The sequence below is a fragment of the Bos javanicus genome, chromosome 15 (genome assembly GCF_032452875.1).
Source record: "Bos javanicus breed banteng chromosome 15, ARS-OSU_banteng_1.0, whole genome shotgun sequence".
Taxonomy (NCBI): domain Eukaryota; kingdom Metazoa; phylum Chordata; class Mammalia; order Artiodactyla; family Bovidae; genus Bos; species Bos javanicus.
This window is the reverse complement of record NC_083882.1, coordinates 80,005,057-80,077,145: the sequence shown is the minus strand read 5'-3', so window position 1 is coordinate 80,077,145 and position 72,089 is coordinate 80,005,057. Positions and strand designations below refer to the sequence as shown.

At 37.1% G+C, this 72,089-nt stretch overlaps 4 protein-coding genes across 5 annotated transcripts; 1 reads left to right on the top strand and 3 right to left on the bottom strand.

Annotated features, from left to right (window-relative positions):
- Nucleotides 1–10,968: 10,968 nt before the first annotated feature.
- On the bottom strand, nt 10,969–14,689 carry LOC133261483 (olfactory receptor 8K1). 2 transcript variants are annotated; one of them, XM_061439962.1, is made up of 2 exons: nt 13,775–14,680; nt 10,969–11,155 (listed from the first exon to the last, which is right to left on the bottom strand). In XM_061439962.1, the coding sequence occupies exons 1-2, from the start codon at nt 14,678–14,680 to the stop codon at nt 10,991–10,993; spliced, it is 1,071 nt and encodes a 356-aa protein (XP_061295946.1). In that variant the 3' UTR covers nt 10,969–10,990. The 2 variants fall into 2 exon arrangements, with proteins under 2 accessions (XP_061295946.1, XP_061295947.1); XM_061439963.1 differs by lacking the exon at nt 10,969–11,155 and having other exon boundaries at nt 13,748–14,689.
- Nucleotides 14,690–27,537: 12,848 nt separating this feature from the next.
- On the bottom strand, nt 27,538–28,479 carry LOC133261482 (olfactory receptor 8K5-like). The gene has a single exon (XM_061439961.1). The coding sequence runs from the start codon at nt 28,477–28,479 to the stop codon at nt 27,538–27,540; it is 942 nt and encodes a 313-aa protein (XP_061295945.1).
- A 13,423-nt stretch (nt 28,480–41,902) lies between these two features.
- Nucleotides 41,903–42,930, top strand: LOC133261481 (olfactory receptor 5J3-like). Its single transcript, XM_061439960.1, is given in 1 exon segment — nt 41,903–42,930. A coding segment is annotated over 1 exon segment (942 nt). The 5' UTR covers nt 41,903–41,943; the 3' UTR covers nt 42,886–42,930.
- Nucleotides 42,931–62,108: 19,178 nt separating this feature from the next.
- On the bottom strand, nt 62,109–63,050 carry LOC133261480 (olfactory receptor 8K3-like). The gene has a single exon (XM_061439959.1). It carries the CDS (start codon nt 63,048–63,050, stop codon nt 62,109–62,111), a length of 942 nt encoding a protein of 313 aa, XP_061295943.1.
- Between the last annotated feature and the right edge of the window lie 9,039 nt (nt 63,051–72,089).

The window sequence follows — 72,089 nt, the reverse complement described above, 5'->3', positions numbered from 1 at the left end:
CAGTGCTGCAGCTAGAAAGTTCAACAGTACCTGAACCGTATACTTCCAGATGTTCAAGTTGGTTTTAGTAAAGACAGAAACCAGAGATCAAATTGCCAAAATCCCCTGGATCATCAAAAAAGTAAGAGAGTTCCAGAAAAAATATTTACTTCTGCTTTATTGCCTATGCCAAAGCCTTTTACTGTGTGGAACACAACAAACTGTGGAAAATTCAAATACCAGACCATCTGACCTGCCTCTTGAGAAATCTGTATGCAGGTCAGAAAGGAACAGTGAAACTGGACATGGAACAATAGACTGGTTCCACATAGGAAAAGGAGTACATCAAGGTTGTATATTGTCACTCTGCTTATTTAACTTAGATGAGGGGTACATCATGATAAAGGCTGGGCTGGATGAAACTGGAACTAAGATTGCCAGGAGAAATATCAACAACCTCAGACATACAGATGACACCACCGTAATGGCAGAAAGTGAAGAAGAACTAAAGAGCCTCTTGATAAAGTGAAAGAGGAGAATGAAAAAGTTGGCTTAAACCTCAACATTCAGAAAAATAAGATCATGGCATATGGTCCCATCAGTTCGGTTCAGTTCAGTTCATTCTCTCAGTTGTGCCTGACTCTGTGACCCCATGAATCACAGCAAGCCAGGCCTCCCTGTCCATCACCAACTCCCGGAGTTCACTTAAACTCATGTCCATCGAATCAGTGACGCCATCCAACCATCTCATCCTCTGTCATCCCCTTCTCCTCCTGCCCCCATCACTCACAGCATCAGAGTCGTTCCCAAAGAGTCAACTCTTCACATGAGGTGGCCAAAGTATTGGAGTTTCAGCTTTACATCAGTCCTTCCAATGAACACCTAGGACTGATCTCCTTTAGAATGGACTAGTTGGATCTCCTTGCAGTCCAAGGGACTCTCAAGAGTCTTCTCCAACACCACAGTTCAAAAGCATCAATTCTTCAGTGCTCAGCTTTCTTCACACTCCAACTTTCTCATCCATACATGACCACAGTAAAAACCATAGCCTTGACTAGATGAGCCTTGATTGGCAACATAATGTCTCTGCTTTTGAATATGCTATCTGGGTTGGTCATAACTTTCCTTCCAAGGAGTAAGTGTCTTTTAATTTTATGGTTGCAATCACCATCTGCACTGATTTTGGAGCCCCTAAAAATAAAGTCTGACACTGTTTCCACTGTTTCTCCATCTATTTCCCATGAAGTGATGGGACCAGATGCCATGATCTTCGTTTTCTGAATGTTGAGCTTTAAGCCAACTTTTTCACTCTCCTCTTTCACTTTCATCAAGAGGCTTTTTAGTTCCTCTTCACTTTCTGACATGAGGGTGGTGTCATCTGCATATCTAAGGTTATTGATATTTCTCCCAGCAATCTTGATTCCAGCTTGTGCTTCCTCCAGACCAGCATTTCTCATGATGTACTCTGCATATAAGTTAAATAAGCAGGGTGACAATATGCAGCCTTGACGTACTCCTTTTCCTATTTGGAACCAGTCTGTTGTTCCATGTCCAGTTCTAACTGTTGTTTCCTGACCTGCATATAGGTTTCTCAAGAGGCAGGTCAGGTGGTCTGGTAGTCCCATCCTTTTCAGAATTTTCCACAGTTTATTGTGATATACACAGTCAAAGGCTTTAGCATAGTCAAGAAAGCAGAAACAGATGTTTTTCTGGAACTCTCTTGCTTTTTCCATGATCCAGCAGAAGTTGGCAATTTGATCTCTGGTTCCTCTGCCTTTCCTAAAACCAGCTTGAACATCAGGAAGTTCATGGTTCACATATTGCTGAAGCTTGGCTTGGAGAATTTTGAGCATTACTTTACTAGTGTGTGAGATGAGTGAAATTGTGCGGTAGTTTGAGCATTCTTTGGTATTGCCTTTCTTTGGGATTGGAATGAAAACTGACCTTTTCCAGTCCTGTGGCCGCTGCTGAGTTTTCCAAATTTGCTGGCATATTGAATGTAACACTTTCACAGCATCATCTTTCAGGATTTGAAATAGCTCAACTGGAATTCCATCACTTCCACTAGCTTTGTTCGTAGTGATGCTTTCTAAGGCCCACTTGACTTCACGTTCCAGAATGTCTGGCTCTAGGTGAGTGTGGTCACACCATCGTGATCATCTGGGTTGTGAAGATCTTTTTTGTACAATTCTTCTGTGTATTCTTGCTACTTTTTCTTAATATCTTCTGCTTTTTTTAGGTCCATACCATTTCTGTCCTTTACCGAGCCCATCTTTGCATGAAATGTTCCCTTGGAATCTCTGATTTTCTTGAAGAGATCTCTAGTCTTTCCCATTCTGTTGTTTTCCTCTATTTCTTTGCATTGATCTCTGAGGAAGACTTTCTTTTCTCTCCTTGTTATTCTTTGGAACTCTGCATTCAGATGCTTATATCTTTCCTTTTCTCCTTGTTTTTCGCTTCTCTTCTTTCACAGCTATTTGTAAGGCCTCCCCAGACAGCCATTTTGCTTTTTTTGCATTTCTTTTCCATGGCTGTGGTCTTGTTCTCTGTCTCCTGTAAAATGTCACAAACCTCTGTCCATAGTTCATCAGTCACTCTATCAATCAGATCTAGTCCCTTAAATCTATTTCTCACTTTCCACTGTAAAATCATAGGGAATTTGATTTAAGCCATACCTGAATGGTCTAGTGTTTTCCCTACTTTCTTCAATTTAAGTCTGAGTTTGGCAATGAGGAGTTCATGATCTGAGCCCCAGTCAGCTCCCGGTCTTGTTTTTGCTGACTGTATAGAGCTTCTCCATTTTTGGCTGCAAAGAATATAATCAATCTGATTTCAGTGTTGACCATCTGGTGATGTCCATGTGTATAGTCATCTCTTGCATTGTTGGAAGAGGGTGTTTGCTATGACCAGTGGGTTCTCTTGGCAAAACTCAATTAGCATTTTCCCTGCTTCATTCCGTATTCCAAGGCCAAATTTTCCTGTTATCCTAGGTGTTTCTTGACTTTCTACTTTTGCATTCCAGTGGCAAATAGATGGGGAAACAGTAGAATTAGTGACTGACTATTTTTTTTTTTTTTTGAGCTTCAAAGTCACTGCAGATGGTGATAGCAGCCATGAAATTAAAAGACTCTTACTCCTTGGAAACAAAGTTATGACCAACCTAGACAGCATATTAAAAAGCAGAGACATTATTTTGCCAACAAAAGTCCATCTAGTCAAGGTTACAGTTTTTCCAGTAGTCATGCATGGATATGAGAGTTGGAGTATAAAAAAAGCTGAGTGCCGATGAATTGATGCTTTTGAACTGTGTTGTTGAAGATGCTTGAGGCTTCCTTGTACTGCAAGGAGATCCAACCAGTCCATCCTAAAGAAAATCAGTCCTGAATATTCATTGGAAGGACTGGTGCTGAAACTGAAGCTCCAATACTTCAGCCACCAGATGGGAAGAATTGACTCATTGGAAAAGACCCTGATGCTGGGAAAGATTCAAGGCAGGAGGAGTAGGGGACGACAGAGGATGAGATCGTTGGATGGCATCACTCAATGCACATGAGTTTTGGTAAACTCCAGGAGTTGGTGATGGACAGGGAGGCCTGGCATGCTGCAGTCCATGGGATCAGAAAGAGTCAGACACGACTGAATGACTGAACTGAAGGAATAGGAAAGACTTTTGTCATCTTTTCACAGTTAGGCCATTGGCCATGACATTTTTCAAATATTAAAAGATATGATTTACAATGAAGTGATCAAAGTGATACTTTGAACATATTAAATTTAGGTTCTTATGAGACATTTATAAAACATTCAGGCAAGTTAATATTTAAGTCTGGGACACATTTCTTGTGTTTATTCTTACAGGTACTTAAGAAAATGTCTACCTTGATAGGTATACTATATTTTTTTCATTTATTTCAAAATTATTTGTTAAAGGTTGTAAGAAAAATTCCTAATATGTTCCTCAATCAACCTCCATCCTTATACACTGTGGACAATCCTCTATTTTGAGATTCTAGCTTTTTTTCCCCTCAGACACTGAGCTACAGAATATTGCTTCTGTGTTTCCCCTGTCCCCACCATGCCTCTTTTTTTTTTTTTTTTTTGTCTTCTCCATGTTTACAATGTTTAATGTTTTGTCTACAATTGTCAGTGTCTCCATTGTCTCCCTTGGCAAACATATCAACTATCAACCCAAACAAATTTTCCAAGTTATACCAGCTCCTGTATTTCTGCTGAAGTCTAATGCCTCACTGGTTATATGCTTGATCTTAAATTGTAAAATTACATTTCAAAAAAACAACTATTTTAGATCACAAGCATTCTATTCATCCTCTAGTTTTCTTATTCAAGGTTCCACATTGAAGTATTTGGCAATTTATGCAATACTTTGCCATCCTAAGCACCCCCTCTTTTCCTTTCTTAGGTCTAGGCTTCCCTGGGTCATTACCACAGTCATTGACTGTTATCCTTAGTGGTCGCTGTGTCATGATTCTCAGATTAGCTGGTAGGCAAATGGCAGTATCACAAATTTTTGATTTATTAATTCATGCAATCTAAGCTTTGGTTTTTAGAATAATTGAAGTATCTTTAGCTTCATTTTCAATACATTTCACAATCAGGTTCACATTATTTGTCTTGTCTTACTAGCTTATACCAGGATACATTGAAAATCTGAAAATAAAATCAGTAAAATCAGATAATTTAGGTCACAATAAATATTTGAATTTTTTTCTAGTAAATTGTAAAACTGATAGGTTTTAATGTAGGTGAATAATAAGGTCAGGTTTAAATTTTAAAAAAAGATTATTCTTGCTGTTATAAAGATAATTAATTACATGATTGGAAAGTATAGAAATTGTATGATTGGAAGGGGTAGAAATTGGAAGGGAGGAGTAAAATTTTAAGAATAAGTTAAGCAGGGTTACAGCATTTCTGGCAGAAGATAATGTGTCAAAGTAGGGAATTTGGATTGTATTAGGATCTCTGGCATTTTGTGTTCATATTCATATTGATTTTTCAAATATATAGATTGGTGAGAGGTACCTTATTATCTGAAAAAAGATTGCACATCATTTGCAGCAGTTGCCCCATGCTACCAGAAACTGCAAATGGATGTAGCCTCAAATGAGGTTACAAAACTTGAACTTGTGGTATTGAAAAATATCATTCCTGATCATACTCTCGGCATTTTCAATCTTCTTATGAGCACTAATGAGTAACAGGAAGGCTAAAAGAGAGGGGAATTATCTTTAAATTAGCAACAATGCTTATGACTAAAGAGGAGTAATAATAATAATTATATATATATATAATAATTTTCTCCACGTACTTAGAAATTTATTTTATTATAAAATTATAAGGCCAGTATTTTTTTAAGTAAATGTATTTCAGATATTTTATTTTGGGTTACTTGAACTAAAAGCATCCCAGTAAATGAGCATTCTCTTTCTTCCTGGGTTTCATTTTCTCCTTGAGAATGTTACAGAAAGCCTTGTCTTATCAAACCAGAAATTTAGGGGTCTGCAGTTCTTAATGTCTTGATCCTGTTTATGCACTGTCTCTTCAAACTGAAGTCTTCTTTCTGAAAACTTCTTGAGTAAAATGTTGTCAGATTCATTTTATTGTACATAGATGATTTATCTAAATATACATTATTATAGCATTGGTTATATATTATGTGTATGTATATATATATATATATATATTCACCTCTATTGTATTGAATATATTACCAGAGCTAATGGAAATTTTCTTGAGAAAATTGATGGTATATCATTGTATTCTCAAAAAGAATCATCATTTAAAGTTGGGTCATTCTGTACTCAGTTTTCCTTCACAAGTTTTTTTGCATATGTGTGTGAAAGATGAATTTTTCATTCTAGTTAGTATTGCAGAAACAAGAGTATGATAAAAATAATCTCAGTGAGCAAAAATCCATTGTTTAAATAGTGGTATAAGTATATAATATCTAATGATACCAGTTGTAAGTTTGAAATATAAACAGCTAGATAGTTTTTAATAACTTGTTTTCTCCAACCTTTACTTAAGTATTGTACTATTTGATCATACATAATGTCTGATGCCTTCCAAAATGAAAGTGACGTGGTGCATTTTGAGGTGTAGATTTCATCTTTTGAAGTCCATTTTATTTATTTATTTTTTAAATTTTTTAAATTATTATTATTATTTACTTTACAATATTGTATTGGTTTTGCCATACATCAACATGCATCTGCCATGGGAAGGCCATTATACCAAAATAAGATAAATATTTTACACCCACCTCTAAGGCACATCTGTTTCAGCCTCTTAGAATTTCTACTTGGCTGTGTCAGTGAGAGTTGGTGGGGCTTTATAAACCTTTGAGAACCTAACTAAAACCCAGGTGATTCTAATATCCACAAATTGTCTTTTGCATCCTTTGGGAAGATGCCATCTGGGATTTGCTGTTTGATAAGATCTCCCCCTAGGAGTTCAACCAGACATCTCTTCAGTTTTCTTCTTCTTTTTTTGGTGACAGTATGACATATATTATTGAAATGAGTTCAACTCCATGACATCTGATTAAAGTGTATCTATCAAAGTAACTTTGTTGCATTCAGCGACTCATTATGGCAAAAATGCAAACCAAAGAGCTAGAAACAAATGGACTAACAATGAAATAAAAACAAATTCCATTTACACATTTTGTTTTTATATGACACTATTTCTCTTTGTTTCCTACTTTTACTTCAAAGAATACAATTTAGCACAGTCATTATTTCAAGAATAGGATAAATTGGATATTAAAGGTGAAGCTATGTCCTCCAAAAAATATTCTATATTAAAAATATTATTTTAACCCTCTCTTTATAAATGTATTTCAGGTGAAAAAATGTAGAAGATAAATTCTAGGCAAGGATCAAATATAATATTTGAAATTACAACTTTTATTTAATGTCTATAAATTTCCTTTCACACAATTTTTTTTAAACACTAAATATTTTAGACATATATTTTCATGCATTTAAAGACTAAGAGAATCATGTAGAAAGAAAAATGCCCTGGAGAAATTATCAGCTTTGGGGCTTAAGTTCTCTTTGCAACAACATTTTGTGTGTATGTGTGTGTCAGATTATTTTCCCCTTTAGGCCTTGAATTTAAAGCTGGAAGTTGGAGTAGGTTCACATTAAATACTTTGGGATGGTTATCTAGTAAGGTTTTGTTGTTGTTTAGTTACTAAGTCATGTCCAACTCTTGCGACCTCATGGACTGTAACCTGCCAGGCTCCTCTGTCCATGGGGTTTCCCAAGAAAGAATACTGGAGTGGGTTGGGTTGCCATTTCCTTCTCCAGGGGATCTTCCCAACCTAGGGATCAAACTTGTGTCTCCTGTATTACAGGCGGATTCTTTACAAGTGAGCCACTGGGAAGCCCACATCGTGGGGTAAATGAATAAAGATGAAAAACGTATTCATTTGCTTGAGCAGCTATAACAAATACCAAAAACAGGTTTGTTTAAATAAAAGAAATACGTGTTCTCAGTTCTGGAGTCTAAAAGCCCATGATCAAGGGACTTCCCTAATGGTCCACTGGTTAAGGCTTCACACAGAGGGTGTGGGTTTGATCCACGGTCAGGGAGCTGAGATCCCACATGCCTATGGTCCAAAAAAAGCAAAACATGAGACAGAAGCAACGCTGTGACGAGTTCAGTGAGGACTTTACAACAGTTCATATCAAAAAGGGCTTCCGCGATGGTTCAGCAGGCAAGGAATCTCTTGCCAATACGAGTTCAATCTCTGGGTCAGAAGATTCTTGGAGGAGGAAAATGGCAACCCACTGCAGAATTCTTGCCTAAAATATCCCACAGACAGAGGAGCCTGGAGGGCTACCGTCCGAAGGGTCACAAAGAGGCAGACACAACTAAGCAAATAAGCACACATATCAAAAAAATCTTAAACAAATAAATAAAGTCTATGAGTAAGAGATTAACAGATTTGATTTCTTCTGGGGCCTCTCTCCTTGGCTTCTTTCCTTGCATAGATGGCCCCCTTCTTGCTGTATCTTCATGTGATTGTCACTCAGTTTGGGTACATCGAAGTGTCTGGTGTCTCTCTATGTGTTTTAGCCTCTTCTTATAAGGACACTTATGATATTGGATTATAGCTCACTTTAATAACTTGTATTAACTAATTACTTCTTTAAAAAGCCTTATCTCTGAATACACTAGGTTCTGAGATACTGTGGATTGAGCCTTCAACATATCAATTTTGGTGGGACACATTTCTGCCCACAACAACTTGGAAGAAAAAATAAATAAACAAGAGAAGAGGTTCTGCCTGGCCTAATAATGACAAAGCATCACAATCTGAAAAACATAATTATTTTGAGGGTCTTGTTGTAGAAACCTTGCTTCTTGAAGACTGTTCTGATGAAGTCAGTTCAAGGTATTAAGTTAATATTGTCATGACAGTATTATCAGTATAGAGAAATATTGCAAGCTATGTATATAGTTCAGAAGTTTGTGCAATGAGTTATAGATATATATTTAATATACTTTTATATATCCTTTAAATCTTTGTCTATATGGATTATATAAAAATTCTAGAAAAGTGTCTAAAAAAAGCAAAAATAGTATTGAAAAAGTCATATTCCATTTTAAACACATTAATAAACAGAGAGAGAGAGAGAGACCTTTGCCATAAACAGAGACCTTGCCATAAACAGAGACCTCTCTGTTTATGGCAAGCCTAGAAGTGTTACAAAAACAAACCCCCCCCCCAAAAAAAATAGGAAAAAATGTAAAATCTATTTATTCCAAAAGAGTATGATGGGCAGATATTTTAGTATCTCAGTGACAGCCTAATGTGGTGGTGTGTATTTTTTTTCTTAGTAAAGTTATAACCCTTTCACTTGCTTAATGGATGATATTTCAAATTTTTAGAGAGACTATAGCTAAGAACATAGCTTGAGAGAGATTTTTATCTGGTGCAATCTCCCTGCAGTGTGTGTGACAACTTAACCTGGCTATTGAAAAAGAGTGCCATGCCCAACACCACTGCCAGGACCTTTCCTTCACCTAATAGCAGAAGTTTCTCTCATCAATTGGAATCTCCAAGCCCCACAAAATGATATTGTTTTTGGAACAATAGGACTGTAGAATCTTTCATCATTTAACTTGGTGGAGGCAGGGCTGGAGGGGGAATATAAATCAGTAAGCCTTTGAGTTAGGGGCCAGGAAATACAGCTTTAGATCCATTTTTAATGATTCATTTCCTTTTTGGTCATATAACTGCACAACGGGAGATGAAAGGGGAAAATAGAAAATTTGACTTTTAGGTGCCAATAGTACATTGCACTACACTGATCGAAGAAGTTATCCAAAGTACTGTATAACATCTTGTTTATTATTTAATGTTTTCTAAAAGTGAAAAATGTTAGTGGTTTTCCAAACAGCCAAATAAAAATAATTCTTTGTAAATAAAAACACTGTTAATAATAAAAAAAAATAAAGACATTAATAATGTATATTTTAGGCACAATAGAATATTAAAAAATGTGAAGTATGTATGCTGACCTTGAAAAATGATGACATGCTACTACTGCTCCCAATAAGAGAGAATTTCCACTATCCTGAAATGTTCCTCAATGTCTCTTTACAGTGAATTGCTCCACACTCTACCACAAAGCACAGTACTTTTTATTAGCATTTTATTTTTTATTTTAAATTATTATGCAAATAGGTAAATAATTTACCAACAACACAGTTAGAATGTGGAAGAATCCTTATGCATCTATTTTATAAACAAAAAGCAATAGTGTATCATGTTATAAGTACAAAGCTATTTGTTACAGCACTTTTTATAGTGGCAAAGAAATTAAAATCTGCTAACAACTAGGTCTATCAGTCAAAGAATATCCAAATAAAAAGAGATCAATGTGTACTCCACAGTTGTATGCTGTGATAAAGTGTCATAATCTGACAAACATAATTATTCTGAGGGTATTGCTGTAGAAATCTTGCTTCTTGAAGTCTGCCCTGCTGAAGTCAATTCAAGGCATTAATTTAATATCATTATAATAGCATTGCATCATGTATCACTTTATTCATTGCCATGAATCACTTTATTAATTTTCAATAAAAAATTTAAAAAGGAACTTTTATTAACTAAGAATAATGTGATGCTTTCTCAAATTAGGAAAGTAAATTGTAGGGAATATGATGTACCATGGTTTCTTAAATGCTTTCCTATGTGGATGAAACTAAAGTTGCTTTCAATATTATTTAACTTCACTTATGGATTGTGAAAAGTAAAGGAAATGATATAACTGGGGGAAAATATGTGACCAAAAATCTCTACAGTACAATATAAAGTGTTGCTCTAAAAAATAAAATTTATTCATGACAATAAATATACTTACAGACAGGATCCATAGGTACTGTAGCAAGTAAAATTGATGTTCTTGGAGAATGCAATTGTGTGCTTTTTAATTTAATTTGTTATATTTTATTTCATTGATTCATTTTAAAAAGTTAAAATTTTATCTTTATAATGATAAAATTAATAAATAAAATTTGTATATATTTCCAGTGTGCAAATATGATATTCTGATATACATGTATAAAGGTGAAATATTATCATAATCACCTAATTAACATATCCACCATCTCACAGGGATAGTTTTCTTTTTTTTTTTTCCTTTTGTGGTAACAATAAAGTAAATGGCAGTACATTAAAGAAGGGGAAAATAAATAAAATACATGCATCTAAGATAAAGAGCAAAGATATTACTTTGCCAACAAAGGTCCATCTAGTCAAGGCTATGGTTTTTCCAGTGGTCAGGTATGGATGTAAGAGTTGGACTGTGAAGAAAGCTGACCACCGAAGAATTAGTGCTTTTAAATTGTGGTGTTGGAGAAGACTCTTGAGAGTCCCTTGGACTGCAAGGAGGTCCAACCAGTCCATCCTAAAGGAGACCAGTCCTGGGTGTTCACTGGAAGGACTGATGCTGAAACTGAAACTTCAATATTTTGGTCACCTCATGTGAAGAGTTGACTCACTGGAAAAGACCCTGATGGTGGGAGGGATTGGGGGCAGGAGGAGAAGGGGATGACAGAGGATGAGATGGCTGGATGGCATCACCGACTCAATGGACATGAGTTTGAGTGAACTCCAGGAGTTGGTGATGGACCGGGAGGCCTGGTGTGCTGTGATTCATGGGGTCGCAGAGTTGGACATGACTGAGTGATTGAACTGAACTGAAGATAAAGAGACTCTGGTTCATATTTTGATTTAATTACCCAAAATTTTCACTTTGAATGTTAGACTGAATCAAAATGACTGGGGTAGTGTTTATAACCTTTTAAAAATCTAAAAATTGTCTATTCAAACAACTAATGTATAAGGAATCAGTTCATTTGCTGTGTGTTAGTCGCTCAGTCATGTCTGACTTTTTTGCATGCTATGGACTGTAGCCTGCCAGGCTCCTCTGTCCATGGAACTCTCCAGGCAGGAATACTAGGATGGATAGCCATTCCCTTCTCCAGGGGATTTTCCTCACCCAGAGATTGAACCCAGTTCTCCCGCATTGCAGGCAGATTCTCTACCATGAGCTACCAGGGAAGCCCTGAGTAAGTACAAAGGATGAAGCATTTTGTTAGCACAGAGTTCATGCAAAATACTGGATCTGTGTATACAAGCTGAGGAAGAAAGCAAAATACACAACGAAAGGTCAGTTAACCCTAGAATGTACCAATTGTCTCTAACCTGGGTTATCATTGCTATGGATTTGCAAAATATTTATGTCACTTTAGTAAATGACTGTATACACACAATCCTTCAAGCTAGGCTTCAGCAGTACTTGAATCAAGAACGTTCAGATTACAAGCTGGGTTTAGAAAAGGCAGAGAAACAAAAGATCAAATTGCCAAGGGAAATTCCAGGAAAAAACATCACTTTCTGCTTCATTGATTAACTGAAAGCCTTTGACTGTGTGGATCGCAACAAACTGTGGACAATTTTTAAAGAGATGATAATGCCAGACCACCTGACTAGTCTCCTTAGAAACCTGTATAAGATTTAACAAGCAACAGTTAGAACCTTATGTGGAACAACTGACTGGATCAATTTTGGGGAAGAAGTATGACAAGGCTGCATATTATCATCCTCTTTTTTTAACTTCTATGCAGAGCACATCATGTGAAATGTCAAGCTGGATGTTACAAGCTGGAATCAAGATTGTTGAGAGAAATATCAACAACCTCAGATAAGATAAGCAGAAGATACCACTCTAATGGCAGAAAGAAGAATTAAAGAGCCTCTTGATGAGGGTGAAAGAGGAGAGTAAAAAAGCTGGTTTAAAACTCAATATTCAAAAAACAAATATCATGGCATCCAGTACCATCACTTCATGGCAACTAGAAGAAAAAGTAGAAACAGTGACAGATTGTCTCTTGTTGGGCTCCAGAATCACTGCAGACAGTGACTTCAGCCATGAAATTAAAAGATGTTTGCTCCTTGCAAGAAAAACTATGACAAACCTAGATAGTGTATTAAAAATCAAAGATGTCACTTTACTGACAAAAGGCTGTATAGTCAAAGCTGTGGTTTTTCCAGTAGTCATGTATGGATGTTAGAGTTGGACCATAAAGAAGGCTGAGCACCAAAAAATTGATTCTTTCAGATTGTGGTGCTGGAGAAGACTTTTGAGTGTCCCTTGGTCTGCAAGGAGATCAAACCAGTCAATCCTAAAGGAAACCAACCCTGAATATTCAGTGGAAGGACTGATGCTGAGGCTGAAGCTCCAATACTTTGCCCTCCTAATGTGAAGAACAGACTCAATGGAAAAGACCCTGATGCTGGGAAAGATTGAGGGCAAAAAGAGAAGAGGGTGGCAGAGGATGAGATGGTAGGATAGCATTCCTGACTCAATGGACATGAACTTGGGCAAACTCTGGGAGACAGTGAGGGATAGGGAGGTATGGTGTGTTGCAGCCCATGGAGTGTCAAAGAGTCAGACACAACTTAGTGACTGAAAACCAACAACAACCACAAGAAAATGACCGGATAACTCATTTTTTTTGAATCTGCTATCCTAAATAAACATGTTTATCAGGAAGCTAGCATAAACCAAAGCTAACTATAGCATGTGACTCTGTCAAGGGAGACTCAGAGTTAGCCAGTAGGCTTCTCATGTTTCTTAATTTAAATATCTTCCAAAATCTCCACTGTATCCCAGAGATAGAAAATATTAACTCAATCTGACTGAAAATTTAATTCTGAGAGGTATACTTTATTTTCTGTATTGCATATGTTCTTGAAATAACTTGTTCAGTTATAATCATAAGCTTATTCACTTCCTTGCCTCTTGTCTAGTCTACACATTATTCATGGTTTAATATTCTTTACCTTTAGTACAGTCCCTGCTTTAACATATATATCACTAATTTTTGGTCCATTGTACTCTATTTTGACTGATAAATACTTTTTTAACCTTTGCAAGTCTGAATTTGACCAAAAATTTGGCATGACTTGCCTTCTTTCTAAATGACATAGGTTCCAATATGATCTTGAAAATCACTTGAGACTTAATCATCTGACACCATGTTTATTCAGGTGAGGTGGAGAAGAGTCCTGGGAAATATGAAAGGAAGCATTTTATCCTGAAAAAGATGAAACAATGTGGTAAAACATTTTTATTTTTGATGCTTTCATTGGACTGATAGAGCTTTCTACAAGGATTTTGGACCCACATTTGCAACTTGTATTAAGATATTAGTTGGGAATTTTGCATCAATTGGTTAAAGTTCTCCTCAGAGCATCTTTTACTTCTTTGTTCCTTAGGCCATAGATCAATGGATTGAGCATAGGGATCACCAGAGTGTAAAACACAGAGGCCATTTTATCAACAGCAAAAGTATGGCTGGACTTGGGTTGCAGGTACATAAACAGTAATGTTCCATAGAACACGACCACCGCTGTCAGATGTGAACTACAGGTGGAGAAGGCTTTGTACCTCCCCTTGCTTGAGTTCATTCTGAGAATGGCCACAAGAATGAACATATAGGATACAAGAACAATCAAGAGGGAACAGAGCAAATTGCAGCCTGAAAAGATCAAGATGATCAATTCTAACTCATGTGTGTCAGAACAGAGCAGAGATATCAGAGGGACAGAGTCACAGTAAAAATAACTGATGACATTAGAGCCACAGAAGGACAATTTAAATAACTTAAGGGTGAGAAATAGTGACACAAAGGTGCTGTAGAGGTAGGGAGTAAGTACCAGCGCCCAACACACTTTCTGTGCCATGATGACCACGTAGAGAAGAGGTTTGCAGATGGCTACATAGCGGTCATAGGCCATTGCTGATAGAATGAAGAGTTCAGTGATAATGAAAGTCTCAAAGAATGCCAGTTGGGTGGCACACCAATTGTAGGAAATTGTATTTTTGTGCACCACAAAGTTGACCATCATTTTTGGGCCAATGACAGTGGAGTAACCAAGATCAGTAATTGACAAATGTCTAAGGAAAAAGTACATGGGAGTATGTAGCTTGGAGTCCAAATGGGTCAGGATAACCATACCCAGATTTCCTGTCACTGTGACCAAGTAGATGACCAGGAAGATTCCAAAGAGAGGCGCCTGCAGCTCAGGACTGTCTGTGATCCTCGTAAGAACAAACTCAGTCACCTTGTGCATGGCAGTATGATTGTGTTTCTCCATGGGGTCCATCCTGGTTACCTGGGTATAAAATCAATACTTTGTACTTGCAGTGCTATCATCTAGGAGAATTTAATACATTATATGTGAGTCCTTTTCTTTGTCTAAAATTATAAATACAGATTCATCTTCTCATCAGGTCAAGACTACACCTACCTATATTCACATTGCAATGTAAGTGCATAATGATCAGCTTTTTAAATTGTTATGTAAGTTCTGATATTAACCTTTTCATTGCTGAGACAATAGATTTCAAAGATATAATCTCAAATAAACATATTTCTAGCTAAACACTTAGATAAATAGCTGGGCTGTCCTATCCATGAAATTTCCCTTTTAGAAAGCCCTGAATGATATAAGTAACTGCCAGCTTGATTGACCCTACATTTCCCTTTCTGAATTTTATAACTCCTGCTCTTATGTTTTAAATTAACCAACAAAAATTTAATGTAGGCACCCCATCCTTGATCACAACAAAGGCAGAACCATGCTGTCTTCTCTTACTCTCATTCTTTCTCTCTTTCTCTCCTTAACCTCTCTCTGTGGCCTTGGGTGTGCCACGTACCCTCCAGAATGTAACAAGGCTTGTTTTTCAAAGTTACCTGATACTTGTTGCTGAGATGCATCTTGCAATAATAAAAGAATCACAAGTGATCTTCCAGCCACAGCACTGGCTTTGATCAGGGAAATGTCTGTGCAGCTCACCACAAATAATAGGGACCACTTGAGTGCCCACAGGAAGTCCTCGCTGATAGGATCTCTATCAACAGGCTGAGACCAACACAAAGCACATTCATTGAAACTTTGGGAAATTTTGCTTTAAAGGGACAAGACATTTTGAAATGATTGCTTTGATACAGCTTCTATGGCCTACTTGTTTTCACATGGTCTTTTAAAATATATCAAAAGATCTGTCTATTATATTTGAACTTTATAAAAATGTTCAGATAATTTTTAAAACAAACATCTACACTCAGACAATAAAGCTTATATTATTGACAATCGTCTTATCTGTTCAAAGTTGCAAGGAATAATAAAAAGATTCTCTGTTGGTAGACTGATGAATGATGTGGTGAGTAGAAAATCTGATAATTAAACATAAATTTCAATGTTTCTCATTTATTATAAGCTCAGCTTGTTTATCCAATACAAAATCCAGTGTTATAATGTCTTAATTTTCAAATTTTGCTATTAATATCTTAATCTTCATTTGCCATATTGATTGTTTCTGACAACTGAATCACTTCTAATGGTCTTCCAATCACACATCCCTCTTCTGAAAAATAAAGGGTTGATCATTCTGATTATTTATGAATCTGGTTATTTATGGAGATCCATGTAAATAGATCCACTGGAAAGAAGAATGCAAATGAATACCAAGCACTGATATGGAACTTATAATTTGCCAGGGACTTTGCATGTATTAATTCACATGACCCACACAATAACTCTAGAAAATAAATAGCACAGTTGTCCCTGGTACTTGTGGGGAATTGGTTCCAGCATCCACTGAAGATAACAAAATCTACAGATGCTAAAGTCTCATAGTCCACCTTCCTTATCCACTGGGGATACTCTATCTGTATATTTGGCCAACCATCACTGGTAAACATAGTGGTGTAGTTGCTGAGGGAAAAAAAAAATTGCATATAAGTGGACCCATATAGTCCAAAACGTGTTGTTCAAGGGTCAATTATATGACCATAGTCCATTTACATGTCAAGAATAAAATAGCTTAATCAAGATTGCCCAGACAATAACTGGAAGAGTTAGGATTCAAATAAAATTAACTTTCTTCATAATATATTCTCACAAACATGGCATTCTTCTGTTCTATCATGGTCATTCTGAGTACACAGGCAATGAAAATGGAGAAAGGGAGGCATCCTTATTAAAATAGATGGGAGAGCTTTAAGTTCATTTGGAAAGCTAAGATAGTCTAAATGCATTGCATCCGAGTCCATACAAAAGGTCTGTCCCAAACGTTAATCTTGTTGATCAGAAAAGTATACTGAAAGGGAAGAAACAGTTTTGCAGAGCACAATGCCTTCACAATCTTTAGTAATGATTGGGTTTGAGCTGTATGACCTGAGAAACTTGCAGACCAGTGTTTTCTACTTACCTTACTGGAGAATTTGCATCAACTTCCTACTGTTTCAATCCTCCTTGTCTATTGCAGAATGGTTTTAAGTGTTTTTCTATCCCTTTGAGACTCATTTTGTTAAAATTTTGATCTGATTCAAAGATTAAAAAAATAAAAAACATTGAACATAATTACCTTAGGGAGAGTGCCTTGGATATCTGTTAGTTATCCTCCAAATGTCTCATTAGGAAAAGTCAAAAGTATTTCATCCCCTGGTCTAATTGAACAAACTATGCAATATCACTAAACATTGGAAAACATAAATATACTTTTGTCAGCATCTCAGTTACACAATTTAATGCACATATTAGATATGTTACACATGCACACGGTGTATGAGTAAGTGAAAAATGACTTTGTAGAAAAAGATTATGCAATATTTGATAACATAGCATTCGTTAACCAAGAATGTTTTTGAAGAATATAAAATTGTAGGTTGACACAAAACAATGTTTTATGACATATTGTTTCTGCAAAAAGATCAGTGATAACTCTTTTATTTATCTGTTCATCTTCATCTGTATCTTTCATTTCTATGTTATTAATGCTTTTATCTTCAGTTTTCAGAAACTTAACATGACATACTTTGGTGTAATTTCCTTTCTGTTTATCCTGCTTAGAATTATTTGAGCTCTTTATATTTTAGGATTATCTTTTTTAATGTTTGGAAAAAAATTTGGCTAACATTTCTCTCTTTGATTTTTCAATCATATGTAATCTCTTCTTTCCACTTTCCTACACTTAAATATACAGTACTTAGGTTGCTGTTGTTCTATAGATCATTGAAACTATTTTCGTGGTGTTTATTCAGTGTTTTAGCTTTTCTCTTTGAGTACCATTATTGTGATGTGTTTAAGTGTAGCCATCATTTCTTTTTCAGTACACAATATGCTGTTATGCTCATTCAGTAAATATTTTGTTCCTAAGTTTAGTGTTTTTAGTAAATGATTTGGTATATGGAACATATTTATAATACGTTTTAAAGTCCTTGCCTGTTAATTATATCTTCTGTGACATTTCAGGATCTGTTTTAATTATGTCCTAGGTGGGGGTCACATGTTCCTGCTTTCACATTCGTCTAGTATTTGTGACTAGATGCTAAATACTGTGAAGAAATACAGAATAATAAGTGCTGCAATTTCCTGTTGTCTTCCTAAAAGAATGTTTTAAACAAGGATCAACTAGCTCCTTTCGAGACTTGTTTTCAAACTACGTGAGTCTAAAGTAGCTTTTATTATACCTCTGAGATCTCTACTGGATGCTCAGGTGTGGAACGAGGATTCCACTCTCTGGCTTTTTGGAACACTGATGTCTTCCTGTTCTGTGTGATCTCGGATTGTTTAGCTCACAATCCAGGAAATCTTGTAATGTAATTACCTCAAATGAAAATGGATTAAATTTCCCAAAGGTTGAGATGAGTAGAGTGATTTTTTTAATCACGATGCGAATGTCTGCTGTATGTAAGAGACTCACTCCATCTGCACACAGTCATTTACGTTCAGGAAATACAATGCAAAATGGCTGAAAGGACACCTTGCTAGAAAACAAGCAAAAAGCTTCACAGAAACAGCCACAGAGTTTACTAGGTAGAGTTTAATAAGAGCTTCCTTTGGGATAGATTCAGGGTTCTGTGAAATCATTAAAGGAAACATTGAATCAACAGCAAGGAATGTGGGGAAGTGAGTGAGATTTCATTGAGATTTAAAGTATGAAAATTAACTGGACTGAATACAAAGGAAACAATCTATTTCTCTGTGTATTTTAATGAGCTTTTGCTTTGGAGCCAAGAAGAATGATATATATATATATATTTTTTTTTAATTTTATTTTTAAACTTTACAATATTGTATTAGTTTTGCCAAATATCGAAATGAATCCACCACAGGTATACATGTGTCCCCATCCTGAACCCTTCTCCCTCCCCATACCACCCCTCTGGGTCGTCCCAGTGCACTAGGCCCAAGCATCCAGTATCGTGCATTGAACCTGGACTGGCAACTCGTTTCATACATGATATTATACATGTTTCAATGCCATTCTCCCCAATCTTCCCACCCTCTCCCTCTCCCACAGAGTCCATAAGACTGTTCTATACATCAGTGTCTCTTTTGCTGTCTCGTACACCGGGTTATTACCATCTTTCTAAATTCCATATATATGCGTTAGTATACTGTATTGGTGTTCTTCTTTCTGGCTTACTTCTCTCTGTATAATAGGCTCCAGTTTAATCCACCTCATTAGAACTGATTCAAATGTAGTCTTTTTAATGGCTGAGTAATACTCCATTGTGTATATGTACCAAAGCTTTCTTATCCATTAATCTGCTGATGGACATCTAGGTTGCTTCCATGTCCTGGCTATTATAAACAGTGCTGCGATGAACATTGGGGTACACATGTCTCTTTCCCTTCTGATTTCCTCAGTATGTATGCCCAGCAGTGGGATTGTTGGATCATAAGGCAGTTCTATTTCCAGTTTTTTAAGGAATCTGCACACTGTTCTCCATAGTAGCTGTACTAGTTTGCATTCCCACCAACTTTTCTCCACACCCTCTCCAGCATTTATTGTTTGTAGACTTTTGGATCGCAGCCATTTTGACTGGCGTGAAATGGTACCTCATTGTGATTTTGATTTGCATTTCTCTGATAATGAGTGATGTTGAGCATCTTTTCATATGTTTGTTAGCCATCTGTATGTCTTCTCTGGAGAAATGCCTATTTAGTTCTTTGGCCCATTTTTTGACTGGGTCATTTATTTTTCTGGAGTTGAGCTGTAGGAGTTGCTTGTATATTTTTGAGATTAGTCGTTTGTCAGTTGCTTCATTTGCTATTATTTTCTCCCATTCTGAAGACTGCCTTTTCACCTTGCTAATAGTTTCCTTTGTTGTGCAGAAGCTTTTAAGGTTAATTAGGTCCCATTTGTTTATTTTTGCTTTTATTTCCAATATTCTGGGAGGTGGGTCATAGAGGATCCTGCTGTGATGTACGTCAGAGAGTGTTTTGCCTATGTTCTCCTCTAGGAGTTTTATAGTTTCTGGTCTTACATTTAGACCTTTAATCCATTTTGAGTTTATTTTTGTGTATGGTGTTAGAAAGTGTTCTAGTTTCATTCTTTTACAAGTGGTTGACCAGATTTCCCAGCACCACTTGTTAAAGAGTTTGTCTTTAATCCATTGTATATTCTTGCCTCCTTTGTCAAAGATAAGGTGTCCATATGTGCGTCGATTTATCTCTGGGCTTTCTATTTTGTTCCATTGATCTACCTTTCTGTCTTTGTGTCAGTACCATACTGTCTTGATGACTGTGGCTTTGGGGTAGAACCTGAAGTCAGGTAGGTTGATTCCTCCAGTTCCATTCTTCTTTCTCAAGATAGCTTTGGCTATTCGAGTTTTTTTGTATTTCCATACAAATTGTGAAATTATTTGTTCTAGCTCTGTGAAGAATACCGTTGGTAGCTCGATAGGGATTGCATTGAATCTATAGATTGCTTTGGGTAGTATACTCATTTTCACTATATTGATTCTTCCAATCCATGAACATGGTATATTTCTCCATCTATTAGTGTCCTCTTTGATTTTCTTTCACCAGTGTTTTATAGTTTTCTATATATAGGTCTTTAGTTTCTTTAGGTAGATATATTCCTAAGTATTTTATTCTTGTCGTTGCAATGGTGAATGAAATTGTTTCCTTCATTTCTCTTTCTATTTTCTCATTATTAGTGTATAGGAATGCAAGGGGTTTCTGTGTTTTGATTTTATAACCTGCAAGTTTACTATAATCATTGATTAGTTCTGGTAATTTTCTGGTGGAGTCTTTAGGGCTTTCTATGTAGAGGATCATGTCATCTGCAAACAGTGAGAGTTTTACTTCTTCTTTTCTAATTTGGATTCCTTTTATTTCTTTTTCTGCTCTGATTGCTGTGGCCAAAACTTCCAAAACTATGTTGAATAGTAATGGTGAGAGTGGGCACCCTTGTTTTGTTCCTGACTTTAGAGGAAAGGCTTTCAATTTTTCACCATTGAGGATAATGTTTGCTGTGGGTTTGTCATATATAGCTTTTATTATGTTGAGGTATGTTCCTTCTATTCCTGCTTTCTGGAGAGTTTTTATCATAAATGGATGATGCATTTTGTCAAAGGCTTTCTCTGCATCTATTGAGATAATCATATGGTTTTTATTTTTCAATTTGTTATTGTGGTGTATTACATTGATTGATTTGCAGATATTGAAGAATCCTTGCATCCCTGGGATAAAGCCCACTTGGTCATGGTGTATGATCTTTTTAATGTGTTGTTGGATTCTGATTGCTAGAATTTTGTTAAGGATTTTTGCATCTATGTTCATCAGTGATATTGGCCTGTAGTTTTCTTTTTTTGTGGGATCTTTGTCAGGTTTTGGTATTAGGGTGATGATGACCTCATAGATTGAGTTTGGAAGTTTACCTTCCTCTGCAATTTTCTGGAAGAGTTTGAGCAGGATAGGTGTTAGCTCTTCTCTAAATTTTTGGTAGAATTCAGCTGTGAAGCCATCTGGACCTGGGCTTCTGCTTGTTGGAAGATTTTTAATTACAGTTTCAATTTCCATGCTTGTGATGGGTCTGTTAAGATTTTCTATTTCTTCCTGGTCCAGTTTTGGAAAGTTGTACTTTTCTAAGAATTTGTCCATTTCTTCCTCATTGTCCATTGTATTGGCATATAATTGTTGATAGTAGTCTCTTATGATCCTTTGTATTTCTGTGTTGTCTGTTGTGATCTCTCCATTTTCATTTCTAATTTTATTGATTTGATTTTTCTCCTTGGTTTCTTGATGAGTCTGGCTAATGGTTTGTCAATTTTATTTATCCTTTCAAAGAACCAGCTTTTGGCTTTGTTGATTTTTGCTATGGTCTCTTTTGTTTCTTTTGCATTTATTTCTGCTCTAATTTTTAAGATTTCTTTCCTTCTACTAACCCTGGGGTTCTTCATTTCTTCCTTTTCTAGTTGCTTTAGGTGCAGAGTTAGGTTATTTATTTGTCTTTTTTCTTGCTTCTTGAGGTCTGCCTGTATTGCTATGAACTTTCCCCTTAGGACTGCTTTTACAGTGTCCCACAGGTTTTGGGTTGTTGTGTTTTCATTTTCATTCGTTTCTAAGCAAATTTTGATTTCTTCTGTGATTTGTTGGTTATTCAGCAGCGTGTTGTTCAGCCTCCATATGTTGGAATTTTTAATAGTTTTTCTCCTGTAATTGAGATCCAGTCTTACTGCATTGTGGTCAGAAGAGATGCTTGGAATGATTTCTATTTTTGTGAATTTACCAAGGCTAGATTTATGGCCCTGGATGTGATCTATCCTGGAGAAGGTTCCAAGTGAGCTTGAGAAAAAGGTGAAATTCATTGTTTTGGGATGAAATGTCCTATAGATATCAGTTAGGTCTAACTGCTCTATTGTATCATTTAAAGTTTGTGTTTCCTTGTTAATTTTATGTTTAGTTGATCTATCCATAGATGTGAGTGGGTATTAAAGTCTCCCACTATGTTATTGTTAATTTCTCCTTTCATACTTGTTAGCATTTTTCTTACATACTGCGATGCTCCCGTGTTGGGTGCATATATTTTTATAATTGTTATATCTTCTTCTTGGATTGATCCTTTGATCTTTATCTAGTGACCTTCTTTGTCTCTTTTCACAGCCTTTGTTTTAAAATCTATTTTGTCTGATATGAGTATTGCTACTCCTGCTTTCTTTTGGTCCCTATTTGCATGGAAAATCTTTTTCCAGCCCTTCACTTTCAGTCTGTATGTGTCCCCTGTTTTGAGGTGGGTCTCTTGTAGACAACATATGTAGGGGTCTTGTTTTTGTATCCATTCAGCCAGTCTTTGTCTTTTGGTTGGGGCATTCAACCCATTTACGTTTAAGGTAATTACTGATAAGTATGATCACGTTGCCATTTACTTTATTGTCTTGGGTTCGATTTTATATCCCGTTTTTGTGTTTCCTGTCTAGAGAATATCCTTTAGTATTTGTTGGAGAGCTGGTTTGGTGGTGCAGAATTCTCTCAGCTTTTGCTTGTCTGAAAAGCTTTTGATTTCTCCTTCATACTTGAATCAGGTCCTTGCTGGGTACAATAATCTGGGCTGTAGGTTATTTTCTTTCATCATTTTAAGTATGTCTTGCCATTGCCTCCTGGCTTGAAGCATTTCTATTGAAAGATCGGCTGTTATCCTTATGGGAATCCTCTTGTGTGTTATTTGTTGTGTTTCCCTTGCTGCTTTTAATATTTGTTCTTTGTGTTTGATCTTTGTTAATATGATTAATATGTGTCTTGGGGTGTTTTGCCTTGGGTTTATCCTGTTTGGGACTCTCTGGTTTTCTTGGACTTGGGTGATTATTTCCTTCCCCATTTTAGGGGAGTTTTCAACTATTATCTCCTCAAGTATTTTCTCATGTTCTTTTTGTCTTCTTCTTCTGGGACCCCTATGATTCGAATGTTGTAGCGTTTAATATTGTCCTGGAGGTCTCTGAGATTGTCCTCATTTCTTTTAATTCGTTTTTCTTTTTTCCTCTCTGATTCATTTATTTCTACCATTCTATCTTCTAATTCACTAATCCTATCTTCTGCCTCTGTTATTCTACTATTTGTTGCCTCCAGAGTGTCTTTAATTTCATTTATTGCATTATTCATTATATATTGACTCTCTTTTGTTTCTTCTAGGTCCTTGTTAAACCTTTCTTGCATCTTCTCAATCTTTGTCTCCAGGCTATTTATCTGTGATTCCATTTTGATTTCAAGATTTTGGATCAATTTCACTATCATTATTCGGAATTCTTTATCAGGTAGATTCCCTACTCTTCCTCTTTTGTTTGGTTTGGTGGGCATTTATCCTGTTCCTTTATCTGCTGGCTATTCCTCTGTCTCTTCATCTTGTTTAAATTGCTGATTTTGGGGTGTCCTTTCTGTATTCTGGCAGTTTGTGGAGTTCTCTTTATTGTGGCATTTCCTCACTGTGTGTGGGTTTGTACAGCTGGCTTGTCAAGGTGTCCTGGTTAGGGAAGCTTGTGTCGGTGTTCTGGTGGGTGGAGCTGTATTTCTTCTCTCTGGAGTGCAATGAAGTGTCCAGTAATGAGTTATGAGATGTCTATGGTTTTGGGGTGAGTTTTGGCAGCCTGTATCTTGGACCTCAGGGTTGTGTTTCTTTGTTGCTGGAGAATTTGCTTGGTATGTCTTGCCCTGGAACTTGTTGGCCCTTGTGTGGTGTTTGGTTTCAGTGTAGGTATGGAGGCATTTGATGAGCTCCTGTCAATGAATGTTCCTTGGAGTCAGGAGTTCCCTGGAGTCAGGGTTTGGACTTAAACCTCCTGCTTCCAGTTATTGGTCTTATTTTTACAGTAGTTTCAAAACTTCTTCTATACAGCACCATTGATAAAACATCTACATTAAAGATGAAAAGTTTCTCTACCGTGAGTTCTCCCAGAGAGGTTCACAGCGTTACATGGAGAAGAGAAGACGGAGGAGGGAGTTAGAGGTGACCTGAATGAGATGAGGTCCAATCAATAGAGGAGAGAGTGGGCTAGCCAGTAATCACTTCCTTATGTGCACTCCAGAACTGGACCGGTCAGAGATGTTCACGGAGTTATACAGAGAAGAGATGAAGGAGGAAGGAGACAGAGGTGGCCAGAAGGATAAAAGGGGGGAATGAAAAGGGGGGAGACAGATCCAACCAGTAATCAGTTCCCTAAGTGTTCTCCACCATCTGGAACACACAGAAATTCACAGAGTTGGGTAGAGTAGAGAGGGGTTAAGGAGGAGACACAGGCGACCTGGTGGAGAAAAAGGAGAGTCCAAAGGGAGAGAGAGCAGTCAAGCCAGTAATCTCACTCCCTAGTGAAAAATGGGTACTGAAGATTGGGTTCTTAAAGGTACCAAATTGGTAACAAATACATAAAAGCAAAAATTAAAAATCTAGAGTAGAGTTTGAAATTTCAAAAATACGATGTTAACAAAAAGAAGAAGGAAAGAAAGAGAGAAAAAAAACGAACAAACAAAAACAAACAAGGTCACGAAAATTATAAAGAAAATACAGGTACAAAATTGATAACTAATACCAAAAAGCAAAAGTTAAAAATCTAGAGTAGAGTTTGGAATTTCAAAAATACAATGTTAAAAAAAAGAAGAAGAAAAAGAAAGAATGAAAAACAAACAAAAACAAAGTCACAAAAATTATAAAGAAAATACAGGTACAAAATTGATATCAAATACCAAAAAGCATAAATTAAAAGTCTAGAGTAGAGTTTTGAATTTCAGATATACAATGTTATATAAAAGAAGAAGAGAAAGAAACAGAAAAAAAAAAGTGACAGAAATTATAAAAAAAAACAAACTATAGGTACAAAATTGATAACATATACCAAAAAGGTAAAATTAAAAATCTAAAGTAGAGTTTGGAATTTCAAAAATACGATGTTAAAGAAAAGAAGAAGAAGAAAAAAAACAAGATCAAAATATTATAAAAAAAAATATATATGAAGTTTGCTGTAAAAAAAAAGGGTCTTTTTTTTTTTGCAAAGTAATAAGTTATAAAAGTGAAAAAGGAATAATAGAGGACAAAATTTTTTTTAAAAATTTAAAAAAAAAAGAAAGAATGATCGTAAAAAAAAGTAAAAATATATCTAGGACTTTGTCTGGTTTTGTTGTGAGTATTGTGGGTTCAGTTCATTTCTGGCTATTTCCTTGGTCCAAATTATATTTCTCAAGATCTATAGGCCCCTTCCTATGTAGTCAGTAGTAACCTCAGGGTTTTAATCTATTACCTGTAGCTTCCAAGGTGGTTCCCTCTGTTATAGCTTCTTCTGTTTGCTGGTCTCTTCAGTGTCTGGTTTCCGCCCTGACACAAAGGGGACGGTGGAGGACACTTATTTTTTTTTTTAGGCTCACTTGTTCAGTCCCTCTGTGGGGAGGGAGGGAGGGATGCTGCAAACAAATAACACTGGCGTGTGCTCACAGTGCCTCAGCCACGCTGGGTCTGCCCCGACTCACAGTGCGTGTAGCCTCCCTGCCCACACTGCTCAGGCTCTAGGTTGCTCCACCGGGAACCATCCGTGGCCGGCCCTGGGCTGCCTGCAACTCCCAGGTCCAAGCCACTCAGGTTCAGGCACTCAGGTAGTCCTCAGAGGCACAGACTCGGTTGGGCCTACGTTTTGTGCCCTTCCCAGGTCCGAGCAGCTCAGGTGATGAGGTGTTTGGTGAGCACGATTGTTGCGACTTATCGCCTTTCTGCTGCTCGGTTATCTAGGTGTACAACCGGCGCACCTTCTCAGGCAGATGTTGACCATCCAGACCCCCAAGAACTTTTAGTTAGCAAAGAAGCCTGCTTACAGTTTTATAGATAATGTCTCTCTGTGGCTGCGATTGGCCCCTTCTGGTTCTGGCTGCCTGTCACCAGAGGGGGAAGGTCTGCAGCCGGCTATCTCTGTTCAGTCCTTTGTTCCATGCGCGGGCCTGGCGGTGTCTTAGGTTAGGGCTGGCTTTTCGCATGGTAGATATCCCACAGTCTGGTTTGCTAGCCCAAATTATTTTGCTCAGATAGCGTTCAGGGTATTCAGGCCAGGTCCTTACTCTAAGCGATGCAGCCTGCGCCACAACTCCCTGCCCAGCCCCCGCTTGCTAATGGCGTGTGCAGGCGTCTGCGCTGCTTCTCTGCTGGGGGAGTTACCGTAGGGCTCGCAATCTGCGGGTTTTAATTGTTTATTTATTTTTCCTCCCTGTTATATTGCCCTCTGTGCTTCCAAAGCTCGGCACAGATTCGGCAGTGAGAAGGTTTCCTGGTGTTTGGAAACTTCTCTCTTTTTAAGACTCCCTTCCTGGGACGGGACTCCCTTCCCGGGACGGAACTCCATCCCTCCCTCTTTTGTCTCTTTTTTTGTCTTTTATATTTTTCCCTGCCTCCTTTTGAAGACTTGGGTTGCTTTTCTGGGTGCCTGATGTCCTCTGCTGGCATTCAGAAGTTGTTCTGTGGAATTTACTCGGCGTTTGAATGTTCTTTTGATGAATTTGTGGGGAGAAAGTGTTCTCCCCATTCTACTCCTCCGCCATCTTGGCTCCTCCCCTCAATATATATTTTTTAGAAACATCAACTGACATATGCCTTAATCATAGTTTATTAAAATACTATTTCTTTTATTTATTTATTTATTATTATTATTTTTTATTTTACAATATTGTATTGGTTATGACATACATCAACATGCATCCACCACGGGTGTACACATGTTCCCCATCCTGAACACCCCTCCCACCTCCCTCCCCATACCATCCCTCTGGGTCATCCCAGTGCACCAGCCCCAAGCTTCCTGTATCCTGCCTCAAACCTGGACTGGTGATTCGTTTCTTATATGATATTGTAAATGTTTTAATGTCATTCTCCCATATCATTCCACCCTCCCTCTCCCACAGAGTCCAAAAGATTGTTCTATACATCTGTGTCTCTTTTGCTGTCTTGCATACAGGGTTGTCATTGCCATCTTTCTAAATTCCATATATATGCGTTAATATACTGTATTGGTGTTTTTCTTTCTGGCTTACTTCACTCTGTATAATAGGCTCCAGTTTATCTACCTCATTAGAACTGATTCAAATGTATTCTTTTTAATTGCTGAGTAATACTCCACTGTGTATATGTACCACAGCTTTCTTATCCATTCATCTGCTGGTGGAAATACTATTTCTTATTTCATTATTGGATGTTAGATACAAAGTTTGCACTTATTCTTTAAGACCATTTGGAAGGCGCTGTTTACTTCTTTGTTCCTTAAGCTGTAGATGAAGGGGTTAAGCATGGGAATCACTAAAGTATAAAACACAGAGGCCATTTTATCTGTATCAAAGGAGTGAGTGGAGTTGGGCTGCATATACATAAATAGTAGAGACCCATAGAACACTACCACCACCATCAGGTGAGAACCACATGTGGAGAAAGCTTTTTTCCTGCTCTCTGCAGAACGCATTTGAAATATTACTGTCAGGATCAGTATGTAGGACATTAGGATGACCAGGAGGGAAGAGATCAAATTAAATGCTGAAAACAGTATGATCAACAATTCTATTTCTTGTGCGTTTGAGCAGAGCATAAGTAACAAGGGAACATCATCACAGTAGAAATGACTGATGACATTAGAGCCACAAAAAGTCAATGTAAAAATCTTAATAGTAAACATGAGTGCCTGAAAGGTACCGTAGAGGTATGGAATGCCTACCAGCATATGACAAAGTCTCTGGGACATGATAACATGGTATAGCAGAGGGTTGCAGATAGCCAAGTAGCGGTCATAGGCCATGGCTGACAAGATAAAAAATTCACTGATAATGAACATAAGGAAGAAAGCCAACTGTGTGGCACATGCATAATAGGAAATGGTATTTTGATCCACAACAAAATTCACCAGCATCTTGGGGCAAATGACAGTAGAATTACCAAGATCAATGAAAGCCAGGTGTTTGATAAAAAAGTACATAGGTGTGTGCAGCCGGGAATCCACTTGAGTTAAGATGATCATGCCCAGATTTCCCACCACTGTGATTGTGTAGATGATGAGGAAGGCTCCGAAAAGGGGAGTCTGAAGCTCGGGCTGCTTTGTGACCCCCATCAGAATGAATTCAGTCAGTGATGATCGATTCTGTTGGTCCATTTAGTCCAGTTAGCTTTTCTGGAAAGAAATAGGTTAGTTTTCCCATGATGTCATTTAATTAAGTATAATATTTTTAGAGAGAATAGATATTTTACTTCATGACAAGGGATAGAAAAGTAATTTCCATATCTTATTTTGAAACTAAAATAAAGGACAGAATCTTCTACATTCCAAAAAGTGGAAATCCTAGGAAATCACATGCACTGTTACTACAGATTAAATAGAGTCAGTGATGTTTGGAAAATATCCGTTGATTTAAATTACCATATAGGTATTAACACAGAAATATAGACTTTATTTCATCTATACAAGGATACCACATTTTTCTTTAATACACTTCCACTTTCATCTGAGAATTCTTTTGGACTTCTCAAATTGCACAATATAGTATATATTGTACAATTGTACAATACAAAGCATAGTACCATAATTTTTAAAATGTTTCACGGTTAAGTGCTGCCTTCTGCATTTCATAAAATTTACATAGGCTAGCCTGGTGGCTCAATTGGCAAAGAATCTGCCTGCAATGCAGAAGACCCAGGTTCTATCCCTGGGTGGAGAAGATGCTCTGGAAGAGAAAATGGCAACCCACTCCAGCATTCTAGCCTGGAAAATCCCATGGACAGAGGAGCCTGGTAGGCTACAGTCCATGGGGTCACAAAAAGTCAAATACTTAGCAACTAAATCACCAGTCAGTAAAAACAATTAGAACTTCTCTTAGCTTAATCCATCTGGATTCCCTTTTTTTTCAGTTTCTCCTTCAACAAAATCTGGAACTCTGTAAGCATGACTTTCAATTGGAGGAGTAATTCGAGTTCAAAAATCTCAATCAGAGAAAATATAGGATAGAATTATTAAAAGTAATAAAATGCTCAACTTTTGCCTGAGAAATCCAAATGGGCCAAGGCAGAAACTCGTATCTGGTGAAACTTGTGGAATCTGTCGATGAAAAAATTTATCAGTTGATCTAAGAATTAAGTAGAAGATCTTATTTGAACCAAACTAAGGATTATAACCCAGAAACAGCCTCTCAGAAAGTTCTGGAATTGTTCTATCTTTTAAAGGTCAAAGCACAGTCAAGTAATTTTCTGAGACGAAGAGCTGTTCATTGAATGATGTATTTTTGACAGTGTAAACAAACCAGATCTACATGTACAATTAGTGATGGGTCAGGGGTCATCATGGTGAGCCCCTTACAAGAAGGAAGGTTATTTCCTAAGGATTTATCTTGCTGATGCTAGAAGAACGTGTCTCTTTGTTTTTCAGTAGACATTTCTGCTGATGGGAAGACACAGTGCACAGTAGAGGGGAGAGAGGATGTCAAAGGAAGAGAAACAAAAATTATGTACACATTTCTCTGACTTGCCTTAGAACGTGCATTTTTATTTCATCAGAGCTGTCAGAGAGGAAAGAATTCTCCTCTACCATCTTCCTAAGTTCTCTTAGCTGGTTGGTGGGTCTGAGAATTAAATTGCCATCAGATAGATTTGCAGGAAGAAATCAAATAAAAGTTGTAGGACATGTATACATGGAAGCAACTCAGCAAAACTGAGTAGCTCATCAAAATGGCCAAAGTCTTTACCTTAAATACTGTCTTCAGCTAGAGACAAAAGAGGATGTTGAAGGTAGTGGTTTGGGACTTCAAAGGAGCAGGAGGGAATTCGCATGGAGATGGAAAAACAAATGCTTCATAAACTGATATCTGCTGGGTCTGGTAGAGAGAGTGGTACAGAGTGGACTTGGATCTCTAGGCTTTGCCTGCATTTGCCTGACTACACCTAGCCGACTTTCTCTGCAGATGTCAACAGCCCTTTATCTAGTATTTTTTAGACAATCAGGGGGAAGATCAAAAATTCTTCTGGAGTCTTTTGGATCTTGATTGTTTTCAGCTGGAAATAATCCACATGCCAAAGAGACATTTTGGGGGGCTGGGGGGTCAAATATTGCTCCCTTACAAAGCCAACCGGAAGGTTAGCTGGAGTCTGAGGCCACTCAGTGGCACTTTGTAGATTTTAGTACTGATTTAGCCAGTTTGATTCAAAGACTAGGGATGTAATACTGGAGATTGCTGAGCTATTTCTACCCCTTTCTCCTAGATGATGTCGTCTGCAGAGTCCCCATTGAATCCCATTCTGCTTTCAGGCCCCTTCTCATTTTACAGATAAGAACCCAGTGTTTCAGACTCTACTCTCAAGGTTTTCCTGCAGAATGGGAGACACACTGAGTTCAGTTCAGTTCAGTCACTCAGTCCTGTCCGATTCTGTGATCCCATGGACTGCAGCTCACCAGGCCTCCCTGTCCATTCCAACTCCCGGAGTTTACTCAAACTCATGTCCATTGAGTCGGTGATGCCATCCAACCATCTCATCCTCTGTCAACCCCTTCTCCTCCTGCCCTCAATCTTTCCCAGCATCAGGGTCTTTTCAAATGAGTCAGCTCTTCACATCAGGTGGCCAAAGTCTTGGAGTTTCAGCTTCAACATCAGTCCTTCCAATGAACACTTAGGACTGATCTCCTTTAGGATGGACTGGTTGGATCTCCTTGCAGTCCAAGGGACTCTCAAGAGTCTTCTCCAACACCACACTTCAAAAGCATCAATTCTTTGGTGCTCAGCTTTCTTTATAGTCCAACTCTCACATCCATATATGACTACTGGAAAAACGATAGCCTTGACTAGATGGACCTTTGTTGGCAAAGTAATATTTCTGATTTTTAATATGCTGTCTAGGTTGGTCATAACTGAGTTAAGACAATCCAAAATTCCAGTACCCTTTCAAGTCTTCAGTGTTTGCCAAGAATTATTTTAGTGTTTACTGAGTTGATCTCCATTTTCAGTGTTAGTGATTACCTCCCTCTGAAGATGTCTTGATTCTTTTACCCTGCTCATTCTAGTATGAGAATTTACCCCATTAAAATACTTTGAAATGCACAATACAGTATTATTTACTGTGTACACAATGGTGTATAGCATATTTTTATCCTATTTGTCTTACAAAATTGTAATTTTATACCTGTTGATTAAAAGTTCCCCATATGATCCAACAACCTCACTTCTACTATTTATAGAAATAGCAGCTGCTAGAATCTTAAAGAGGTATTGATATCCTGTCCATTCTTCTATTTCAGGAAAGAATATCTCCAGTCATTTTGATGCAGCATTTTATGCACTTCCATTTAGGGAATTAAGGCATTAAAAAATGCAAAAATTATGCAAAAGAATGACTGACTTTTCAGTCTTCAGACATAATGATAGCAGTTAGGAGTTATTTGAGGGTCAGGGCTTTCTCAGTAACTCTTAAATCATTCTATTTATTTGCCAGTCTATTTTTTTTCAGTTTGCAAAGCCTTTCCTGAAAACAAACAGGCAAACAAAAAACACAAATCAAATAGTAAGCAACCAGTAGGGGAAAAAAGCAGACAACTAAAAAATGTAAAAGTTCATATATAAGGACTTGATTAGTCACTTAGTTGTGTCCAACTTTTTGCAAGCCCAAGGACTATAGGCTGCCAGGCTCCTTTGTCTGTGGAATTCTCCAGGAAAGAATACTGGAGTGGGTAGACATTCCCTTCTCCAGAGGATCTTCCCAGCTCTGAGACCAAACCCTCCTGCATTGTAGGCAGATTCTTTAGCATATGAGCCACCAGGAAAGTGCCGTAAAGACTTATATCATTATATTAAAATTGTTTTCACTTAAAATATTGCAAATTTTTAAAATATATATTATAATATATAATACATAATTTAATGTATTCTTTTTAAATATTGCATTGTATATGTTTATATGAATAATAATGATCAAATAGTACAAAATACATCTACTAAAAATTCTTTTATCTAAAATTCAGAGGTAACTGGGCATCCTATATCTTATCTAGATGAATGTTAATCTTAATAGCTTCTAATAGATGAGATCAGTGATGATTTTTTCAGATAGTCCTAACTTTTCATCCCATGAAACATCCAAATGCACTCTCACATTTCAGAAATCAAGTGGATATATTACTTCTAGTCAATTCATAGGATCTAATACTCTAAAAATTTCATACTACTCCAGATAAAAAGGGAGATAATAATGTTTTTGTCATGTAAAGAATTAGTGCTCAGTGACCATTAAGAGTCATAGAGTCCATGGTCAGAGGCCAGAAAACTTAGGAAATGACAAACACCCAGGTGATAATCAAAATCGACAACTTCTATCCACTCACCTTTAATGAAGAATTGGATTTTCTTCTCCAAAATTACTTTTTGTTTGGGTAAGGAGAATATATACCTTTTGTCTTCCTCTGTGATGATCCCAGAGGAAGTAGTATAATTTATTCAGATGATTACACCTAAATCATCTGAACATTTTTAAAAAACTGCCTGTGGTGACTGCTAATTATTCAGAATGTTCTGCATATTCCCAATTGAAAGAAAAAAAAAGTGTAAGGGATAATTCAAGGAAAGAAACCAAACAGCGCAAATGATCTGTGCAGTTCACGGAGAGCTGTGTAAAAATACGTATCCTCTCACACAGAGTCAATGATTGAAGTAGCAATGAAAAATTCTTCAATCAGCTTTATTCCAGTAAAACTGGAACAATTACAAAACCCATGATAAATTCTAAGTGGCATTATCATTATCACATACTTTATTTTTAAATGGCATTATCATTATCACATACTTTTTTTTTTTCTTTAAATGTGTTACTCAAGTAAAAATATGTAGTGAACACTGGGTTAAAAATATGTCATTTAATGTATGTGAGATAGGTTTTATTTCCATATTCAGAGGACATGAAGTTTCGGAGAACCAGATAATTTGACCAAAGCCATATAATTGATAACTAGACGATTTGAAATTAAACCCTCGTCTTTAAATGGATAATATATTCTTGTCTTGTCCTTCCATATGACCAACCATAACAATCACTGGGATGCAGTATTTTACTGTGATGATCGCCTCAATCACAGTGTTGCCTGAACTGAGATTCAACCATGCTTGGATAATGTTCAGTACAACCTCATCAAGAATAAAATCTAATATAAAATATTATATTCCCTCTCATAATATTTTACCTATGCCCTCTTCCTCTATGACTTCTGTACATACAATAATTGAGGGGAATTCATATACAGTTAAAGATGGATCTAAATTGTACAAATGGATAAGTTCTGAAAACTGTTTTATTTGTTCCTAATACCTAAATCAATACATAGAACACTTTCAGTCCCACAGAAATTTTTCTGATGCTTTATATCTTTTATCTAGACCATTTCCATTGTAGAAATGTTCCTCTCCCCTTTACACCTCAAACAAAATCCTCCCACCTCAAACAAAATCCTTCCACCTCCAGCAACTGCTGCTCTGGTTTTTTTCCATAAACTTGTTTTCCCCGTTCCTGAGTTTCATGTAAGTAGAGTAATGCAATACATACTGTTAATATGGTATCTTTCACTTCATATAGTGATTTTGAAATTTATCTATGCTGTGATTTTTATAGCTACATTCCAATACATGCATGTGACACCATTCTTTAGTCATTGATGAATATTAGTGTTTTGGGTTATTATAAAAAGCTTAGTATAAACATTTCCATTTAAATATGTTTGCGGAAGGATGAGTTAATTTCTCACGGTTAGATCTAAGGGTGAAATTACTGGATCACAGGATAAATGAATGTTTAAGCTTATAAGAAATTTGAAGCCTTCCAAGCTTATTGTAGCTTTTTACATTACCAACAAATATCCATGAGAGTCCCATTTTCTGAGTATCTGTGCCAATATTTCATGTAGAAGTTTTAAAATTTTGAAATAGAAATTAGTGAAAATTATTTCATTGTGATTTTTTTTTTTGCTTGAAGACTAATAATAATAAACACTTTTCTGTATAAAATGTGATTCTTCCATACACTTCCTTCTGAAGCATCTACCCTTTGGTTCATTTTAATTTTGTTGTTTCTCTTTCTGATCAATATATTTTTTTGAACTTTTATATCTGTGCTAGATAAAACTACTTATTCAGAATTCCTCTATACGTTTTACTGTTTTATTAGTTATTTGGCCCAGGGTCCTGCAGTGATACAAAGAAGAATTGTGCTACCACTAGGGAGGGCAGGAAACCCTCCCCCACCTTTGCTCCTGTGTGCTCAGTGGCTTCAGCCCTATCAGACTCTCTGCGATCCCATGGACTGTAGTGGCCAGGCTCCTCTGTCCATGGGATTCTCCAGGCAAGAATACTGGAGGGGATTGCCATTCCCTCCTCCAGGGGATCTTCCCAAACCCCTGAATTTCCTGTGTCTTCTGCCTTGCAGGTGAGATTCTTTACCACTGAGCTACCAGGGAAGCCACTCAAATATAAAAGAGATTTGGGAATGAAGTGGGAAGGGGAGACTGAAAAGTTAAAGCCACCACTCAAACTATACAGAACTATCTAAAGACTGAGAAGGGAGAAAAAGAACAAAGAACCAATTTCTGCTGCCCTTTCAAGGCTTGTCCTAATTTTCTTGCACATTTGTGTGTTAAGAAATTTTTTATTGTATCTTGGATACTGTAATATCCTGCTATGTCTGAATATTGGTGTCCTTATCTTAAGGGAGTTGATTTTATTTGTTCTTTTTTCTTTTAGCAGAAAACTGACATGCTTTGACTCAAACTCTGTCTCATGGGTTGTAATACTAATATTACTTCATATTTTTAGCTCTGTCTAGCATGTGGAGTCTGCACCACACTTTCATGGTTCAGGATCAGTGAACTGGACAATGTTTTTACACAGGATATTAATCTCCCCTTCCCTGGCTTTCTCCTTCCTAGAATTCATCCCTCTTTCATTTTTTCCCTTTGACTATGTTTGTCCCAATTCTGTCTCTTTTGTTGTTCAGCTCAGAAAGACTGTGGGCTATTTACAGGGTATTCATTTGTTGCAAGATTAAGCCCTTCTGAAAATAGAATTTGTAAAATGAGAACATCATTGTTCCATTAATGACTGTCTACTGCCTTTCATAATTTGCTTAATTTTCTGTCCGGAGTACTTTCAAGGTTGGCTATTTCTTTTTTTCTCAAAGTTTTTAACTGTGATGTGATATCTTATCAAAATTTACCTGGTGATTGCCAGAAGCAGATAAGGAAAATGTGTATTTCTTTAAATTTCTAGGTTGTGTTTTTGTCTCATATAAAATTATTGTTTGCTATTTTCCCAGTGTTGTTAAACATTTGTTCATTTTCTTTTAGTGAGCATTATTTTTCACAAAGTCAGTGTTTCTTCTTCTTTTTTTTCAATATGTGATGTGTTTTTCTTAGGCCTGTCAAGTATCAAACTTTTTAGTGATTTCTATTTATCTCTTGGTACTTAAATGTAGAGAGTTCTATTCTTTTGCATCTTTTTCACTAAGTTATTTCTTCAATATCTAATCAGCTTTTAACAAATACAGAGTAAAATGTTCATTCTTGATACTCTACTGAATCCTAGTGGCTCAATTTGGTTTTCTATTATAACTCTTAGTTCTAATTTTCATGTTTATATTTACCTTTGAATTCTTAAAATATTTGCTACTGTTTTTAAAGTCCTTGTTTATTCTGGGGCTTCCCTGGTGGCTCGGATGGTAATGAATGTCCCTGCAATGCAGGAGACACATGATCCCTGGGTTGGGAAGGTCTCCTGAAGAAGGAAATGGCCGCCCACTCCAGTATTCCTGCCTGGAAAATTCCATGGAGAGAGGAGCCTGGCGGGCTACAGCCTATGGGGTTGCAAAGAGTTGGGCACGACTGAGGGACTAACCCTTTCACCACTTATTCTCTCATCTCTGTTTTTCCTGGATCTAGAAATGATGACATATTTCTCATGGTTATGGATAATATTTTCTCTTCAACTTGCAGATATTTCTTTGGATGCTGGACATTGAGAACATTTTTCAATTGAGTCCATAGTTTTTTGTTTTTATCTATCTTCAAAGTGTTGGGATTTGTATTGCCAGTCAGTTTATTTGCTGGCTCACCTGCTTAATCCTTTTGAGAGTTGATGTTGAGTTCTGTTAGATGGAGTATAGTGGATTATTTCCTTTGGGGCAAGTTCTCTCTTCAGCTGTCTTTATTGAAAGCCCTACATGTTCAATGACATTCTTCAATAAGATTTGACAAATTTGAATGTATCCCAAGCCTATGAGAACTGGTAGTTTTCAAGGTACAAATTCCTTGCAGTTCCTTTTTTTCCTAGTAGCTGTTCTTGACTTTCTCTTTAGCTGCTAAATCGTGTCTGACTCTTGTGACCCCCATGGACTGTAGTCCACCAGGATCCTGTGCCCATGGGATTCTCCAGGCAAGAATACTGGAGCGGGTTGCTGTTTCCTTCTTCAGGGGATCTTTCAGATCCAGGAATCAAACCCGGGTCTCCTGCATTGTAGGCCAATTCTTTACCAACTGCGCTATGAGGGAAGCCCATTCTTGGCTTGGCTCTATACAATCTCAATAGCTGCAATTTAGAAACCATCAGAAATGACTCAAGCCAACTTCATGCTAATACGAAATCATTTTGCTCAGGTGTTTCCACTCCAGTTCTCAGCCCTGCATAGTCTAGGCACTGTAGCCCTTCCTGACCTGACTCAGTGTCTTCCTCTCTACATGACTATCATGTTCTTCATGTGCCCCACCATCATTCCATGTCAGGGGCCAGTAATCATGATCCTTCTGTCATGGACCACCAGTTGTCAAATATCTGAAAACTTGTGTTGCATGTCTGTCTCTAATTTTCCAGTTATTTTTAGCAACAGAGTGATTAAAATCCAACATTCTTGTTACAGAGATTGATAAAAGCCCTTGGGAAATGCATGCTACCAATTTTCCTACTTGTCTAATTTGAGCATTCTCTCATTTCTCCCCATGGTGATTACCCATTTTTTTAATTTAAATTATCGATTTTAAACTCAACATTCTATTTTAATTATAGATTTCTATATAATCTAACAGAGAAGGCAATGGCACCCCACTCCAGTACTCTTGCCTGGAAAATCCCATGGATGGAGGAGCCTGGTGGGCTGCAGTCCATGGGGTCGCTAAGAGTCAGACACGACTGAGCGACTTCACTTTCACTTTTCACTTTCATGCATTGGAGAAGGAAATGGCAACCTACTCCAGTGTTCTTGCCTGGAGAATCCCAGGGACGGGGGAGCCTGGTGGGCTGCCATCTATGGGGTCGCACAGAGTCGGACACGACTGAAGCGACTTCAGATCAGATCAGATCAGTCGCTCAGTCGTGTCCAACTCTTTGCGACCCCATGAATCGCAGCACGCCAGGCCTCCCTGTCCATCACCAACTCCCAGAGTTCACTCAAACTCACGTCCATCCAGTCAGTGATGCCATCCAGCCATCCCATCCTCTGTCATCCCCTTCTCCTCTTGCCCCCAATCCCTCCCAGCATCAGAGTCTTTTCCAATGAGTCAACTCTTCGCATGAGGTGGCCAAAGTACTGGGGTTTCAGCTTTAGCATCATTCCTTCCAAAGACGTCCCAGGGCTAATCTCCTTCAGAATGGACTGGTTGGATCTCCTGAAGCGACTTAGTAGCACATAATCTAAGTGTCTTTGGGAGTATATTTATTCTCCAATCTTTTTAAAAATGAAGATTGAAGCATTTTTGATAACCCGTTTATCTCTGTTTGTAAATGATGCCTAGAATATCTTGTTCTTCAGTAAATATTAGTTTGATGAATGTAAGCCTTGAATTTTCACCAGAGTTCTAGAAGGATTCTTTTGAACTCAGTTTCCAAGTTAAACTGAAAATAGAAATCGGCAATCTAACCACCAGAAATTCACTTTTTTATTCTCTGTGTATGATGCTTTTAAAGAATCTTTAAAATTAACTGTTTTCAGTTTCCTTATCTTGCATATCTGCATAACCATCCTAGTGGCACCTGACCATTTATTATTAGGTAAACCTCTGTTCTGTGGAGCAAATTCATTATTTTTCTTTTTAAATTTTACTGAATTCAATAATCCTCAAAACTTGATGGTTTTAAAAATTCTTTATAGTGTTTTAGTTAATTACACACTTTAGGGACTTTTATGAATCAGGGGAAAATGTAAAGTCCCTTAACTGTGTTTCCCAAGGTTTCCTTTGTTAACTTTGTAACATTTAAGCTGTAGTAGAACTCATTAGAAGCTGATGTAAAAAGTGCCTATATATATATATATTTAGTTGTACCTTCTATTCAAATTTGTTCTTTTAGAGCAAAAATAAAAAATGTTAAAAATTTGTTACTTTGTTACTCTATTTATTGTGTATTAATGATGATTTGCCTTCAGTTGTTTTACTTGGAGATATCATCTTCATCATAAACTTTTAATTATTGTTTTTAATAAAGTTTAAAAAAAAAGAAAACATGGAAAACAACATGAAGTTTCTAAAGCTGAAATTTTAAAATATTTTCTTTTGGTAAGTTGAATTTATTTTACAATAATTGACTTCTTTTGTTTTTAAATTTTTTCCCATATTTTAATACATCACTTAGAAAGATTGTTTTACATCTGATAGAATCATGAGTGTTAAGAATATTAGAGGTCATTTAAACCACCTTCACTCTATCCACTCCACCTGTATCATCTAGTTTTATTCACAATATTGTCTTATGTTTTACAGGGATAGGTGTGTCTGATGAGTAATATAATTTAATTTCTAAATTCCATTTGGAAATCCTTTTTAATTATGCTTACAATGAAAACTATCTGTAAAGATACTGTAAAGTATCTTTCCTTGAGACAATGCTATTTAATTGATACTATACAAAGATGAGTTAGAGAGTTAGATGAGAGCTCTAATCAATACAAGTCTTTCTGCAGTGATTGAAATGTCCTGCAATTAGCACTGTTCAATATAGTGGCTATATAGTCATGTATGACTATTGAGCACTTGAGAGTAAATCAGACTGTAGAATTTCACCTATTTTTATTATGTTTAATTTCTATTTAAACATTCACATAAAGTTACTAATTACTGAATTAGATAGCTCAGATGTGATGAACTAATGTTATATTTTGTTTTGAAATGTCTAGATTCAACATTACAGTTTAAAGAACTCATGCATTTGGCAAATGTTTTGATAGTTTCTGAGTAATGTATTAGCAAACTGCTAGGCTACAAATTTATGAAAGAAAATATTAAAACATCCGATTCTATTTCATTGTATTTTAAAACAGAATGAACTAAAGGTTTCAAATTTGGAAAATGTTAATAGATTTACCGTTGTACCTTTTTTCATGATTTATACTCATCTGCATGCCTAATAAATTTGTTCACATTGCAATTCTCTGTCAATATATTGCTTATCCACTTACTTATCTCCCCACCTTCCTATTTATCTATCTTATAATTTGTGCACTTATTATTAACTCAAAGCAAAACCCAGCATTTTTCCATAGTATCTATTTTCAGTAATCATGTGATGTAGGTGTGATTGTACAAGTATGAAAGAAGATAAACGACCTTCCCAAAGTCAATAAATCAATAAATGACAGCAATATATTTTAATTGTAGATTGAGCTGATGCCAACTACTTCACTTTTGTGGCAGTTGAATTATTTATTAAAATAAATTAATAGAATTGACATAGATAAACCAAATTTTATCATTGTGTTTATTTCTTTATATCTAAAAATATATGGAGAGCCCTATCCTCTTATGGATGTATTGATTCTTATATAAGCATAGTGGGGCTTCCTAGGCAGTACGGTGGTAAAGAATCTGCCTGTCAATGTAGAAGGCAAAAGAAACACAAGTTCCATCCCTGAATCCATAAGAGTCCTTGGAGGAGGAAATGACAACTCCCTTCAGTATTTTTGTCTGGAAAATCCCATGGACAGAGGAGCCTGGTGGGGTTGAAAAGTGTCAGAAATGACAGAGCACTCACATAGCATAGAAGCCTGGTACAATGGACTAAAAAAGCCTAAGTAACCAAGCTACCTAAGGAATAGAAACTGGATTTAGAAAACCATAGTGTTCCGTGGTGGCTCAAACTGTGAAGAATCTGCCTGCAATGCAAGAGACCTGGATTCAGTCCCTGGTCAAGAAGAAAATGGGATACCCCCTCCAGTATTCTTGCCTGGAGAATTCCAAGGACAGAGGAGACTGACAGGATACACTCCCTGGGCTCACAAAGAGTCAGGCTTGACTGAGTGACTTTCATTTCATAGTGCTGTTTTACTAACACACACACACACACACACACACACACACACACACACACACACATATATATATATATATATATATATATATATTAGAGAGAGAGCGACCCGAATTCAATCCCTGGGTTGAGAAGAGAATGGCTACCAACTCCAGGATTCTTGCTTGGAGAATGACAACGACAGAGGAGACTGGTGGGCAATGGTTCCTGAGCTCACAGAGTTGGGTAAAACTGAAAGACTAAGCACAGCACAGCATACACATATATAAATATAAATATATACATCTGCCTACAATGTGGGAGACCTGGGTTCGATCCCTGAGTCAGGAAGATCCTCTGAAGAAGAAAATGCCAACCCACTCCAGTACTCTTGCCTAGAAAAATCCCATGGACAGAAGAACATGGTAGACTACAGTCCATGGGGTCGCAAAGAGTCAGACACAACTGAGCCACATTTAAATTTTATACATAGAATTATATAAAGGCTACAAAAAACATTCCAGAACAATAAATGATTGTGTTATTCCACATTTTACATTTTATCTTTTCTATGTATATGTGTATATATATATATATATGTTTATATGTGAATGTTTATAATAAATAGTTAAATATTATGTATAAAAATTTATATAACAACAGATGTAGCTAAAAAGCCCCATGTAATATATAACAGCTTTTAACTGCTCTGTTTAGACAAGATCTCGTTTTCTATGTTCTGAGTCTCACCCTTGTGTGATTTCACTGAGGGTCTCTCTCTGTGATGCTTATAACGAAGTGTCATAAAAGGCCAGAGATTTATGCACCTTAAAGAGCATCATGGCATCTTTGGAGGTCAGGACTCCATCTCACAGCTTTGCTTTTATCTGGCTATATCATAGTGCTTTTATAGATTAACAATGGAGATAATAGTACAGCTGACTAAAGATCTTCTTGTAATTTACTCCTTTAAAAATGAAGGCTTTTAAAGAAGGATAAAGTTTAATTTTGTGAATTCCTTATATTTTCGATCAGTGTCCTTCAAGCCAGTATCACTTTCTCATAGAGGCAGACACTTGGAGACAGAATTAGATTTTTGAGAGCCAAAATGAATTTTCATATATTTGCTTATGGAGTAGAATTATAACTAGCACTAAATGAAAAAAATAAAAATAAATAAATAAATATTTTGGTTCGGCAAAATAATTTATTTTTCCAAGGACAGAAGCCTATACATATCTCTCAAAGTCTTTAATATTAAACACCAGATTCTCCTGTATACATTCTAATCCCCACATCTGTTTTACTTACAGATTTCAAGATTAAGGAATTAAATGGCCGCAAAGAATTTTACGGTTGTTACTGAATTTATTCTTTTGGGACTGACAGACAATACTGAACTGAAAGTTGTTTTATTTGTGTTGTTCCTGGTGATTTATGCTATTACTTTGGTGGGGAATCTGGGCATGATGATCTTCTTAATCTAAGTCACCCCCAAGCTCCGCACACTCATGTACTTTTTCCTCAGCTGCCTTTCATCTGTGGATGCCTGTTATTCATCTGTTATTGCACCAAAATTGCTGATCAGCTTCCTAGTTGTGAGGCAAACCATCTCCTTCTCTGCCTGCATAGTGCAGCATTTGTTTTTTGGGGTGTTCATCACCATAGAAGGCTTCTTGCTGTCCATGATGGCTTATGACTATTATGTAGCCATTGTCAACCCTTTGCTTTATGCTGCAGCTATGTCTAAGAGGAAGTCTGTAGGACTGGTCACTGGATCACTCATTGGTGGAATGATTAACTCACTGACCCACACCATCAGCTTTGGGAGATTGTCTTTCTGCAGGTCCAATGTCATCAGTCACTTCTTCTGTGATGTCCCCCCACTGCTGAAGTTGTCATGTTCTGATACCTCCATGAACGAGCTGTTGCTCCTAACCTCCTCTGGAGTCATTGCCATGGCCACCTTCTTGATTGTGATCATTTCCTACACCTTCATTGCTGTTGCTATCCTGAGGATCCGCTCAGCAGCAGGCAGACAAAAAGCCTTCTCCACCTGTGCCTCTCACCTGACCACTGTGACCATATTCTACAGCACCTTGAGTTTTAATTACATTCAGCCAAGTTCCCAGTATTCTGTAGAACAAGAGAAGGTGGTTTCAGTGTTCTATACACTAGTGATTCCCATGTTAAACCCACTGATTTACAGTCTGAGAAACAAAGAGGTAAAGGCTGCTGTGAGAAGGGCCATAGAAATAAAATATTGGTCATGCTAATTTCACATTATTTAGCCCTATAGCAGTGAATCAGTCAATTCTTCCTTTACCAACATCCACATGAATTCAATGAATTCTAGAGCTTCTAAGTATAGGACAAATTATGTCATTCTGTGTAGTCCTTTTCACATGAGAAACTGAGACTAGAAATCAGAAGTGATTTTATGCATAAGTCAATTTTTAAAAAGCCAAACTAAAAACTCAGGTTAATAATATCTGTACTAATCACTTTTAATAAAATGATTTTAATAAATTTATTTTATCAATTCATAGAATTACATGCATCTTCTCTGAAATTTGGAAAACAAAGTTTGTGAATGTGTGTATACTATTGGAGATATAAAGAATGAAATATTTTTATAAAATACTTAAATGTATTGACTCAGAAATGAAAATAACTTTATACATGGCATTTTCTTTACCTCTTAAAGCTTGTATTAAAATTTTAAATATAGGGGGAGGAGCCAAGATGGCAGAGGAGTAGGATGGGGAGAACACTTTCTCCCCCACAAATTCACCAAAAGAGCATTTAAACATCGAGTAAATCCCACAAAATCCAGCAGAGGACATCAGGCACCCAGAAAAGCAACCCAACCCTTCGAAAGGAGGTAGGAAAAAATATAAAAGACAAAAAAAGAGACAAAAGAGGGACGGACGGAGTTCCATCCCAGGAAGGGAGTCTTAAAAAGAGAGAAGTTTCCAAACACTAGGAAACCTTCTCACTGCCGAATCTGTGCCGAGCTTTGGAAGCACAGAGGGCAACATAACAGGGAGAAAAAATAAATAAACAATTAAAACTTGCAGATTGTGAGCCCTACAGTAACTCCCCCAGCAGAGAAGCAGCACAGAGGCCTGCACACGCCATTAGCAAGCGGGGGCTGGGCAGGGAGGCGTGGCGCGGGCTGCATTGCTTAGAGTAAGAATCTGGCCTCAATACCCTGAGCGCTATCTGAGCGAAATAATTTGGGCTAGCAAACCAGACTGCGGGATATCTACCACGTGAAAAGCCAGCCCTAACCTAAGACACCGCCAGGCCCGCGCACGGAACAAAGGACTGAACAGAGATAGCCGGCTGCAGACCTTCCCCCTCTGGTGACAGGCAGCCAGAGCCGAAAGGGGGCAATCGCAGCCCCAGAGAGACATTATCTATAAAACTGTAAGCAGGCTTCTTTGCTAACTAAAACTTCTTGGGGGTCTGGATGGTCAACATCTGCCTGAGAAGGTGCGCCGGTTGTACACCCAGATAACCGAGTGGTGGGGAGGCGATAAGTCGCAGCATTGGTGCTCACCAAACACCTCATCACCTGAGCTGCTCGGACCTGGGAAGAGCACAAAACGCAGGCCCAACTGAGTCTACGCCTCTGAGGACTACCCGAGTGGCTGAACCTGAGCGGCTTGGACCTGGGAGGCGCATGCAGCCCAGGGCCGGCCTCGGATTGTTCCCGGCGGAATAACGTAGAGCCCGAGCAGTGTGGACATGGAGGCTACACGCGCCGTGAGCGGGGGCAGACCCAGTGTGGCTGAGGCACTGCGAGCACATGCCAGTGTTATTGTTTGCAGCATCCCTCCCTCCCTCCCCACAGCGGGACTGAACAAGTGAGCCTGAAAAAAAAAAAAAAAAAAAGTGTCCTCCACCGTCCCCTTTGTGTCAGGGCGGAAACCAGACACTGAAGAGACCAGCAAACAGAAGAAGCTATAACAGAGGGAAATGCCTTGGAAGCTACAGGCAGTAGATTAAAACCCTGTGGTTACTACGGACTACATAGGAAGGGGCCTATAGATCTTGAGAAATATAAGTCGGACCAAGGAAATAGCCAAAAATGAACTGAACCCACAATACTCACAACAAAACCAGACAAAGTCCTAGATATATTTTTACTATTTTTACGATCATTATTATTTTTTATTTTTTTTTAATGTTAAGTCCTCTATTGTTCCTTCAATTTTCACTTTTATAACCTATTACTTTGCAAAAAAAAAAAAAAAAAAACTATTTTTTTCTTCTTCAGCAAACTTCATATATATATATTTCATAATTTTTTGACCTTGTTTTGTTTTTTCTTTGTTTGTTTGTTTGTTTGTTTTCTTCTTTTCTTTAACATTGTATTTTTGAAATTCCAAACTCTACTCCAGATTTTTAATTTTAGCTTCTTGGTATAAGTTATCAATTTTGTACCTATAGTTTTTTTATAATTTCTGTGACTTTTTTTTTCTTTCCTCTGTTTCTTTCTCTTCTTATTTTATATAACATTGTATACCTGAAATTCCAAATTCTACTCTAGATTTTTAATTTATGCTTTTTGGTATTTGATATCAATATTGTACCTGTATTTTCTTTATAATTTTTGCGACATTATTTGTTTTTGTTTGTTTGTTTGTTTTATCTCTTCATTTTTCTTCTTCCTTTTTTTTTAACATTGTATTTTTGAAATTCCAAACTCTACTGTAGATTTTTAATTTTTGCTTTTTGGTATTAGTTATCAATTTTGTACCTGTATTTTCTTTATAATTTTCGCAACCTTGTTTGATTTCCTTTGTTCGTTTTTTCTCTCTTTCTTTTCCTTCTTCTTTTCTTTAACATCATATTTTTGAAATTCCAAACTCTACTCTAGATTTTTAATTTTTGCTTTTATGTATTTGTTACCAATATGGTACCTTTAAGAACCCAATCTTCAGTACCCATTTTTCACTAGGAAGTGAGATTACTGGCTTGACTGCTCTCTCTCCTTTTGGACTCTCCTTTTTCTCCACCAGGTCGCCTGTGTCTCCTCCCTAACCCCTCTCTACTCTACCCAACTCTGTGAATTTCTGTGTGTTCCAGACGGTGGAGAACACTTAGGGAACTGATTACTGGTTGGATCTGCCTCCCCCCTTTTCATTCCCCCCTTTTATCCTTCTGGCCACCTCTGTCACCTTCCTCCTTCTTCTCTTCTCTGTATAACTCCATGAACATCTCTGAGTGGTCCAGTTGTGGAGTGCACATAAGGAAGTGATTACTGGCTAGCCCACTCTCTCCTCTATTGATTCCACCTCATCTCATTCAGGTAACATCTAATTCCCTCCTCCTTCTCTTCTCCATGTAATGCTGTGAACCTCTCTGGGTGACCCTCATGGTATAGAAACTTTTCATCTTTAATGTAGATGTTTTATAAATGGTGCTGTATAGAAGGAGAAGTTTTGAAACTACTGTAAAAATAAGACCGATAAATGGAGCAGGAGGCTTAAGTCCAAACTCTGACTCCAGGGAACTCCTGACTCCAAGGAACATTAATTGACAGGAGCTCATCAAACGCCTCCATACCAACACTGAAACCAAACACCACACAAGGGCCAATGAGTTCCAGGGCAAGACACACCAAGCAAATTCTCCAGCAACAAAGGAACACAGCCCTGAGCTTCAAGATACAGGCTGCCCAAAGTCACCCCAAAACCATAGACATCTCATAACTCATTACTGGACATTTCATTGCACTCCAGAGAGAAGAAATACAGCTCCACCCACCAGAACACCGACACAAACTTCCCTAACCAGGACACCTTGATAAGCCACCTGTACAAACCCAAACACAGCAAGGAAACACCACAATAAAGAGAACTCCACAAACTGCCAGAATACTGAAAGGACATCCCAAACTCAGCAATTTAAACAAGATGAAGAGACAGAGGAATACCAAGCAGATAAAGGAATAGGATAAATGCCCACCAAATCTAACAAAAGAGGAAGAGATAGGGAATCTACCTGATAAAGAATTCCGAATAATGATAGTGAAACTGATCCAAAATCTTGAAAACAAAATGGAATCACAGATAAATAGCCTGGAGACAAGGATTGAGAGGATGCAAGAAAGGTTTAACAAGGACCTAGAAGAAATAAAAGAGAGTCAATATATAATGAATAATGCAATAAATGAAATTAAAAACACTCTGGAGGCAACAAATAGTAGAATAACAGAAGCAGAGGATAGGATTAGTGAATTAGAAGATAGAATGGTAGAAATAAATGAATCAGAGAGGATAAAAGAAAAACGAATTAAAGAAATGAGGACAATCTCAGAGACCTCCAGGACAATATTAAATGCTACAACATTCGAATCATAGGGGTCCCAGAAGAAGAAAACAAAAAGAAAGACCATGAGAAAATACTTGAGGAGATAATAGTTGAAAACTTCCCTAAAATGAGGAAGGAAATAATCACCCAAGTCCAAGAAAGCCAGAGAGTCCCAAACAGGATAAACCCAAGGCAAAACACCCCAAGACACATATTAATCATATTAACAAAGATCAAACACAAAGAACAAATATTAAAAGCAGCAAGGGAAAAACAACAAATAACACACAAGGGAATTCCCATAAGGATAAGAGCTGATCTTTCAATAGAAACTCTTCAAGCCAGGAAGGAATGGCAAGATATACTTAAAATGATGAAAGAAAATAACCTACAGCCCAGATTATTGTACCCAGCAAGGATCTGATTCAAATATGAAGGAGAAATCAAAAGCTTTTCAGACAAGCAAAAGCTGAGAGAATTCTGCACCACCAAACCAGCTCTCCAACAAATACTAAAGGATATTCTCTAGACAGGAAACACAAAAACGGGGTATAAATTCGAACCCAAAACAATAAAGTAAATGGCAACCAGATCATACTTATCAGTAATTACCCTAAACGTAAATGGGTTGAATGCCCCAACCAAAAGACAAAGACTAGCTGAATGGATACAAAAACAAGACCCCTGCATATGTTGTCTACAAGAGACCCACCTCAAAACAGGGGACACATACAGACTGAAAGTGAAGGGCTGTAAAAAGATTTTCCATGCAAATAGGGACCAAAAGAAAGCAGGAGTAGCAATACTCATATCAGATAAAATAGACTTTAAAACAAAGGCTGTGAAAAGAGACAAAGAAGGTCACTACATAATGATCAAAGGATCAATCCAAGAAGAAGATATAACAATTATAAATATATATGCACCCAACACGGGAGCACCGCAGTATGTAAGACAAATGCTAACAAGTATGAAAGGAGAAATTAACAACAACACAATAATAGTGGGAGACTTTAATACCCCACTCACACCTATGGATAGATCAACTAAACAGAAAATTAACAAGAAAACACAAACTTTAAACAATACAATAGGCCAGTTAGACCTAATTGATATCTATAGGACATTTCATCTCAAAACAATGAATTTCACCTTTTTCTCAAGCGCACACGGAACTTTCTCGAGGATAGATCACATCCTGGGCCATAAAGCTAGCCTTGGTAAATTCAAAAAAATAGAAATCATTCCAAGCATCTTTTCTGACCACAATGCAATAAGATTAGACCTCAATTACAGGAGAAAAACTATTAAAAATTCCAACATATGGAGGCTGAACAACACGCTGCTGAATAACCAACAAATCACAGAAGAAATCTAAAAAGAAATCAAAATTTGCATAGAAACGAATGAAAATGAAAACACAACAACCCAAAACCTGTGGGACACGGTAAAAGCAGTCCTAAGGGGAAAGTTCATAGCAATACAGGCAGACCTCAAGAAACAAGAAAAAAGTCAAATAAATAACCTAACTCTACAGCTAAAGTAACTAGAAAAGGAAGAAATGAAGAACCCCAGGGTTAGTAGAAGGAAAGAAATCTTAAAAATTAGAGCAGAAATAAATGCAAAAGAAACAAAAGAGACCATAGCAAAAATCAACAAAACCAAAAGCTGGTTCTTTGAAAGGATAAATAAAATTGACAACCATTAGCCAGACTCATCAAGAAACCAAGGAGAAAAATCAAATCAATAAAATTAGAAACGAAAATGGCGAGATCACAACAGACAACACGGAAATGCAAAGGATCATAAGAGACTACTATCAACAATTATATGGCAATACAATGGACAACGTGGAAGAAATGGACAAATTCTTAGAAAAGTACAACTTTCCAAAACTTGACCAGGAAGAAATAGAAAATCTTAACAGACCCATCACAAGCATGGAAATTGAAACTGTAATCAAAAATCTTCCAGCAAACAAAAGCCCAGGTCCAGACGGCTTCACAGCTGAATTCTACCAAAACTTTAGAGAAGAGCTAACACCTATCCTACTCAAACTCTTCCAGAAAATTGCAGAGGAAGGTAAACTTCCAAACTCATTCTATGAGGCCACCATCACCCTAATACCAAAACCTGACAAAGATCCCACAAAAAAAGAAAACTACAGGCCAATATCACTGATGAACATAGATGCAAAAATCCTTAACAAAATTCTAGCAATCAGAATCCAACAACACATTAAAAAGATCATACACCATGACCAAGTGGGCTTTATCCCAGGGATTCAAGGATTCTTCAATATCCACAAATCAATCAATGTAATACACCACATTAAAAAATTGAAAAATAAAAACCTTATGATTATCTCAATAGATGCAGAGAAAGCCTTTGACAAAATGCATCATCCATTTATGATAAAAACTCTCCAGAAAGCAGGAATAGAAGGAACATACCTCAACATAATAAAAGGTATATATGACAAACCCACAGCAAACATTATCCTCAATGGTGAAAAATTGAAAGCATTTCCTCTAAAGACAGGAACAAGACAAGGGTGCCCACTTTCACCACTACTAGTCAACATATTTTTGAAAGTTTTGGCCACAGCAATCAGAGCAGAAAAAGAAATAAAAGGAATCCAAATTGGAAAAGAAGAAGTAAAACATACACTGTTTGCAGATGACATGATCCTCTACATAGAAAGCCCTAAAACTCCACCAGAAAATTACTAGAACTAATCAGTGACTATAGAAAAGTTGCAGGATATAAAATCAACACACAGAAATCCCTTGCATTCCTATACACTAATAATGAGAAAACAGAAAGAGAAATTAAGGAAACAATTCCATTCACCATTGCAACGGAAAGAATAAAATACTTAGGTATATATCTACATAAAGAAACTAAAGACCTATATATAGAAAACTATAAAACACTAGTGAAAAAAATCAAAGAGGACACTAATAGATGGAGAAATATACCATGTTCATGGATTGTAAGATTCAATATAGTGAAAATGAGTATACTACCCAAAGCAATTTATAGATTCAATGCAATCCCTATCAAGCTACCAAAGGTATTCTTCACAGAGCTAGAACAAATAATTTCACAATTTGTATGGAAATACAAAAAACCTCGAATAGCCAAAGCAATCTTGAGAAAGAAGAATGGAACTGGAGGAATCAACCTACCTGACTTCAGGCTGTACTACAAAGCCACAGTTATCAAGACAGTATGGTACTGGCACAAAGACAGAATTATAGATCAATGGAACAAAATAGAAAGCCCAGAGATAAATCCACGCACATATGGACACCTTATCTTTGACAAAGGAGGCAAGAATATACGATGGATTAAAGATAGTCTCTTTAACAATTGGTGCTGGGAAATCTGGTCAACCACTTGTAAAAGAATGAAACTAGAACACTTTCTAACACCATACACAAAAATAAACTCAAAATGGATTAAAGATCTAAACGTTAAGACCAGAAACTATAACACTCCTAGAGGAGAACATAGGCAAAACACGCTCTGACATACATCACAGCAGGATCCTTTATGACCCACCTCCCAGAATATTGGAAATAAAAGCAAAAATAAACAAATGGGACCTAATTAACCTTAAAAGCTTCTGCACAACAAAGGAAATTATCAGCAAGGTGAAAAGACAGCCTTCAGAATGGGAGAAAATAATAGCAAATGAAGCAACTGACAAACAACTAATCTCAAAAAATATACAAGCAACTCCTACAGCTCAACTCCAGAAAAATAAATGACCCAATCAAAAAATGGGCCAAAGAACTAAATAGACATTTCTCCAAAGAAGACATACAGATGGCTAACAAACACATGAAAAGATGCTCAACATCACTCATTATCAGAGAAATGCAAATCAAAACCACAATGAGGTACCATCTCACACCAGTCAGCATGGCTGCAACCCAAAAAAGTCTACAAATAAATGCTGGAGAGGGTGTGGAGAAAAGGGAATCCTCTTACACTGTTGGTGGGAATGCAAACTAGTACAGCCACTATGGAGGACAGTGTGGAGATTCCTTAAAAAACTGAAAATAGAACTGCCTTATGATCCCGTAATCCCACTGCTGGGCATACACACTGAGGAAACCAGAAGGGAAAGAGACACGTGTACCCCAATGTTCATCACAGCACTGTTTATAATAGCCAGGACATGGAAGCAACCTAGATGTCCATCAGCAGATGAATGGATAAGAAAGCAGTGGTACATATACACAATGGAGTATTACTCATCCATTAAAAAGAATACATTTAAATCAGTTTTAATGAAGTGGATTAAACTGGAGCCTATTATACAGAGTGAAGTAAGCCAGAAAGAAAAATACCAATACAGTATACTAATGCATATATATGGAATTTAGAAAGATGGTAACAATAACCCTGTGTACGAGACAGCAAAAGAGACACTGATGTATATAACAGTCTTATGGACTCTGTGGGAGAGGGAGAGGGTGGGAAGATTTGGGAGAATGGCATTGAAACATGTAAAATATCATGTATGAAACGAGTTGTCAGTCCAGGTTCGATGCATGATACTGGATGCTTGGGGCTAGTGCACTGGGACGGCCCAGAGGGATGGTATGGGGAGGGAGGAGGGAGGAGGGTTCAGGATGGGGAACACATGTATACCTGTGGTGGATTCTTTTTGATATTTGGCAAAACTAATACAATTATGTAAAGTTTAAAAATAAAATAAAATTAAAAAAAAATTAAATATTGGTAAATCCCTATATTAGCAAAAAGGACACTATGATTCCAAATGAGATTTTCTAACTAGTAGTGATTTTCTTACTTTTCTTCTTGTTCTTGGACATCCATGACATCAACAAAAATGTTGGGTTGTTGGAAAATGACACTATTGTAATTTTCAATTTGCATGTTCTCTTCCTAAAAAAGGCCTAGTATAAAGATAGACACATATTTGGAATTTGAGAGTAGATATAATTCAGCACCCTTTCAGCACCCTTCCCATTCAACTCTGATTTTTAGAACCTACTTTATATTCTTTCAAGATTAAAAAAAAAAGAAGAAGAAGAAAAGAAAAAAACTCTAGCAATCTTTAAATTACAGGATGGGTGTTACTGCTGGATGACAGTTTCTATTCTGCAATGATGGTTTACTTGATTATGTAACTTCAAAACTCCCCATCATTTTAGAAATGATTATCTGTTACCAAAGTTCCTGTGAATATTATTTCAACAAATTTTGAAAATAAAAATTAGTTATACTATGGACAGTTTTCAGTAATTTTAGAGTCTTTATTAACTACTGATATCAGAAAGATACAGATTGGGATTTTTAAAACAAATGAGAAAGTGTTTAAAATAGTTAAACAAGCTTACATTCACTAGTTCATACTTGACAATGAAGACATAATCAATATGCCAGCAAGGATGACAGGATTTGAAGCAGAAAAAGCAATTTTTACCTTTCCTATGAAAAATAATTACAAAATATTGTAAAAGTGGTTGTCTTTGCCCATACATTTTGCAGGGGGCATGCCATCCTTCCAATATCAGGGTCTTTTAAAATGAGTCAGCTCTTCATATCTGGATTGATTTCCTTTAGAATTCACTGATTTGATCTCCTTGCTATCCAAGTAACTCTCAAGAGTCTTCTCCAGCACCACAATTCAAAAGGGTCAGTTATTCAGCACCCAGCCTTCTTTATGGCCCAACTCTCACATCTCTACATGATTACTGGAAAAGCTATAACTTTGACTATATGAACCTTTGTTGGCAAAGTAATGTCTCTGCTTTTTCATATGCTGTCTAGGTTTGTCATAGATTTTCTTTCAAGGGTCAAGTGTCTTTTAATTTTGTGGCTGCAGTCCCATACCTCAGTGATTTTGGAGTCCAAGAAAAACAAATCTGCCACTGTTTCTACTTTTTTCCAAATCTATTTGCCATGGAGTGATGTGATCGGACCCCAACTTCTTGTTAGTTGCATCTATCAGAAATATACTCTCCCATCAAGGTTTGTCTTGTCTTTATTTCCTCTTTTGACAACAAGTGAAAGTTGCACAATCGCTCAGTCATGTCTGACTCTTTGCAATCCCATGGACTATACAGTCCATGGAGTTCTCCAGGCCAGAATACTGGAGTGGGTAGCCTTTCCCTTCTCCAGGGTATCTTCCTGACCCAGGAATGGAACCAGGGTCTCTTGCACTGCAGGAGGATTTTTTTTTTTTACCAACTGAGCTATGAGGGAAGCCCATTTTGACAACAAAACATGTAAAATTTCAGTGTAGGATAAATTTATATATATATATATTTTTCTTTACTGTTAGTATTTTCTACCCTGAGTCTAATGAGATATATTATCTTCTAAAAAGGTTATGTTTTTCCTTGCTTTTATATACAAATACACAAATATTCAGCACCATTTATCAAGAAGAGCAGCTATTTTCTGTTTTGTATCAATTCTTCCTAATTTAGGGATTCATATATATGTGGAAAACAATTCTCATTCAGTGTTACTCCGGAATTCTATTGATCTATCCCTGTGCCAATATTACAGTTTATCAAACACTCTAGCCACTGTGTCTTAGTATCTGTGTGAACTGGAACATGTCCCTTGGTCTTCTTTTTCAGAAGGATTTAGTTACTCTTGACTGACTCTTTATACTTTTCATATAAATTTTATAATCAATACATATTGATGGAATTCTATTTCTAATGCACAGATATAACTGAAGTATAATTAACTTTGTCTTTCATAGGTTTAGTCTATGTCTCTAAACCATTTACAGTATCAAAAATGCTTCATGGAAATAACCTGACACAGTTTTGAATTTCTTTTAATTTCATATTTTTCATATTAGTGTTGGTCAACACATTCTTTACAGTTTTTCACTTTCCCATCAGAGATTCCCAATCTGGATAAATTGACCCAGTAATACATTTAGGATTAGGCAAATACTCCCCGGGGTGTGTGTGTGGGGGAGGAATGACTGGAGTTTCTCACTTGTTTTGAAAAACATCTCCAGTAGAAATTAGAGTTTATATAAAAATAAGTATTTTTACAGTCACAAAGCCTTAAATTAGGATTCTAAAAGTTATGTAACATTAAAGTTTGTTAGTTGGACCATTGCCCCATAGCAATTTAGCATTTTCTACCTCTCTACCATAGAGATACTAACTTACCTTTACCTATACAGAAGCAGAAATTTCATTTAAACAGATGTTTATAGTTTCCAGCTTGTTTGAGGAGTTATTCCAGAGGATATGATTGGGCGTTGATGGTGAGCTGGACCCAGATAGTGGATGTTCCTCACCACCCCTCATCCTGGGAATATATGTTTTGCCCAGCATTCCTATAACAGGCATTGTTTAGGGACACTGCCCTGAGAGAGGAAGGTGCTGTTGAGATAATCTGGACTGAATATATGACTGAATCCAGTTAAGGTCTCTCCATAAATTTTAAGATTCTGGCAGGTTGGGTGGCGATTTACAAAAATTTAGTCTCCCAAGACAAGCTCATTTGTTAATGTCCCTTGTTTATTAAACCTTCCACCTTCCATCTGGAGTGGTCAGACTCTTTCTGCTGCCTCTATTTGCCCTCCATGTATGGGGGCTAGTTTGCAATCCAAGACAATTATCTGTCGACATTTCCTGTCTTGTCTTTACATTCCCTTAACATATAGCTCATATTTATGTTAATATTCATATATAAAATTTCAATGTATTTTTCTAGTTACTCTAGTATTTTTATTGGCAAATAGATGGGGAAACAGTGGCTGACTTTATTTGGGGGGGCTCAAAAATCACTGCAGATGGTGATTGCAGCTGTGAAATTAAAAGATGCTTGTTCTTTGGAGGGAAAGTTATGACCAACCTAGACAGCATATTAAAAAGCAGAGACATTATTTTGCCAACAAAGGTCCTTCTAGTCAAAGCTATGGTTTTTCCAGTAGTCATATATGGACATGAGAGTTGGACTATAAAGAACGCTGAGCACTGAAGAATTGATGCTTTTGAACTATGGTATTGGAGAAGACCCTTGAGAGTCCATTGGACTGTGAGGAGATCCATCCAGTCCATCCTGAAGGAAATCAGTCCTGAATATTCACTGGAAGGACTGATGCTGAAGCTGAAACTCCACTACTGTTGCCACCTGATGCGAAGAGCTGGTTCATTTGAAAAGACTCTGATGCTGGGAAAGATTGAAAGCAGGAGGAGAAGCGGACGACAGAGGATGAGATGGTTGAATGGCATCACCGACTCAGTGGACATGAGTTTGGGTAAACTCCAGGAGTTGGTAATAGACAGGGAGGCCTGGCATGCTGCGGTCCATGGGGTCACAAAGATTTGGACATGACTGAGTGACTGAACGGAACTGGAACTGAACTGATTGATATATTTTCAAATACTTGGTTATTATTTTGTTCTGGTCATGCCTATGGAATTTATAGCTGATATAGTTTGGTATAGATTATATTAAATTCTTTAGAAAGTATTGCTTTTGCAAGCAATGGGAGTTCTTTGCATATTTTGGATATTGTCCTTTATTGGTTTCATGTTTCAATAAAATTCTCCCTGTTATCTATTTTCTTTCTGTATTTTGATGAACAGAGTTCAAATTTATTACCTTCAATCAAGTCAACTTAATCAATGGTTTTCATCAATCAATTTTTATTGTTCTGATAAAGATGCTACATAACAAAGTACCCAAAAGTTTAGTGGGTTGAAATAACAGCCCCTTTATTTTTCTCTCAGTTTGTGTCTCAGAAATTTGAAGATGTTCTTTCTCATTTTTATTTGCAATTGGATGATAAAAATACATTAAACAGGACATCTCTGTGATATTCCTGGAAGACTGACTCTGTTAGGGATCTCTCAGTGCTACCAACTCAGTCTGCTATATTTTAATTTCTAGCTTGAAGGAGCCTCACTTGTGCAGACAGCAAAATCCAGACTTAACCCATGTGAGGAAAGGCTGTGACAGTTGATTCTACATGGGGATTTTTTCCTAACCAGATATCCAAACATGATAGATAAAGTTACTTATGATTTTTGTGGGTAGGCAATTTTATTTAATTAACACTGATAATGAAAATGTCAGTTTTAAAGGTAATGAATTTATATATAGATTTTAATGGGATCTTATGTTGCTCTTATTCTCAAAGGCTTTGCATTTTTTAAACTTAGTCTCAATTATGAAGTTAAAAAGTTTTGTAAAGCCTATAGGAGAGCCATGATGTCAGCACCTATGTTTACTTCTGATTTACTTCTTTTTCTTCCTTTTGAGCCTGATCATTTCGTTCATTTTTTGTAACCTGCAAATGTTATAGAATATTTTACATTTATGTTTAGCATTTCAATATGTTATCTTTTAAAATAATTTTGAGGAGCATGGAGTTACAACTTGTCTTCCATTTGTTAGTAATGGATAGCCAACCATGTTTGCTTACCTGTTTGATTTTTATAATCCCTGGCTATTTGTGCCTAACACAATGTCCAGCTTGACTTTTTCATTCAAGAACTATTTGTGAAATAAATGAGACTATTGAAGCTAAACATCACTCCAGATAGGAGTAACACATGTTCATTCTACCTGTGATATCAAATGCAGAATTGGGCTCTAAACAGAATTGTATAGATATAGGTGGTAAGATGTCACTTCCTAAGACGCTTCTAGACACAATAGCCTTGTGAAGCCAATTTTACTTATGCAATTTTTCCTTGCAAAGGGTAGGTTCAGTCCATATTATATCTTAATGAAATTCTTTCCATGTTATGCAAGTTACTTATAATCAATAATTCTACTATTTTTTGTTAATGTGGTGTATTACATTGATTGATTTGCGGATATTGAAGAATCCTTGCATCCCTGGGATAAAGCCCACTTGGTCATGGTGTATGATCTTTTTAATGTGTTGTTGGATTATGATTGCTAGAATTTTGTTAAGGATTTTTGCATCTGTGTTCATCAGTGATATTGGCCTGTAGTTTTCTTTTTTTGTGGGATCTTTGTCAGGTTTTGGTATTAGGGTGATGGTGGCCTCATAGAATGAGTTTGGAAGTTTACCTTCCTCTGCAATTTTCTGGAAGAGTTTGAGAAGGATAGGTGTTAGCTCTTCTCTAAATTTTTGGTAGAATTCAGCTGTGAAGCTGTCTGGACCTGGGCTTTTGTTTGCTGGAAGATTTTTGATTACAGTTTCAATTTCCGTGCTTGTGATGGGTCTGTTAAGATTTTCTATTTCTTCCTGGTCGAGTTTTGGAAAGTTGTACTTTTCTAAGAATTTGTCCATTTCTTTAAGCTTTGGTTTTGTCCATTTCCACCCTTTGTAACATTTTTTTATATTGCACATATTAAAACAAACAAACAACAAACACACACACACACACATACATACAAAAACAGTTCCACTGAGGTACCCTGAGAAGATCCCTTGAGAAACTGGGATGCAATTCAAAGTGTAATTGTGTTGTTCTTGTTGCTTTAGGGTAATCAGCATTTCAACTATAGGAATCTGACCTCATTAAAACAAAAACCTGCATATGTATATACGTGTACCTGCCCTTTCTTTCCAATTTGTTCTCTTTGAGAAGAGAATTAAATACATAAAACCGTTGTTTCTTTTTTCCATATTTTACAAAGCAAAATATGTTTGCTTTGTATTAAGTTTTATTTGGGCATTTTTTAATCTGGAAAGATCTTCAGTTATCTATCATTAAAGTTTTGATCAATCTGACTCTCAGGAAAAAAAAAAAAAAAACGTTAACTGATTTCATGTCCAATAAGACAGTAAGAAACCATGAAAATATACATATGAGTATCCTACATAAACTGATACCCTAAACGTTTCTATCTTTGGTAAGTTAAATTAGTGTCTTTCTATTTATTCTTTTCAGATTTAGCCTACATTCTGCAGATAATTAAAATACTGAAACATGAAAGAGTTCTATTGTTATAGCCAAATACTCCAGTAAACAAACCCACTCAGAAGGACAGCATGGATAGTGGAGTGCAGTTTATTACACCGGTGGGTCCGAGACAGGGTTTCCTCTTTAGCCAGGGACCCCAACAAATTTTTGTGAAAATCTTATATACCTTAACTGTACCACTCAAGCCCACATCTCCAAATTCCTTAAACCTAGCCTGGGAAGTATTAAAGGGAGATGTGATTAGGTTACAGCCATGATTCAGGGACTCCCTGGACCTGCTCGAGCATCTACCCTGAAACCAAACTCTGTCTGTCTGCTGCTGCTGCTAAGTCACTCCAGTCGTGTCCGACTCTGTGCGACCCCATAGACGGCAGTCCACCAGGCCCCCCATCCCTGGGATTCTCCAGGCAAGAACACCGGAGTGGGTTGCCATTTCCTTCTCCAACGCACGAAAGTGAAAAGTGAAAGTGAAGTCGCTCAGTCCTGGCCGACTCTTCACGACCCCTACTGTTTACTATATTATGCTTTTCACCAACTCTTCTGACATTAACAGGGGGCTATCCCCCGACCACCTTTCTCTGAAAAAGATCAACTTAGGGCTCTAATTAATAACTCTCCTGAGCATGAAAAGAGTATTTCAATTCAAACCCATCTGTTGGCATTTTAGCTTGCTTGACAGGTTTATCCATACTCTTGCAACTAACACACATAATTGTTCACAACTCCCCAACCATGAAAGGCACAGGAAGCCTAAGCATTCTAAAAGTCCTAATGAGCATAAAGTCCTTTGAGGGATGAAAAATTATTAGGTAGTACTGATGAAGGGTTTCATTGTTGATCCAATGCTTGCTGCCAAGTCTCCACATCCCTTATCCACAGTGTGCCTGGGAATGCATTAATTAATATAGTTGGAATGTAAGAAAAATAAGTAATAGCCTTGACATTAGCAACATAAGACCTTGAGGTAATAAGTTCTTTCTTTGTTGTAACCCACTATACTTTTGCTCTATGAAATGTAACTTTTTTTAGTACTTTATGAGGATGATGCAGATTGGAAAATTAAAGAAAAACACTTTAAAGGAGAAAACAAGTTTTCTGGTTGACCAACCTTTGTCAGGTGGAAAAGGAAATGGCAACCCACTCCAGTGTTCTTGTATGGAGAATCCCAGGGATGGAGGAGCCTGGTGGGCTGCCATCTCTGGGGTCGCACAGAGTCGGACATGACTGAGGTGACTTAGCAGCAGCAGCAACCTTTGTCAGGAAAGAGTCATAAAATGTTATCAGGCCACAGGGCTAGAAGATAATGAACACAACAGAAGACCCTTGTAAGTGGAAAGGTATGCAAAAGGGAGCCTGGTTTCGATAAGGGTCAAACTGGTGGAATGTTGAGCTGACTCTGAATGACCCTGCATATTTCATTTCTGGAAATGTGTAACTCAGGGTATAAAAGCTCCTTTTGAAAAAAAAAAAAAAGCTGCAGACCCGTTCCACCTAAGCTGGGTCTCCCTGTGTCATTCTTTCTTTCTCTCTCTCTCTTTTTTTCAGGCTGATCCCCTGGAGCACAGAGGCTCTCTGAGTTCACTTTCCTGCCCGGGCTTCTAAGCGAGAAAGTGCTCTGCGTTTTCACTCCATCAAACGGGCACCTGAGGCCTCCATGAACAGAGCAAGTCCCGTGTCAGGGGCTTTATTGGCTTTCTGTGTAAACCAAGGAATATCAGCCTCTTTCTCTCTCCTTTACTTTCTCTCTTGCTAATGCCATTCATCCTGAGGGTATCCCTACTGGGGATCCTGCTGGGATCCTGCTGGGGCTGGACCCCAGCAGTGGATATTTTGAGGATAACCATTCTGGCTGATGTGAGGTAATATCTCATTGAATTTTTGACTGACTTGCATTTTTCTAATAATCCGAAACACTGATTTTCATCTGTCTCTTGACCATCTGTATGCCTTATTTTGAGAAACGACTATGTCTTCTGATCATTTTTGATTGGATTATCTGGATTATGTTTTGATGTCATACAAACTTTCCACTAGCCCTTGGTCTTGGATATAGATTTTCCCTTACTGCTTTATCTGAATATTTTATTGTTTAGCATTTTATACTTAATTTTCTTTTTCATTTTGAGTGCATTTTTATAAGCTTTGGGTCAGCATTATTTGTTAATTTGTTTATTTTTGCCTCTGTACTCACAGTAACATCAGCACATGTTTTTAAAAAGCTATCATCCATTTTCTGGATATACCATATTTTTTTAATCCACATATGTTAAAGGACATCTTGGCTGTTTTGTGTCATGTTGTTTAAAAATTGTATTCCAGTGAAAAATTTTTATTAAAGCTTCATGGGATAAACAAATAATTTTACTGCAAGATACTGAACAAAGCATATAGTGTAGACTAATAACCTCAGTAAAGTTGGAGAATTATTAAGTACAGTAAAAGGTAGCACATGGGAAAATGTAGAAGTCAATTTAAAAAGCAAGATGACTGCATCCCTGCCATGTATCAGGCCTTTGAAATATGGTATAGTACCAATAATGAGATTGTTTCCCTTTGCTTCCCACAAGTAGAATAATGAATTGTGCAGTTAAATACTGAAAGTCAATTAAAACTTACTGCATAAACAATGTTGATAAAAATTGGAAGCATCAACCCAAGGAAAGAGAACCAATACAATTAATTCATCAGTGCTTCTCTTACTCAAGAATGCAAAAAGTAAAACATTACTTTTAAACATGGATAAATATTTTTATTCAAAAGGACAAAATTATTTTAGTATCCCTTCAATCAAACTACCAGTTATGAAGAAAGAATTGCCACATGAGAGAACAAGAAGTACCAATCTGGGAGCTACTGAGGGATCCCAAAGTTTATCTTGATTTAAATGTCCTCTGATTTCAACAAAATGCATGAATTGAGACAAAATAAGGCTTCAGTTGGACTTACGAATGGCTGAATTGCAACATCAGTTCAGTTCAGTTTAGTCGCTCAGTCGTGTCCAACTCTTTGTGACCCCATGAACCACAGCACGCCAGGCCTCCCTGTCCATCACCAACTCCCAGAATTCACCCAAACCCATGTCCATCGAGTCGGTGATGCCATCCAACCATCTTATCCTCTGTTGTCCCCTTCTCCTCCTGCCCTCAATATATCCCAGCATCAGGGTCTTTTCAAATGAGTCAGCTCTTCGCATCAGGTGACCAAAATAGTGAAGTTTCAGCTTCAACATCAGTCATTCCAATGAACACCCAGGACTGAGCTCCTTTAGAATGGACTCGTTGGATCTCCTTGCAGTCCAAGGAACTCTCCAGAGTCTTCTCCAACACCACAGTCAAAAGCATCAATTCTTCGGCACTCAGCTTTCTTTATAGTCCAACTCTCATATCCATACATGACCACTGGAAAAACCATAGCCTTGACTAGACGGACCTTTGTTGGCAAAGTAATGTCTCTGCTTTTTAATATGCTGTCTAGGTTGGTCATAACTTTCCTTCCAAGGAGTAAGCATCTTTTAATTTCACGGCTGCAATCACCATTGTGATTGCAGCCCAGTGATTTTGGAGCCTAGAAAAAAAAGTCTGCCACTGTTTCCACTGTTTCCCCATCTATTTCCCATGAAGTGATGGGACTGGATGCCATGATGTTAGTTTTCTGAATGGTAAGCTTTAAGCCAACTTTTTCACTCTCCTCTTTCACTTTCATCAAGTGGCTCTTTAGTTCTTCTTCACTTTCTGCCATATTTTCAGTTAATAGGTGAATAGGTTCTTATAAGGAATTAGAAGAATTAATGATAGAAAATGTGGGGTCTCAGTGTAAAGAATAAGAATATTTGCGAAAACAAATGTGATTGATGACTTCAAATACACAGATGAAACATACTGGGGAAAGTGTGATGGCAAAAACAAAAGAAAATAAAAAACTCACAGACACACACAACATGCTGTAACTTTTTTCTAAAAGATGAGAAAACATTCAGAAACCTGGACAGTCATTTCTTTGTCTATATCCACCTAACACATTCTCCTGACATTTACTTAATTTATGTACAAAATTGGTCTTTTATGCTTAAGGCAATTTTTTTTTTTTTTACTATTTTGTTCATTAATCTATTTGCAACAGTTGGAATTTCCTAGTATATATAATATAATCTATAAATAATTGTTGAACATATTTATACTCACTACTTAATTTGGAGGCACATAGAACGAAATTTAGAGTCCATAACCAGTTTATAGAAATTGCATTGCATATTAATAAAAAAGGTTGCCTGATTTTTTCCACACCCTATGTAGTGCACATTTTACATCTTTATTCCTCAAGCTGTAGATTAAGGGATTCAACATAGGGATAATGAGAGTATACAATATGGAAGCCACTTTATCAGTGTCAAAGGAATGGCTGGACTCTGGTTGCACATACATAAATAGTAAAGTCCCATAGAACACTGTGACCACAGTCAAGTGGGATCCACAGGTAGAGAAAGCCTTGTGCCTGCCTTCAGCAGAGCTCATCCTGAGAATGGATACAAGAATGAGAAGGTAAGACACAAGAACTATCAGAAGAGAGAAAATCAAATCAAACCCAGCTAAAATCAGAATAATCATTTCTACTTCATGTGTATTTGAGCAGAGCAAAGGTAACAAAGGAAGACTATCACAGTAGAAATGACTGATGACTCTGTAGCCACAGAAAGATAAATTAAATAATTTTACGGTGACGAGAAGAGACACAAACGTGCTGTAGACATAGGGGATCGCTACCAGCATCCAGCATACTCTTTGTGACATGATGACTGGGTAGAGAAGAGGGTTACAGATGGCCACATAGCGGTCATAAGACATTGCTGACAGAATAAAAATTTCACTAATGATAAACACAAGAAAGAAAGCTAGCTGCATAGCACAAGAGTAATAGGAGATTATATTTTGATCCTCAACAAAATTTACTAACATTTTGGGTCCCACAGTTGTAGAATAACCAAGATCTGTAAAAGCAAGGTGTCTAAGAAAGAAGTACATGGGTGTCTGTAGCTTGGAGTCCATCTTGGTGAGGATGATCATGCCCAAGTTGCCCACCACTGAGATCATGTAGATGATGAGGAAGAGCCCAAACAATGGAGCCTGCAGCTCAGGGCGGTCAGTAATTTCCATGAGGATGAATTCACTCGACCCTGTTCCATTGAGTCTTTCCATTCAGGTTTATTAAAGAACCTGTTCTGGGTAGAAATATCAACATAGTCAATAGGTTCTATGTATCATCATCTGGAAGAGTTTCACTATGCAAAGCTAGTATAAACAGATTAAACTTTCCAGTTTAGGATATTTGAAAATAAACTCATCTCGTGGCTCAGATAATAAAGAATCTGCCTGCAGTTCAGGAGATCTGGGTTCAATCCCTGAATCAAGAAAATCCCCTGGAGAAGGGAATAGCAACTCACTCCAGTATTCTGGCCCAGAGAATCCCAAGGATAGAGGAGCCTGGCAGGCTACAGTCTATGGGGTTGCAAAGAGTCAAACATGACTGAGCAACTAACACTTTCATTTTCCTACATATAATAAAATATATAAATAGTGATAGAGACAGAGATAGTTGCTGTTTCTGAACTGGAAATTATTTTACTAACCAAAGGACATTTGTCAAAATTGAGAAGACATGTTAATTGTTACAACTGGAATGTGGAAGCTATTGGCATATGATGATTGGAGGTAAGAGATGCCTCTAAACATCCTATAAATCACCATATCTGTCTAAAATCTCAATATTACTAAGGTTGAAAAACCAGGATGTTATAGATAGAGAGATGATAGATAAATAGATACATATATACATACATAGATGTATAGATACAAACAAGAAATATAATAGATACAGACATAGATATGACAAGAAAAAAGTTAAGACATAAATTTGAGGGCTACATATATAAACTATTATTGTGCTGTTCTTGCAAACTTTCTATAATTTCTATCTAGTCATTTATATAATTGCAATTACATAGTGAAATGTATAAATTAAATTTAATAATATGACAATACATATGCCAATTATATAATAAATTATGATGCTATTAAATACTATCCATAATAAAATTTTAAAACCAGAATTCAGAAAATGTGTAGAACTTGCTACTCCAACACAGAGTTCTATATAGTTCTATGTACAGTTGATATAGGCTGAAACAGTTAACACACTTGACACGTATTAGACAGCTGTATAAATAAGAAAACTGTAACAGATTGCAGTGAGACGTTTATATTTCTGTGAAGAAACATATAAGACGTATAATAGGTAGATAGAAAGATAGGTACATGATAGATAGAATCTCTGCTCTAAATTTCCTTATGGTATATAAAAAGGGCTATTTTGGGAAAACAATTCAACTTATCTGAAAGTTTATTTTCATACACAAGGCCAATACGGTTACAGGTTATATATATATATATATATATATATATATATATATATATATATATATATAAAATGAAGTCAATAGTTTAGCTCAAACAGATCTTCTTTGTGTATGTAAATTCATCTGCACTGTGACATACCTTCTTTGTCAAGGCAATATGATTAACAGGTGAAGATTATATAATGTACAATGGAATACATGCAATTTATTGCAAGCCTTGCCCCTTCTGCAGAAATAATACTGGGCCATCAGAGTGCTTGGATTTTTTTAATCTTCTAAGTTTCTTAGTTATTTTAGCAAAATGTGAATAAAAATTTATTTTGATCTATATTTTCTTAAAATATTAATCTGACCCAAGGGGCATTTTCACTATAATGGACTTCTACTAACTTGTAAGAATTCAAATGTATTTTATTATGCAAGAACCCAAGGCAATATGAGGAAAGTTGAGCAAATTGGAAGAAAGAGAAGTAATTAGCAAGTTTTCATATCTTGAATATCATAATAACTTGCTTTGAATAAAGGGATGCTAAACTTTAAAAGGAAACTTCCCTGGTGACTCAGGATTAAAGAATTTGCCTGCCAATGCAGGAGACATGAGTTCAATCCCTGGGTCAGAAAGAGCCCATGGAAAGGAAATGGCAACACATTCCAGTTTCTTGCCATGGAAAATCCCATGGACAGAGAAGCCTGGCAGGCTACAGTCTATGGGGTCTCAGTCACCTGGAACTTAGCAACTGAGCACAATGGGCCACAGTATGATAAAAAAAATGTTCAAAGTTCCTATGTTAAGTAATAATGCACTAGAGTGATGGGATGAAATACACTATAGAATGGCTACACATGGATTCTTGTATATCATTTTAAATTTTACATCTTAAGTCAAAGAAATTCCTTCAAACTATAATACAAAAGATAGTTATTTTTATATAATCAAATAAAAATATATCTGAAGGCCCCTAATAATTCACATATCAAGAATATACCAGTGTAAGAAGTGGATGGCAGATTAAAGTAGATAATTATTAAATTTAAAATATTGTGAGCCTGAATGTTTCTTTAAAGAAATAGAAATGATACAGATTACAATAAAAATTACAGTGACAGTAATCGCTAAAGGATCTCTATAAGAAAAGGAATAAAAGCACAATTTTATAACATTATATGTGAAAATGATTACATGAAATCTGCATTTAATTCACTAAAAATATTGCTTATAATTTTAAGACCTCCTAATCGCCAGTCTTGCCTTGATGTATATACTTTTCTTATATCAGAAATATTGAAATGTGCATCACTAGAGAATAAATTTAGAGAAATATCTTCAATATATTTAGTAAGAAGTAGTATGAAACTTGCTTTTGTTTCTTTGCTTTGTTTTGCAACTATGAAAGTGAGAACATACAAACTTAGCAAATTTCAATTTTCCTGTAAATATAAGAAAAGATAGAGTGCTTTTGTTTTTCTCTCATGCTTTAACATTCTACAAAAACCAAATAGTTTTCTCAGAGTTTAACATCTTTGTTGAATATCAGTTGTTATTTTTTTAAAGCTGTACCTCATGAGATAATTTATATTTTCAGTCAGATCTCACTTGACATCAAAGAATATGTTGATCATTGTACCAATACCGTAAAACTGGCTACTTAGAAGTCTCTTAATATGCAAATAATGTTTTCTACATCTCAGTGTGAGGTGGGAATTCCATTTTGCTCATCAAGGGATCTGGAAAGAATTGTCTTTTACATTTATTTAAATAATCATTAAATATTAAATGATGTGGAAAGGAGGTCACAAAAAAGCACGTGGAGTGCTAAATAACTAAGAATTTGGAAGGATTTAAAAAAGAAAGACAATACCCCCAGCTTTTGAATTTTCCCAATTTCTAAAAATTCACATCGCTTTTGTTATGTGTCATTTGCTCTCTACTTTGCCCTCCATCAGAGATACCATTGTTTGTGTAAAACAAATTTCATGGTGATGTTTCAAAGGTGTTTTTCAGCATTTTGTCATCCTATGGAGTAACATTCAACAAATTAGTATGAAGAGACAAGAAGAAAGGTCCTATTTCTGCTCAGGAATTATGGAGTAGTGGAAAACAAACAAAACGGTATCAAAAGCGGTCTCATTTTGCTTGGGCTTTGCCACTGAGCTAAACTGAAACTTTGAATATGTCACTGAAATATTGTTGATATTGAAAATGAGGCACCACACGCAATATCCTGTCATTTTACCTGTAATGAAGCATCTCTCATGACTTTCACCTGTATTTCTGACATGGCTAAGTGAGAAGAATTTATGGATTTCTTTCATTTTTTGAGATTTTCCCTGAGGAGATGCCAAGCAATTTGTTGATTATCTCTAGAGTATTGAGAGCAAAACAACATGTCTAGAGATTGTCTTTTAATTGCCTGGGACATTTTTCTTTTCTTTCTTACTTCCTGACTTCCTTCCTCCCACCCCCTTCTTTCTTTGCATATATATACATATATTTATATATTTGTTAATGCTTTTGAACTGTGGTGTTGGAGAAGACTCTTGAGAGTCCCTAGGACTGACTGCAAGGAGATCCAACCAGTCCATTCTAAAGGAGATCAGCTGGGTGTTCTTTGGAAGGAACGATGCTGAAACTGAAACTCCAGTACTTTGGCCACCTCATAAGAAGAGTTAACTCATTGGAAAAGACTGATGCTGGGAGAGATTGGGGCCAGGAGGAGAAGCGGACAACAGAGGATGAGATGGCTGGATGGTATCACCGACTCGATGGACATGACTCTGAGTGAACTCCGGGAGTTGGTGATGGACAGGGAGGCCTGGCATGCTGTGATTCATGGGGTCGCAAAGAGTTGGACACGGCTGAGCAACTGAACTTAACTGAACTGAACTCTTGGTTAACTTTCCTTTTGTAGCACACAAGACTCTTGATTAAATCTTGCATTCATAGGGCGTGTCCACTAAGAGTCAGTATTTCTACAAGTTCTCCTCAAATGTGTGACTGTGGAAAATTTTTCAACATTGTTTTATTACAGTATTTAATATATTTAGGAAATTAAAATAATGTGTTATGCTGGTATGAGGTGTTGCTGCCTTGCTTTGTTGCCCATGTGATTGTTTTTACTTATCTCTCAGAGACAGAAATTAGTTACTTACTGTTACTTCTTATTTCTGGAGAAGGAAATGGCAACCCACTCCAGTATTCTTGCCTGGAGAATCCCATGGGCAGAGGAACCTGCTTATCTACAGTCCTTGGGGTTGCAAAGATTTAGACATGACTGAGCGACTAAGCATACCACAGCACTTCTTATTTCATTGCGAGTTTCTATCACATGGCTGTTTTTTCTTTTTCTTCACTGCATAAATTACCATTTTAGTTATTCCAGTCTGTTACCCCATTCCAATAAGCACATGTGTCATCACATACTCCCTGTGCCTGCCTTTTATAACCACACCTCTTTCCTCCTCTGCTACCATTCCCAACCCTTGGTCATCACTAAACTTTTCTACTGCTACATTTTTTCATATAGAAAATAGGGATTGGAATTTTCTCTCAACATAAATCTCTTGAGATTCTTTGGCACTTTTGTGTGTATAGATCATCTCTTCCCTACGTTGTTAGTAACATTCCATGATATTGATGATAATTTGTTTAAATATTCACTTATTGAAAGACTTGTGAGTTCTTTCCACTTTTCTACTATGATAAATACAGCTACCATGAACTTTCACTTAAAAGTGATTGCATTTTTGGTGATGAAAGTTTTCCTGTACTCTTCTATGTTCTTTTGACCTCAAATGGATGGACATTTCTGCTGTTTCTGGGCTTTGATAACTGCACAAAAATAAATATATAAATCAATAGCTTAAGTGGAAGAAAAACAGTCTTCTTTACACAGTGGCTCTTACCTGGATTAATAATTAGATTTACATAAGATTAACAGGACCAAAACATATATATTCTATTTAGTAATTGTACATGTAGATGGGAGTCATCAACAGACCAATTAAGATCCAAGAAATGGGTAGGCTTAATTGCTTATACGGGCTCTGCAGCTGGCTTAGTGGTAAAGAATCTACCTGCCAATGCAGCAGACATAAGAGAAGGGGTTCGATTCCTGGGTTGGAAAGATCCCATGGAGTAGGAAATGGCAACTCACTGCAGTATTGTTTCCTGGAGAATCCATGGATAGAGGATCCTGGTAGGCTAGTCTATGGGGTCACAAAGAGTCAGACACAACTGAACAACTGATCACACAAATGTATATATGCTCAGTTCAGTTCAGACACTCAGCCGTGTCCGACTCTTTGCGATCCCATGAACCTCAGCACGCCAAGCCTCCCTGTCCATCACCAACTCCTGGAGTTCACTCAGACTCACATCCATTGAGTCAGTGATGCGATCCAGCCATCTCATCCTCTGTCATCCCCTTCTCCTCCTACCCCCAATCCCTCCCAGCATCACAGTCTTTTCCAATGAGTCAACTCTTCTCATGAGGTGGCCAAAGTACTGGAGTTTCAGCTTTAGCATCATTCCTTCCAAAGAAATCCCAGGGCTGATCTCTTTCAGAATGGACTGGTTGGATCTCCTTGCAGTCCAAGGGACTCTCAAGAGTCTTCTCCAACACCACAGTTCAAAAGCATCAATTCTTCAGTGCACAGCTTTCTTTATAGTCCAACTCTCACCTCCATGTGTGACTACTGGAAGCACCATAGCCTTGACTAGACGGACATTTGTTGGCAAAGTAATGTTTCTGCTTTTTATATGCTATCTAGGTTGGTCATAACTTTTCTTCCAAGGAGTAAGCATCTTTTAATTTCATGGCTGCAGTCACCATCTGCAGTGATTTTGGAGCCCCCCCAAATAATAGAATTTCTGATGCTGTTTATATGCCAGGCTGAACCAAAAGCAGCACTTGTAGGCAAGTCACTAAATATATATGGGAAGACTAAGGACAAAGGAACTTAGTTCTGAATATTCATTAAAAGGACTGATGTTGAAGTTGAAGCTCCGATATTTTGGCCACCTGATACAAAGAGCTGACTCACTGGAAAAGATCTTAATGCTGGTAAAGATTAAGGACAGGAGGAGAAGAGGGTGACAGAGGATGAGATGGTTGGATGGCAGCACTGACTCAATGGACATGAACTTGAACAAATTCCAAGAGATAGTGAAGGACAGGGAAGCTTGATGAGCTTCAGTTCATGGGTCACAAAGAGTCAGACATGACTTAGTGACTGAAGAACAACATTTAAAATGGAAAAAATATATATTAGCAAACTTTGTAAATCTCTACATACTTTGATCTCTTTCTGGTTCATCTTTGAGGGACTATACAATGTACAGCAAGACTTATTTTAGAAATAGGATATTGGGATATATGTCAGTTCAGTCCCTAAGTCGTGTCCGACTCTTTGCAACCCCATGAATCGCAGCACGCCAGGCCTCCCTGTCCATTACCAACTCCCAGAGTTCACTGAGACTCATGTCCATCGAGTCAGTGATGCCATCCAGCCATCTCATCCTCTGTCATCCCTTTCTCCTCCTGCGCCCAATCCCTCCCAGCCTCAGAGTCTTTTACAATGAGTCAGCTCTTCGTATGAGGTGGCCAAAGTACTGGAGTTTCAGCTTCAGCATCATTCCCTCCAAAAAAATCTCAGGGCTGATCTCCTTCAGAATGGACTGGCTGGATCTCCTTGCAGTCCAAGGGACTCTCAAGAGTCTTCTCCAACACCACAGTTCAAAAGCATCAATTCTTCAGTGCTCAGCCTTCTTCACAGTCCAACTCTCACATCCATACGTGACCACAGGAAAAACCGTAGCCTTGACTAGATGAACCTTTGTTGGCAAAGTAATGTCTCTGCTTTTGAATATGCTATCTAGGTTGGTCATAACTTTCCTTCCAAGGAGTAAGCGTCTTTTAATTTCATGGCTGCAATCACCATCTGCAGTGATTTTGGAGCCCCAAAAATAAAGTCTGCCACTGTTTCCACTGTTTCCCTATCTATTTCCAATGATGTGATGGGACTGGATGCCATGATCTTCGTTTTCTGAATGTTGAGCTTTAAGCCAACTTTTTCACTCTCCTCTTTCACTTTCATCAAGAGGCTTTTTAGTTCCTTTTCACTTTCTGCCGTAAGGTTGGTGTCATCTGCATATCTGAGGTTATTGATATTCCTCCTGGCAATCTTGATTCCAGCTTGTGTTTCTTCCAGTCCAGCATTTCTCATGATGTACTCGGCATAGAAGTTAAATAAGCAGGGTGACAATATACAGCCTTGATGTACTCCTTTTCCTATTTGGAACCAGTCTGTTGTTCCATGTCCAATTCTAAGTATTGCTTCCTGACCTGCATGCAGATTTCTCAAGAGGCAGATCAGGTAATCTGGTATTCCCATCTCTTTCAGAATTTTCCACAGTTTATTGTGATCCACACAGTCAAAGGCTTTGGCATAGTCAATAAAGCAGAAATAGATGTCTTTCTGGAACTCTTGCTTTTTCCATGATCCAGCGGATGTTGGCAATTTGATCTCTGGTTCCTCTGCCTTTTCTGAAACCAGCTTGAACATCAGGAAGTTCACGGTTCATGTATTGCTGAAGCCTGGCTTGGAGAATTTTGAGCATTACTTTACTACCGTGTGAGATGAGTGCAATTATGCGGTAGTTTAAGCATTTGTTGACATTGCCTTTCTTTGGGATTAGAATGAAAACTGACATTTTCAGTCCTGTGGCCACTGCTGAGTTTTCCAAATTTGCTGGCATATTGAGTACAGCACTTTCACAGCATCATCTTTCAGGATTTGGAATTGCTCAACTGGAATTCCATCACCTCCACTAGCTTTGTTTGTAGTAATGCTTTCTAAGGCCCACTGGACTTCACATTCCAGGATGTCTGGCTCTAGGTCAGTGATCACACCATCGTGGTTATCTGGGTCTGAAGATCTTTTTTGTACAGTTCTTCTGTGTATTCTTGCCAGCTCTTCTTAATATCTTTGCTTCTGTTAGGTCCATACTATTTCTGTTCTTTATCGAGCCCAAATTTGCATGAAATGGTCCCTTGGTATCTCTAATTTTCTTGAAGAGATCTCTTTCCCATTCTGTTGTTTTCCTCTATTTCTTTGCATTGATCGCTGAGGAAGGCTTTCTTATCTCATCTTGCTAGTCTTTGGAACTCTGCATTCAGATGCTTATATTTTTCCTTTTCTCCTCTGCTTTTCACTTCTCTTATTTTCACAGCTATTTGTAATGCCCCCCCCACCCCCACCCAGACAGCATTTTGCTTTTCTGCATTTCTTTTCCATGGGGATGGTCTTGATCCCTGTCTCCTGTACAATGTCACGAACCTCAGTCCATAGTTCATCAGGCACTCTATCTATCAGATCTAGGCCCTTAGATCTGTTTCTCACTTCCACTGTATAATCATAAGGGATTTGATTTAGGTCATACCTGAATGGTATAGTGGTTTTCCCTGCTTTCTTCAATTTAAGTCTGAATTTGGCATAAGGATTTCATGATCTGAGCCACAGTCAGCTCCCAGTCTTGTTTTTGCTGACTCTATAGAGCTTCTCCATCTTTGGCTGCAAAGAACATAATCCATCTGATTTCGGTGTTGACCATCTGGTGATGTCCATATGTAGAGTCTTCTCTTGTGTTGTTTAAAGAGAGTGTTTGCTATGACCAGTGCATTTTCTTGGCCAAACTCTATTAGTCTTTGCCCTGCTTCATTCTGTATTCCAAGGCCAAATTTGCCTGTTACTCCAGGTGTTTCTTGACTTCCTACTTTTGCATTCCAGTCCCCTATAATAAAAAGGGCATCTTTTTTGGATG

Bases quoted from the DNA above. Each gene is read 5' to 3' on its own strand.
- LOC133261480 (XM_061439959.1), bottom strand. From the start codon at position 63,050: ATGGAAAGACTCAATGGAACAGGGTCGAGTGAATTCATCCTCATGGAA.
- LOC133261483 (XM_061439962.1), bottom strand. From the start codon at position 14,680: ATGGAGAAACACAATCATACTGCCATGCACAAGGTGACTGAGTTTGTT. The intron at 11,156-13,774 runs GCTCTGAGGAGA...ACAGCACACCAG, and splicing joins GGAACAAAGAAGTAAAAGAT to GCCTCCCGGTCCATCACCAA.
- LOC133261482 (XM_061439961.1), bottom strand. From the start codon at position 28,479: ATGGACCAACAGAATCGATCATCACTGACTGAATTCATTCTGATGGGG.